This window comes from Ictalurus furcatus, chromosome 1 (genome assembly GCF_023375685.1).
Source record: "Ictalurus furcatus strain D&B chromosome 1, Billie_1.0, whole genome shotgun sequence".
Taxonomy (NCBI): domain Eukaryota; kingdom Metazoa; phylum Chordata; class Actinopteri; order Siluriformes; family Ictaluridae; genus Ictalurus; species Ictalurus furcatus.
The window spans coordinates 19,609,269-19,681,357 of NC_071255.1; the positions used below are offsets into that span (position 1 = coordinate 19,609,269).

General features: G+C 38.2%; 3 protein-coding genes across 3 annotated transcripts in view; 1 reads left to right on the top strand and 2 right to left on the bottom strand.

Annotated features, from left to right (window-relative positions):
- Nucleotides 1-10,917: 10,917 nt before the first annotated feature.
- Nucleotides 10,918-55,691, top strand: pde1ca (phosphodiesterase 1C, calmodulin-dependent a; the record flags this gene model as incomplete). The annotated part of the gene is made up of 15 exons (XM_053612993.1): nucleotides 10,918-11,213; nucleotides 15,138-15,164; nucleotides 40,601-40,714; nucleotides 42,720-42,902; nucleotides 43,097-43,163; nucleotides 44,615-44,731; nucleotides 44,960-45,100; nucleotides 46,104-46,204; nucleotides 46,301-46,429; nucleotides 46,535-46,636; nucleotides 46,736-46,856; nucleotides 53,119-53,200; nucleotides 53,293-53,413; nucleotides 55,094-55,266; nucleotides 55,408-55,691. Coding segments are annotated over exons 1-15 (1,893 nt in total), but the record flags the coding sequence as incomplete, so codon positions are not given.
- A 5,749-nt stretch (nucleotides 55,692-61,440) lies between these two features.
- On the bottom strand, nucleotides 61,441-62,516 carry ppp1r17 (protein phosphatase 1 regulatory subunit 17). Its single transcript, XM_053631561.1, has 3 exons — nucleotides 62,045-62,516; nucleotides 61,630-61,755; nucleotides 61,441-61,511 (listed from the first exon to the last, which is right to left on the bottom strand). The coding sequence occupies exons 1-3, from the start codon at nucleotides 62,136-62,138 to the stop codon at nucleotides 61,441-61,443; spliced, it is 291 nt and encodes a 96-aa protein (XP_053487536.1). The 5' UTR covers nucleotides 62,139-62,516.
- A 918-nt stretch (nucleotides 62,517-63,434) lies between these two features.
- itprid1 (ITPR interacting domain containing 1) overlaps nucleotides 63,435-72,089 on the bottom strand; it is a 12,598-nt gene continuing 3,943 nt past the window's right edge. Inside the window, exons 6-17 of the mRNA XM_053631421.1 lie at nucleotides 71,520-71,568; nucleotides 70,414-70,494; nucleotides 70,127-70,329; nucleotides 69,384-69,865; nucleotides 68,918-68,978; nucleotides 68,338-68,456; nucleotides 67,170-68,216; nucleotides 66,586-66,713; nucleotides 65,372-65,483; nucleotides 64,550-64,783; nucleotides 64,421-64,463; nucleotides 63,435-64,254 (exon numbers count right to left, since the gene is read on the bottom strand). Of these exons, the coding sequence (XP_053487396.1) occupies nucleotides 64,425-64,463; nucleotides 64,550-64,783; nucleotides 65,372-65,483; nucleotides 66,586-66,713; nucleotides 67,170-68,216; nucleotides 68,338-68,456; nucleotides 68,918-68,978; nucleotides 69,384-69,865; nucleotides 70,127-70,329; nucleotides 70,414-70,494; nucleotides 71,520-71,568 (2,555 nt within the window). The 3' untranslated portion in view covers nucleotides 63,435-64,254; nucleotides 64,421-64,424. The remainder of the gene's footprint in view (nucleotides 64,255-64,420; nucleotides 64,464-64,549; nucleotides 64,784-65,371; nucleotides 65,484-66,585; nucleotides 66,714-67,169; nucleotides 68,217-68,337; nucleotides 68,457-68,917; nucleotides 68,979-69,383; nucleotides 69,866-70,126; nucleotides 70,330-70,413; nucleotides 70,495-71,519; nucleotides 71,569-72,089) is intronic.

A 72,089-nucleotide genomic window follows, 5' to 3' on the forward strand; every position in this document is an offset into this window, starting at 1 on the left:
TTTGTAATGATTTTTGCTGGTTAGTAAATGTTTGAATAAACTGCTGAAGTTATATCCTTAACTTTTTACAGACTGTTTCATCATGATGCATGAGTGTCAATCATATTGATGACTGGACAGAGCCTATTAGTGAGTGTGAAACACTTTGTCACTCAATATGCCTGTGAATGTTTTAAACCATGTGCAGTGACGGAGGGTCATGATAGCAGATGAAATCTAATATCTGTCAACAGCTTGACAATGAACTTATTAGGAGGGCTCATCAATGGCATAATAAGGATTTACACACACACACACACACACACACACACACACACACGTAGATGCAGTCATGTTTTACATTTGATTAAGTGATTTAAACATATATATATATATACAGTGAGGGAAAAAAGTATTTGATCCCCTGCTGATTTTGTACGTTTGCCCACTGACAAAAAAATGATCAGTCTATAATTTTAATGGTAGATTTATTTGAACAGTGAGAATAACAACAGAATAACGACAAGAAAATCCAGAAAAACACATGTCAAAAATGTTATAAATTGATTTGCATTTTAATGAGGGAAATAAGTATTTGACCCCCTCTCAATCAGAAAGATTTCTGGCTCCCAGGTGTCTTTTATACAGGTAACGAGCTGAGATTAGGAGCACACTCTTAAAGGGAGTGCTTCTAATCTCAGCTTGTTACCTGTATAAAAGACACCTGTCCACAGAAGCAATCAATCAATCAGATTCCAAACTCTCCACCATGGCCAAGACCAAAGAGCTCTCCAAGGATGTCAGGGGCAAGATTGTAGACCTACACAAGTTTGGAATGGGCTACAAGACCATTGCCAAGCAGCTTGGTGAGAAGGTGACAACAGTTGGTGCGATTATTCGCAAATGGAAGAAACACAAAGAACTGTCAATCTCCCTCGGCCTGGGGCCCCATGCAAGATCTCACCTCGTGGAGTTGCAATGATCATGAGAACATCAGCCCAGAACTACACGGGAGGATCTTGTCAATGATCTCAAGGCAGCTGGGACCATAGTCACCAAGAAAACAATTGGTAACACACTACGCCGTGAAGGACTGAAATCCTGCAGCGCCCGCAAGGTCCCCCTGCTCAAGAAAGCACATATACATGCCCGTCTGAAGTTTGCCAATGAACATCTGAATGATTCAGAGGACAACTGGGTGAAAGTGTTGTGATCAGATGAGACCAAAATGGAGCTCTTTGGCATCAACTCAACTCGCCATGTTTGGAGGAGGAGGAATGTTGCCTATGACCCCAAGAACACCATCCCCACTGTCAAACATGGAGGTGGAAAAATTATGCTTTGGGGGTGTTTTTCTGCTAAGGGGACAGGACAACTTCACTGCATCAAAGGGACGATGGACGAGGCCATGTACCGTCAAATCTTGGGTGAGAACCTCCTTCCCTCAGCCAGGGCATTGAAAATGGGTCGTGGATGGGTATTCCAGCATGACAATGACCCAAAACACACGGCCAAGGCAAGAAAGGAGTGGCTCAAGAAGAAGCACATTAAGGTCCTGGAGTGGCCTAGCTAGTCTCCAGACCTTAATCCCATAGAAAATCTGTGGAGGGAGCTGAAGGTTCGAGTTGCCAAACGTCAGCCTCGAAATCTTAATGACTTGGAGAAGATCTGCAAAGAGGAGTGGGACAAAATCCCTCCTGAGATGTGTGCAAACCTGGTGGCCAACTACAAGAAACGTCTGACCTCTGTGATTGCCAACAAGGGTTTTAAAATGCATTAAAATGCAAATCAATTTATAACATTTCTGACATGCGTTTTTCTGGATTTTTTTTTTTTGTTGTTATTCTGTCTCTCACTGTTCAAATAAATCTACCATTAAAATTATAGAATGATCATTTCTTTGTCAGTGGGCAAACATACAAAATCAGCAGGGGATCAAATACTTTTTTCCCCTCACTGTATATATATATATATATATATATATATATATATATATATATATATATATATATATATATATATATATATATATAATTTTATTGTATTTTATTTTATTTTATGTGTGTAATACCCTGCTGGCTTCATGCTGCATTTCCTCCAAATAGCAAACACAGTAAACAGAAAAGTTGTAACACTTTTGTTCAAACCAAAAACACTAACCTTATGGTTCTGTCATCTGTCATTCTGTGTAATTTATACTTTAATTGGACAATCCCCTTTTAGTTTCTCCTCCAGATTTTGGACAGCACAGAACAGCACACACATAACATGACATGACAACTGCATTATCTCCTAGACTGTCAGTGGAATGGAACGTGGTGTCAAAACTGTAAAGATCCTCGAAACTTTTATTGAATGACCATATTCCACATACTGGAGAAATGTGTATTTATATCAGGGCCACTTTAAAGTAAATAAATCTTTTTTCCTCCCCTGTGTTTGCTTTTGAAAGCATTTAATATAGCCTTATTTATCTCTAGTTAACCTAAATGAGCTTGGCTATGCTCTGTTAAATCTGTCAACAGGGATGTCAGTCATCCATGTAAATTCAAACTACTGAAAGACACACAGTGAAATGAGGGCAATTAATCACATGTTAGAGATATCATCATCCTTTCTTTTCTAGGCTTTGTTTATCTTCTAATTGTTTCATAAAGAGGACCCCGGAGAGTATTCAGTTCCCCTGACCTGCACACAAAAGAGACAAGACGTTGTGGGGTTTGTGAACGAGAGAGGGCGTTTGTCACTCAATATGCCCGTGCTCTTTTTAGACATCCAAACCGTGCAGCTCCGAGCTGTCTGCTGCCATTTGGATAGGATTAAAAATTCAATAATACATGAGCCTGCTGGACGATAATTAGCTTGTCCAGTTGGGTTTTTTACTCTTACCTTCAGATTCTTTTCAGGGTCCCTCAGGGTGGCATTGGTTAGGAGAAGCAGACCAGGTTTTTATCAGCATTCAAAATGTTAGCATCACATAATATAATCTCCTCCTACCTTTCAGTGCCTGATATTAGGCAGAAGCGATGTTTGTTCCCTTTGTAAATTCTATTACTTTAGGTACATTCAAATGGAAAAAGCCATACTTCATGTTTTTACATGTACAATCTACAGTTATTGTTATTATTCATTTCATGGTTTGATTTGTTGATATATGCTGTGTTATGTAATGGTGTTGCTATTTGCTGGCACTGATAGCATAACAGATTTGAATTTCCCGTCTTAATAGTTGTGTTTTGGTTGCAGTTAGTGAGCAATATGAATTATTTTTAATGAACAGAGAATGTTCGAGTAGGGCATCGATTTCTGAATAGGCAGACCAGTGACTGATTTAATATGCCATTGCAGTTTATTAATAATGCACAAAGGCTGTATTTATTTTGTCCCCACCCCCACATATCTACGTATGTGCATACATAGATGTAGAGATATCCGGGCACCATTCAGCTGAAATTGCCTCTGTAGACTGAACTGATAAAACTATTGGACTGGTCAGCATCTGGCATCCTCTCAGAGGAAGTGCTGGTACAGATGAGCTCTGTTGTGTGTGTGTGTGTGTGTGTGTGTGTGTGTGTGTACATGTATATGTGTGTATGTGTTCATGTGTGCGTGCAGTGAGGTATGTGAATAATGTGACTGTGTCCCCAGCGGGCCACAGAGAAAACCACCAGAACACCAGTGGTCAAAAGAAATATGCATCCAGCGTCTTTAACACATTGTTTTATTGCTTTCATGTTATTGTTATACTCTTTCATTAATACAAATAGCAGACAAATTTAATGAATCATTTGTCCATGCAATAATTCTGTGTTTATATCCAATAGTCTTATTTGTAAGGCTGTCGGGTTTAGTTATTTTATTCAGTAAATTATTGTGTGCCTTTTTTCACCTTAAAAATAGAACTTGGTATTGAGAAATGTGTTTTAGAGTATTGAGTTTTGTGTAAGAGATTTCATCAAATGTTCAATGTTCTATGAAGAATTTATTTGCCTTACCACTGGCTTCTCAAGTCAAGTCAAGTCAAGTCATGTGGGTTTTTATTGTCATTCCTCTATATAGCTTGTATACATTGGAATGAAATGATGTTTCTTCAAGACCAGGTACAACATGGAGCAGTGCGCAAGACTACATAAAGTGCAAATACACAACAGTGTGAGACGAGTTCAAAAAATAAATACACAGAACAAAACAATAAATACACAGGACAAAAGATACACAGAACATGGACTGTAAATTGTAAACATGGACTGTAAACTGTAAGCTGTTGTGTAATGTAGCAGCACAAATATAGCAGCAATACTGGCAGCAACAGCAAGTTCTATAGTATAAAGTGACTGATGCAGCAGTGTAAAGTGCAGTGTGAGTAGTACTGAGTCTTACTGGTTAGTGCATGTGCAGTGGTACTTACTGGGTTAGGTGTCGAGAGTCCAGGAGAGGTCCTCCATCATGTGCACTCCAATAAACTTGGAGCTTTTGACTCTCTCCACCTGAAGTCGACAATCATCTCTTTAGTCTTATCAACATTAAGACATAGATTGTTGTCTCTACACCATTCTGTAAGCAGGTTCACCTCTGACTCATGTACGCTGTACGCTGACTCATATTTGTTCCTGAGGCCCACAACTGTAGTGTCATCAAGCTTGATGATGTGATTAGAACTGAATTTTGCAGCACAGTCATGAGTCAGAAGGGTAAACAGCAGTGGACTGAGCACACAGCCCTGGGGGGTCAAAAAGTTCAGGATTCAGTTGCAGAGGGAGGTGTTTAAGCCCAGCAGGCTCAGCTTTGTTGTCAGTTGCTGTGGGATGATTGTGTTGAATGCTGAACTGAAGTCTATGAACAACACCCTTACGTAATTGTTCATTTTATCTAGATGGGTCAGAGACAGATGGATGCTAGAAGATAGGGCATCCTCTGTTGAGCGGTTGGGACAGTATGCATACTGAAATGGGTCCAGTGTGGTGGAAAGACTGCTGTTTATGTGTTTCATGACTTGCCGCTGAAAGCACTTCATGATGATAGGTGTGTGCAACAGGCCAGTAGTCATTCAGGCAGGACACAGACAATTTCTTTGGCACAGGGATGATGGTGGTCGTCTTGAAGCACACACAGACAACTGCTTGGCTCAGGGAAATGTTGAAGATGTCTGTGAGGACATCTGCAAGCTGATCAGCACATTCCCTGAGCACCCTGTCAGGTATGTTGTCAGGACCTGCAGCTTTCCATGGGTTGACTCGGGGGTTTTCCTGACGTCTACTGCAGAAGGACGAAGTACTTGTTTGGTGGGAGTTGGGGTGGTTTTCCTCACTTGCATGTTGTTCTGTGCTACGAACCTTCTGTAGAAATCCTTCGGGGCTTATGGGAGCAAGGTGTCATCATCACAGACAGATGGTGCAGCTTTGTGGTCTGTGATGGCCTGAATACCTTGCCACATATGCCTTGTGTCCTTGGTGTTTGAGATGTGACGGTGGATTCTTTCTGCATAGTTGCACTTTACCTCTCTGATAGCCCAGGACAGATTGGCCCTTGCTGTGCGGAGGGCTGCCTCGTCATCAGACCTGAAGGCAGAGTCTTGGACAGCAAGCACACTTCAGTAGTCATCCACAGTTTCTGGTTCGCATGTGTGGTGATGGTCTTGAATGAATTTACATCATCTCTGCATTTTCTGATGTAGCCAGTCACTGATGCTGTGTATTCCTCCAAGTCTGTGTTGTTGTGGTATGTAGCAGCCTTTCTGAACATATTCCAGTCTGTGTGCTCAAAACAGTCCTGAAGTGCTGAGATGGCTCCCACAGACCAGTTCTCACCTGTTTCAGAACCGGTTTGACATGTTTCAAAAGTGGTCTATATGCTGGGATTAACATAATGGAGATGTGGTCCAAGCCACCGAGGTGCAACCTTGTAAACATCAAGAATGTTGGCGTAAACAAGGACTAAAGTGTTTGTAGTACGTATTGCAAAATCAATTGTGGAATTTTGGTAGCAGTGATTTCAGGTTCACGTGGTCTCCAGTGACAATGAAAAATCCTTTGGGTTGCACTGTCTGTAAGTTACTGATAGCCCTGTAGAGTTCACTTAGCGCTTCCGTAGTGTTAGTGCAGGGTGGAATGTACACCTCGACATAGTGGTAAACTATCTGGGCAAGTAATATGGTTGGTATTTCACAGTCATAAACTCCACTAGCGACGAACAGTAGCTTGAAACCACAACGGCATTCCTGCACCATTCATTGTTTATGTAAACACACAGACCACCTCTTCAAGTCTTACCGGACATTGCTGCTAGCCTGTTGGCGCGATGTGCGGTTAGCCCGACTAGCTGAACGGCTGCATTCTCATAAGTTTCTCAGTGTTACTCTTGCATTATTACGCATAAACTACACTTTTATGCTCTGAAGCGGTTCAAAGTTTGGGATGGGTTGGGGATGGTACCATTTGCAACAAAAGACTTTGTAGGAAAAGACATGTGATGACCTTTTCAGGAGGCTTGAAGAGCAGAGGCCTAATCACTGAACAGTTTCTCATTAGAGGCAAGCTGTATTTTTGTCTGATTACCCATTTTTAAAATACTCATATTATTTAGATGTGAGGACATTGGGATTTTTTATGATAAAATCTCATTATGACATAAACTGGATAAATTGTTATTGTTAATCTGATCTTGCCAAGCTTCACTGGCAAAGCACCCAAACTGTAAAACAGGTTTGATATAGGAAGAAAAAAAAATCCTTACTGACTTTGGCTGCGAACTTAATTTCCCATAATGCATGACGCTTTCACTCGCTCAGCTTCCCTGGACTTCTGATTGATTATTAAGTTGCTTTTTCTGAAACAAGGTCTATTAATGGGCCATACTGTTAATGGTTTTGTACCATACTTGCCTTTCCTATGAAAAACAGTCAGTGCTGTGTTTTGGACTGAGGGTTTCCACTGTCCAGAAGCATGTGTTGGAAACATGGCACATGTTATTAATTTAATTTCTCAGAGCTCAAGCCCTCAACCTGAATCTCATTTCAATTGCTTTCCCACAATCACCCCTTTTTACTCCTCAGTTAAGCCACAAGGACTTCACAGACTGAGTGAATGCACGTATACACATGTACACACATTCTCTCTCAGAGGTGACAGGGTTAATGGTAATCTCCTGAACGAGGAGGAGGAAATGATATTAGAGGAGTTACACATGTTTTCCATTCCATGGTAAGAAATGGAAAAGAATCGTGTGATTTGGATATTTTCCAAAAGGTGCTCTCCTGTCCTCTCAAGACATTCCTTCACCATCATGCTGATCTCTCATGCTCAGCTCCCTGTAGTGGAGGGGAACAGAGAGACTGGGGAAGTAGGGGTAGAGAGGGATGGAGGGAATAATAGAGAAAAAGAAAGTGAGTTGTCTGATGGAAGGTTAGTGAGCGCCTGTGACACTTGAAAGAGAATTTCTCTTTTTGTTCTTGGTTTGTGGTTGTATCCCCCACTTTACATCTGCTAATTGAAAAAGGACAGGCTGAGTCACCCAGAAAAAGGAAGAAAAAGTGTTGGTAATGTGTATGTGTGTGTGTGTGTGTGTGTGTGTGTGTGCGCGCACTTGCAGACAGGAAGTGGGTGTTTTTTGATTACATGAGACTTTCAGTGCTGGTTTTGCATAGATTCAGTTCTCTAGTTTAATCATAGACAGAGTCTGGGTTTTACGCTGGAGGGTGCAACAAAAGTGTACTTTTTCTGACTGAAGCTGATTTGCTGAAAGGGTCTGTGGAGGAATAGGTCTTTCCCGTGAGCAATATTTCCCTTGAGCAAAATCATACATTTACTTACACCAGTTTTTAACCAGGTCCACAATGCTACTGTAGCTGTAAACCTTTATATGGCCTTATTATGGTGATAAAGCCTGAACTGGCATCATAGATTACAAACTACTGTTGATTAAGACAACATTTTATTTTATTTTTATTTATTTATTTATTTATTTTTAAGGTCTGGACTGAAACTTTTTGCAAGACAAAAAAAAAATCTCCTAAAAACTATTAAGATGCTTAAAGCTCCACCACCAGAAGACTGTACAATTGTACAGCATTCTGTATGCTATTTCATCACTTTTCAGCTTTCAGTGAATATGACTGAAATACCAGATTTTATAAAAAGCAGTAATGACTGTTTGGATTCTGAAAATTCACCTAACAAACAAAATGCATATTTATTTATTGATTAATAGAATTGTGGACCAATAGGAAAAGACAAATGTCTTCTGTCAGCCTTAAGTTTAGTTTCATTTTAGGATTTTTAAATATGTATTATAATAAAACTACACCATTCTTTAAGTTTCATTTTAGGATCATTTTCTTTATGTTAAAAAAAACACCTTTCTATTTAATACATTTCCTCACATTTGAAGTTAAAAGAAAAACAAACTTCTTTATATGCTGTAGAGAATGCCTATTTAGTCATAGTAAAACCTTTTCGCTACCCCATGGCATTAACATCTTTAATGCTTCCCCATCACCAACTGTCATGTCTTGTATGGGATCTGTCACTATTTACTGACATTTTAATGTAAATTACAGCATGTTGGTCTCATAAATGGTTTATAAAACAATAATGTAATTTGTGATGAATAGATGTAGGGGCAGGATGCAAATGAAACCAGGAAATCAAGACTACAGCTTAGATTTTACAAGTATGAACAGTCAAGCATGCAAACTCAAAATGATACCCAGAGGGGTTTAAATATTGAAAAGAACATAGTGGTAACAAGAAACGGGTGAAAACAATAAGAGAAAAAATGAGATGAGGCTGAGACAGGACTAGAACAGAAACCAAAACACACAGCTCCTGAAGCGTAGAAAACAGGGCAGACAGGACTGTGGAATGTCCACAGGTCAGCAAAGCTACGCCGAGGTCAAAGATGGCAGAAGGATCAGAGAACCCAGATGTCATCTGAACAGCAAAGTCATCTGGAGGCTCAGGTAATGCTTACGTACTGTATTACTAATAATTTAAACTAATGAATAGAAGCAGCATGTCTGAGTTTAGCCACAACCTATCTAAGAAATGAACAATGATAAGAAAAAGCAGAACACCTACGATAATTAAAGATATTTCAAGTTTTGCCTTCTTCACATCCACAGATACCAAGACACAAGCAGTAGATAGAAAATGAAATGCCAACACTGTATACAGTATATTAAGAAATGTATAGAAATGTATAGTTGTCCATGCATTTCAGACAAGGACAGTATGGCATAGTGGCTCTGGTCAGTGGGAAGGTTGCCTGCAATTGGTGGAAAAAACACAGTCGTCATGACTAACCAATTACTGCACACTGATCAGTACACATGACAGAAAAAATGCACAAGGCAATTCAACATAGATGTTCAAATGCTCCATCATTTTTCAACCATTTCTCTATCCACTGCATCAGTGGCTTATGGGTGAATGCTGACTCAAAACTCACTTATAATGAATTTCTAACAGAAGCTGTTGAGCTTTTGAACAAAAATACATTGTACAGAAATGTTTATTGCCTGCCCCAACAATTGCCCGTGGGTTACCATTATCAGTAAATGTCAAGTAAACAGATTTTATCTTTAAGAGCGAGTCAAAAGTTCTTAAGTGAACAAATACTACAGATCCATTAGATGGAGATTAAGTTGAAAAAAACCTGGGGTATCCCTCTAAGCATATGATCTCAGTGTCTTCCACTTGTTCCATGGAGTCACTGAGTCAGACAGGTTGCTGTGAGGAGTGCCGCAGTCCAGAGCTGCAGAGGTAAACACTCTTCAACCTGGCGACCCAGTAGATTTAAACAGTACCATCCTCCTCTTCTACTCATCTCCACGATAGCAAAAATTCTCTGTAAGCTTTCTGGATCAGGTGGTGTAATGTAATGTGTTTTGGTTCCCACCATTAAGATAAAGATGTGAGGTTTCCTGACAGAAGAAAACCATAACAAAGCGTGCTTCAGAAGTGGGGCCTAACACTTAGCACATTTCTTCCAATAATCTTTCAGTCATCACTTCGATATGTCCTGGGCTCTATTTGTTGTGATTATGGAGCTCTTCAGAACTGCTCTTCTTGTCTCAGCCAATTTCTGGAGAGGACTGGCTCACCTATTTAAGCCCAGCCACTTTTAATAGTGTATGTGCGTATGTCTCATGAATATTTTATTGTAATTGTATTATGCCTTCTTTTGCTCAGGTATGCTGAAAGTATTATAGCCCAACCATGCTTGGTTTGCACTGCTTATTTTAATGAAGCATTTTATTTCATTTATTTCAGTTAATGTTTGATCATTTTATCAAATTGATGAATCATCACCTCTCCTCAGGTAATTTGCCATTATTAATAATAAAATGAGGAGTTGATTTTATTGGCTCCTGGAAAACATGCTTTCATGATTCATGCTCTAGTTTTGAAGTCTCAGTCACACACATGTACACACATGAACTTAAACACATTCACACAATGACTCCTGCTATCCACACTGCTATCTTAACAGTGTCAGAGTGCTGTGCTTTTTCTCTTCCTCATTTCAACACTCACACATTCTCTCATTGGCTGACCGCACTTTCATTCTTTTGCTCAGAATTGGTATGTATAGAGGAGGCTCTCTCTCTCTCTCTCTCTCTCTCTCTCTCTCTCTCTCTCTCTCTCTCTGCCAGCCTAAACATAGTGATCTGTGCTCAGTGTGCATTAATTGTGTCCCTGTTCTGGCAGAAGGCAGGTTGTGGCACAGGCATGCACTGGTAGCTCTTTGATGCATAGATCGTCAGCATTGCTCTAATCTCCTCCGTCTCCACCCCCCCCTCCCCCCCACTTCGTCTTTCTGCATCGTATTCGTCAGAGCAAGCATGGCCCTTCACAGCTCTTACCCTCTCTCACTGCATACCTGACCACAAAGCTGGTGACAAACACTCTCTCAGCATGAAGGGGGTAGACTGCTGAGAGAGAGAGAGAGAGAGAGAGAGAGAGAGTGGATGAGGGACAAGCTCCAGCTGTCACTCTGACAGACTCCGGGCTGTAGCCCGCTCACACTCCCACAACACTTGGAACAACACTTTGGAACAACACTTCAACTGCTGGATCTCTTCTGGCCACCGGATAATCCACGTTCATGTCGTTTTGCCTGGTTGACATTTTTGACATGGAATCACCAACCAAAGAGATTGAGGATTTTGAGAACAACTCTCTGAAGTATTTACAGCCGGAGCAGATAGAGAAGATCTGGCTGAGACTGAGAGGACTGTGAGTAGAGCTTTTTGCACTTTTTTGCACATGTCTCCATTTCCTGTTGTATGTGCTGTATTTTTTATTTATTTATTTTTTAAAATAAAGGTTTTTACATTCAGGCACAATCATATTTATCACTTGTAATTATGTTTCAATTTCATTTTTTTTTAAATTATGGTAGTAGATGCTTTATTTCATAACATTTTCAAAGGTTCTGGCAATTCATTATGGCAAGCATCCTCTCTCAAAAGTATGTATACTCTTTTAGAGAGCTACAGTAAATCTCACACATCACTTCAATTTAAAAACAGACATTGATGAGGTGAGTATTCAATATGCTGTAGTACTAAGTTGAGCTAAACAAAGTTAACTCAAGGCTACCCTGAATTAAACAGACAAATTTATTCTTAAATGTATATGCAGAACTGCACTGATCAGAATTCAATTATTGTAATTCAAATGAGATATTACAATACAAGGTATCTGCTGATCTCCACAGAGTTACAGTCTAATGTATGTAGTAATGTAGTAGAAATGAAAAGTTAAAAAAAATAGAGAGAGACATTGCCTGGGTTGAATGCATTAATGGCAGCTTTGGGTAAAGCCTATAGACTGTTGCTTTCTGTTCTACTGTAGTAGTTAGAAGGAGGTGATGTCTAAATTATACCTACACACTTTCCTAAATATATCTTTTATAAATAATTTATCTAATAGCAATGAGGAAATTAGAGGAAATGAATTAGTGTGGGCAGTGATACACATTGGAACATGTTTTGTTTCTATTCATTTATACAGATAAAACTGTCAATCTCAATTTTTGGAATGGCAATCTAGTCTCTGTGTGATTTCTGTATTTATAAATGTATATATGTGTGTAAACGTATAAACGTGTGTATGTATGTGTTCAGATGGAAGAGAATTGGCTCTGTGGTGTGTGTGTGTGTGTGTCTGTGTGTGTGTGTGTGTGTGGTGTCTGTTTGTGCTTCTGTGTCGTGACAGCCTCAAGACTGATCTAAGTGTGTTCAGTGTAATATTCCAGTCTTTGTATCCAGGCACTTTTAAAACCAATGGTCTATTGTTAAAAAGAAATACAATAAAATGACAAGGTGGATCATGGGTTAGTTAGCTAGTTAGCATACCTGACAAACCAGACTAACTAAATATACATTTTTGCTAATGCTGGTTCTAATATAATTTCCAAACGTCTTTTACAGCAAAATAGTGTTTGCTTTGTTTTTTTCTGAACGTGTAAGCTTGCATGCAGCAAGCATTAAACATTATGATTAAAAGCATGCATTTCTACTTGCTGGTTTGCGTTTCACAAATTGGAAAACTTTTAATCTTGTTGGTTTGGAAATTAATAATGTTATTCTGTTAGATAGAATTTATGATAGATTTAATCTGGCCACAGTTTGAGATGGTTTATTGTCGAGGGAAGGTTTTTAAACAGTGATTCGAGCCTAAACAGGCAATCCAATCTGGCAACCTTGATTTCTATGTAACTGCCTTATCTGCAGAGAGGTATGTGTGTGTGTGTGTGTGTGTGTGTGTGTGTGTGTGTGTGTGTGTGTGTGTGTGTGTGTGTATGTATGTGTGTGTCTGTGTGTGTCAGTGTGTGCTCCTTACTTTACTGATTTGACATGAAAAAAATTCTGATTTGTGCATAGCAAAATTGCCTGATTATTACATTTGGGTGGGTTAAAATAATAATATTGATAATAATATCACATTTAACATGAATCCAAAGTGAAAGTAAAAAGAGGATCGCAATTTTACACTGAAGATTATTTTATTTCTATTTTTTAAATAGGGTGAAAGGGCATCCATTACAATCCCCCTTCAAATTGAGACCTGGTTATGACTAAAAACACCCCCTTGCTATAGACACACCACTGCTAGGCTTGCCCTACCAATTATTTTGCAGGACCACAATCTGAATATACAGGTTCTCCAGAGAGCTATCGTTTGTCCGTTCACTATCTCAGCCCATCAGCAGTGCCACAGAGCCAGGCTAATGCTGATTGAGTGGTGAAATGTAAGCTATCATCCATGTTGCACCAAATTGCGTTTCTCCTCCTTGGATTTGTTGAGGCCAGCCACAGGACAACAGATAAGCGTGCTTAAGGAAGGCAAAGCCATGTTCTGGCTGGCTTTATTTCCTTCCTAAATGCTTTTAGTGGGCTTGTTGGTTTTTTATGGCCCTCCTGGTACTGCTGTGAGAATTGGGTCTGCTGATGACACACAAGGTCACGGGGTAAGCCAGACTGCCATAAATGTTTCAGTCTGATGATTGTAGTAATGGCAGAGATACGTATCAAGATCAATCTATAGGCTGAGCGGTGTGTACTGTACGTTTGTGTGTGTCTGTCTTTGTGTGTTTGCCATTTGTATGATAGAGATTAGAATAGATAAGAAGCTTAAATGGTTGAAGATTGAAAGACTGGGGGGCCTCCTGTTGTAGTGATGATGATGTGATGAGAGAATTTTATCACATTGAGGTCATATTTTAGGTTCACCCTTATTCTTTTAGAATCATATAATCAGAGGCACAGATTAATTGGAGTATAGCTTTAGCATAAGACCTAAAAATATAAGCTGATTAAGTATGTAGATAACTTTGAGACGGACATGGTGCAGTTCCACTTATATCGTTAGTAATAAAGAAACTAAACGAAAAAAAGAAACCAAGAAGAAAAAAATATTTGTTGAACATGTGTTACTATTTGTGGATACAGTTTAAGTGTAAATTGTCTTGGGAATGTGTGGTTTTTCTTACACAGTTCACTTAAAACAATTCTGAGACATGAACATAGAGGCTAATTTGATGTTTCAATTCAGTATTATTCTATTGACTGGTAGTTGCACAACAGGTTATGTCAAAGCTACAGCAGTGACAGTGACACTACACACTGTCCAGGTTTTTTTTGTAAATAACAAAATCTTAAAATATCAGAAAATACATCTAATAATATTATTATTATAATGTAATATATATGTAACCTATAATAACATAATAATGTCATTATTAGTTACATTTTCACAGCAACATAAATATGTTATCTTAGTAATAAATGTATACATACCTTTGTGCTGATGTGAATTCTTTCATTCTAAAAATATAGCGCTTCTCAAATGATTGAATAAGTATAACGCATTGTATTAAAATGAGCATACAATTTCATTAGCTTTAATGTCAGATATATAAAGTAGCTTCTGGCTGTATCATTGTGATAATGCATATTTTAAACACGCTGAAGTTTCACTGTATGTCTGTTTGACAGGATGCAATTTAAAAGTGCCAAGATGAAAAATGGTAAAAACATCCTCATTTTATTGCTGCAGTAAAGGAATGGACAAAAAGCTCTCCTAGGTTTTGCAGTGTACCATAAGTAAGCAGATGCAGGATAGAGGGACTCTAGACTCCAATCCTCCAACACTGGACCTGGACCTCTGTTTAGTGCTTCTCTTGCTCAAAGACACCTGATTCAACCACCCCAGTAAATGACCAGTATTTTAATAGGTGTGTTAGAGGGGAGAAATCGCCAAACGGGGCAGAACTTTGGGCCACTTGGGCTGGAAGTGTAGAACCCTGGCCTAGTATGTTATAAGAGGACCATTTTCCAGTACTTTTATAAATATTTGTGTGTTCTTTAGTGAAGATACTCTGTCAGCCACAAACATCAGGACTAAACTATATCAAACTGGATATTGCTAAGTAGCAAAACTGTTATTTCAGTCTGTTATCACAAAGTCTGATGATTCAGGGCTTTATGGGAGCCGATTTAGGTGTACTAATTAGGACGTTCAGTGAAGAACCAGCAGTACAACTTGCATGGCCATTAAAATCCTGTAAAGTCCTGTGACCTCATTCCAGCGTATCAGTTCATACAGCAAAGTGAAATAAGGATTGTTTCATGTTTCTTTTCTCATATTTTTCAGGAGAAAATATAAGAAGACTTCACAGAGGTAAGATCTTTGCATGTAGGACACAGTGATTGTGGTATCACTGTATAAAGTGCATTCTGTAAAATAAAAACAAACCAACCAATCCAAAAAAAAAAAAAAAAAAAACACATAGTCACTCATAGTAAACACAGTTCTTCCCAACATATCAATATTCTTGTATGTGTATTACATTCAAATACCAATAACTATAACCTACTGTGTGTTAGTTAACCACAATGTCTTAAAAAAAGAGACTTTCTGGATGACCTCTTAATTGTGTATTTGCTAACAGGAAGTGTGTATTTGTTAGAGCTGACAGAAGGTTTATTCATGTTTGAATAAACTGTCTCTGAGCTCAGTATAAACCTCACTTGTTTATTAGGACGGTTATGTATGTTGATGTACACAAATAGATTTACGTGTGCATGTATGACTGTACTTGTGCCTGTACATTTGTGTACTGTGATTTGTGTGTGTGAGCATGTGTGTGTCTTTGGAAACATAAAGTTATATCAGACAGTTAGGGGGTGAGGGGCTAATGGGTGCCAGCAGGATTACTAGCCTACTTGATATCACTGCTGTATCATCCCTGACCTTGGTGTAGGCCTGTTACTCTTTTAACGAATTAAATACACACGCACATACAAAGACGTAAACGAAGGTAAACAAAAAATCTCCTCCTGACATTACCCAGAAACAAAACCAAGGAAGTGTTCTGGCCACAGCTGAATGCAATCCGGCCAGCGAGCTGACATGCAGACATAAACAGCCAGCAATAGCTCCTGTATCTCCAGTCCTTCTTCGTGTGTCATGGTTTTATGGGTGTGTATGTGTGTCCATTGATAAGTGTTTGATGAGCTGGCAGGGTGTGTAAGAAGAATGTGAGGGTGTCTGTGTGTGTGTATGAGTGTGGACCAATGCTGATATCTATAGTCATCAGATTTAAGGACAAAGCATCAAATAAATAGAACTGTACATATAACAACTGAAAAGTAGCAAAATAGTAATAATTCTATTTTAAAAAATCAACCAAAAGCCTAATGGTTTCTTAATAATTTCTTTTTCCCACATGTGCACATAGGAAAGCAGCACAGAGAACAGCATTGTACCAGGAGAATAAGTCAGATGAAACACTCTATCACCTCCAGGGTGTGTTTGTGTGTGTGACTTTGGTCTCAGAAGGGTTGTTTTATTGCACATAATTATCACTATCAGCCAGGTTTGTTTGGCTTTCTGTTGTGTTCACACTCAGATAACGCCCCCCTGTCCAAATCCCAACCCAAGCTCTCTTGTCAGATTCACATACTCACAAACCCATTGATCTCCTGCTCCCTGAGCTAATAGTGTTGACCAGTGTTGACTGTGCAAATCCAGGCTAGGTCACTCTAATGTAGTTACAGTGATCCAAATGAGATGTTCCATGAACTACAGCAGTCATCTACTGTATGATGACTCATACTGTTAGATGAATATTACATTTTGCTCCCAGGTTTATGTGCAATCAATATGGCTTGAGAAGGTGAGGATACTTGGAGACAGAGAGAGAGATTCATTTAAATCCCAGTCATATGGGAAACGGAATCATGACATCTGTAGCGAAAGTGCAGAGCAGAGCTGTCATGCTCCTATTGCATCCAAAGTAATCAAGTTCTCAGATGGGCAAATAAATTTACTTGCATCTCATTTTCCTTTTTCATCAGTAGATGCTTCAATAGATTTTTGAAGCGTGTTGCTGTCTGAAGTCCAATACATGGCCTCACAAGTAAAGTAAATAATCACAGAAAACTCTGCAGAATGTTAAATATCTGCACTATTTTGGTTGTTGCATTTTAATCATACCTTACTGTTAGTTCAGGAATAACACTTGCTTCTTAATGACATCCTTAGTGACACACAGCTCTCTGAATCATTGCATTATTCAAGGCACAAGCACGGCCGATTCTGGCCATAGATGAAACCTATTTTGAAAAACAGGCAATCTGTAGTACAAAACTTTCCACCTTTTTGTCTCACTACGGCTTTTCACTGATTATTCGGCATTGCTTTAGGTGCAGACATATTCATTCACTGATTGACTGCATGCAAAGGCAGCCTTTCCCTTGAAGACTTGGCTGAAGTCCTCAAAGCCAGGACCTTCTCATATCCACCCTGCAAATATGATCTTATGGGTCTCTGTTTTCATGTTCCAGTCACACTGCTGTCTGGCTGCTACTCTTGCTGTTCTTTCTTATGAAAATTTGAGCACTTTTTACCAGAACAGTGACCGCGCTTGCATTTTAACTGTCTTTTGAATCTATATTCTCTATGAACCAAATAGTAAAAATTTTTAACATCAGATAGCATTGCGTGTTCTGTAGTACTTCAAGTTAGAGTCTCTAAAGAGCTTCTTGACTTCTTCCACTGTGTCAAAGACCTCTAGATTTCATTCAATATCATTATTTCCTCATTCTAAACCTTGTTGGAGGCTTTGATGAAGCTCTGTTGCAGGGACGTAACAGATATAACAGATCTTTACTGCATAATTGATATATTAGATCTTATCTCTCATCTTATCAAGTAAAAATTTGAGTCTTTAAATTGTTGACTCACAGAGCCTCCATTTCATATTGTTCCTTTTCTGCTTTGGCCTGGAAATCTTGTTCACATCTAAGATTTTATCAACAACTCATTACATTTCTTGACATTTTTCTGGCTACCAGAGATGAAATATTTTAATTGGCGTTGTACAGTTTTTAATTGAACTAGCCATGATCAGGGTTTCAGCTCTCAGCTCTCTAGCACGGATGTTTTTCACTACTTGTCTCTTGACCCAAACTCATTTTCAAGCTATTGAGAAACGGCTCACAGAGTCCATGGTGGATTTAATTGCCATCAGTGTGGCCTTTTCTGATAATCTAATTAGAGCTGGCTTCCCAGTTGGAGGCAGATCATATTCACGCAGCCATAGCAGACCCCCGAACCCTGTCGTCGACTCAATCTGTTTTCCCACTCATGGTGTAATAAATGTGATGCTCAAACAGAATGCCCTCCAGATGGGTTTTGTTTACATGCCCTTGTCAGCTTTTAATGATATTTTTCCCGCCTTTCTTTTTAACCTTTTGGCTCTACATTTCTGGTTCTCCTAATCCAGACCTAACTGAATGGTGAATATGTATTCCACCGATTTGCAATGGTGGTCCTCAGTGTAGGGGAGATAAATATTTAGTGACTGCTCTCAAAGAGCAAATTCCTTTTACACATCTGAATGGATCGCTGTGTCTTACCTTTAGACCATAACATCACAAACATGAGTTAGTCACTGATCTATAGCACCTTGTATGATGTTTTATAAGTGCTATTTTCTGTGCTTTCAGAATGCCTAGAGTTGAGACATCTTGCCTTGTCTTGCCTCTTCACTGACTGATTTTCGCTTCTTAATTGATTACTTCACACCCAGTGTATCACAGACTACATATCTGATAATTAAATGAGATAATTACTGAGGCATTTACCCAGTGATTTCACCTCACAACTTTTTCTCCCCAGTGCACCCATGGTTCTGTTGTTTTGTGTGAGATGAATGTAAAGAAGGACATTTAAAGCAGCAAAGTAGAGTTTCTTCTCACTGACATTATCATTCATGCATTGTTTCTTCCACTTCCTCATACACCCTAAATGTATGCCTCTAATCTGTTTCACCGATCTTCATAGTTGATCACATGCACTGCATGCAACCCATAATTGCCAGGGGCTAGTGGGAATAAAAAATTGTGGTGTCTGTGAAGACATAAATTACTTTTAAGTTTATCTCATGGTGCAGGGAGCACCCTCAGATTAGCCCAGGCCTCCTCAACCTCCCTAGGTGCTTTACACATATTGAGTACAAGAAGACTAAGCTTTCTGTTCATTAAGATATCTGTTTACATGACCACCTGTCCAATACAGAGATTGGACAAAAAGTCCATAATGAATCTCAAAGGACACGCTCAAGGTGAGCCAAGAGGTGATATTTGTGTTTCACATAGATACTGCTTCACTATATACACTTAAAATATACATAAGGGAGATAAGGGTTGGCCAAATATACATATTATACAATATATAATAATATAAAACACAACGTGCAAAATTTGAACTTTTCGTTAGTGTGTGACATTAAAAAACCCATGCTATATGGCAGCATTTCTTATTTGTAATGCAATTCAAATATCTAGAGTTTAAATAGCTTAGTAATTTCTGCTAGTTTGCACTTTAAGGCTTTTTCTTCTGCTTCTTAAAAATATGTGAAAGTATGGACCTTGAAATATCAACACGTGAGGTCAGTGAAGAACAGAACAGCTTATCACTCAGTCCATCAGTCCTGCAGGAGGCTTCACATGAAACATGTTATTGTTCATCAGAGGTTGGAAGTGAAAACTCATTTTTGGTCAATATAGTATTGGTTTATTTTAACTTCATATAAGTTTAGAAATTACTTTAACAAGGAAAAAAAGGTTTGCATGTACAAGTAATCCTCTAATTTATTCAAAGATTGAAGTTGTTTATGTGATGCTAATGTTTGTGCAAGATGATTGAAGCCTTTTAGGTTGTTGTATCTGTAAACATTAATTTATAGCCCGTCTCTGTGGATCTCTTTCTATGTCTCCCCAAGCTTTGCTTCTGGTCATTGTTTGAATGTAATACCATCCATGACCCTGGTCAACAATGCACATATCTGGAGGAAATATAAACTTAACCTTCTCTCAGTTCCAAATATTGGTGGGGAAACAGCAACATGTTTTCTGAGGGAGGTAGGAGCTTTTGGCAGTGGAAAGAGCAGCAGCTCGGCAGAACTAACCCAGCTGGGCTGGATTTGGCCACAGCTGACTGATCATACACAATACAGCACATCAAGGGCCCAGGTCGTGGGAGCGCAGCAGGGGCAATATGAAAATATTTTATTTGTGACAGCACTCAGGCCCCAAAGCCAGAAATGAGAACACTGTTCACAGGAAGCTATGTCAACTCTTGGTCCTTGTTCTCCACTGAGATTTGCGTTCTTAAGCTTGTTAGGCAATGTATAGCATTTCTTTATTCTCTGACATTACTATATAAAGCTAATGTAATTTAGTGTTGAGTGTTTAGCCTTTGTACAGTAGAATATTGTGAAGTATTGTGTTAAATTCTGTAATACGTGTACACAGCTCTGTCTATATGTGTTGTACTCAAATCTGTATACTCAATAGTCATTGTAAAGACACTATTCTGGGAAATCTACTATAAGTGAAAGCTAAAAGTATCCCATGAGTTTTCAAGAATCTGATGTTATGTGAAATTATTAGGATTTTCCAGTGTTTCTTTTACGTGTTTTACGTGTTTATGTGGTCAAAACGAGTTCTTATGAACTGTGAACACAAAGTGTTTTTCAATATCCAAGTCCATTCTGAAACTGCTTTGCTCTCTACTGGCATTTTTTGTTGGTGGTTTTCTGGATTTTGTTCATAGTATGGAGATTTTATATGGGCACTGAACTTGAGTGACTCTCCAACTTTGCTTTGCCAGATACAGTGGGCTGAAATGCTTTGGGCCATATTCTGATCATCATTTCAGCATAAGTTGGTCAAAACCATGGTAGTGTTAGAAAACCCAGTTAATTATTGAAAGTACTACTAACTATTAGCCAGTGGCTAGGAAAAGATTCATTGAAAGAAGCAGTGTGTGTGTGCACGTGTGTGTGTGTGTGTGTGTGTGTGTGTGTGTGTTTGTAAATTCTGAGACAGACTTAAGTTGTTGTGTACCAGACTGTTTTATTGCCTTAGCAAATCAGTCCACTGCAGTCTTCATTTGATTAGCTTGATTAGATTGATTAGCTAACTTGACAGGATTTCTTAGAAGACATATAATCATAAAATATGTACACAACATTATTCGTTAAAATTTGAGACAAGTAAATTTTTTTTTGACTTTTATGCTGATGGATGGCTCCCAAGATTACATGCTTTACAAGATTTTATTCAGCGTTAGCTTGGTCGCCAGTATACAAGCTATACAGCAGGGGTGCTAAAATATTAATCTTAGAGATCCTAAATTTTCACAAAGTTAACGGTACTCAGAAAGGTAGGACAATTGAGCAAAGAGAAGTTCTAAAATGTACAATTATGTATATGAAAACATAGTAATTTATGGGAAAGAACAATCAACAAGTTAAGCGCAGATTGCTCATTGTTGCTGAAATAATATGAAATAATGATGTTCTAGCTGGTTTAATGTTGTGGTCTGTGTTCTGTGCATAGTCGGGCTCAATAATGGTATGTTTGGTGTCATTGTGAACCTTTGTGTTACCAGTATTCAAAATGAACATGATTTCATTCATCAAATATGTTTTTTTTTTTTTCATGGAGAATGAACACATTTTGTTAACTTTTCTTTTTATAGAGCAAGGATAGCATTGCCACCTCACTGCTCCAGGGTCCCCTGTTTGAGTTACTATTTACACCATTACATCATTCAATCTGTGTTCTCCCTGTCATGTGGGTTTCCTCTGCATTCTCTTTTTTCCCTCCTACCTCCCAAAGTTTAGTGTAAATGTTGTGAATATGTGTATAAATTGTACCCTGCTATGGCCTGGTGTCACAGTTATATTCAGTTAATTAAATCTCTAGGATTTCGTGATTTTCTGATTGCAGAAATGAATGCAAAATCAAGCAGACTCCGCAATATTTGGAGGAGTTTGCAATTTTTCAAAATTACCGCAGATTTGGGCAAAGACGCATCATGTGACATCTTCACAATTCAGCCAAATCCCACTTTGATTCATGTGCATCGAACCTGATTACAGCTAAAAGGTCTCATTTACCAACAAACATCACTGTGAAAGGCCGTGCAAAATAATTTAGTGCAACTGCAGTTTCACCAGTTCAAGTAGTTTTCCGCAAAAAAAGCACAAAAAAGTTGCATCGCAAATTTTGCTAAATGCAGCAGCAAAAATCGAGCATTTTTGGCTGCAACAATCACAAAAAAAAAATCTGCGAAATCCTGTACATTTTGACATGGCTGAGTCATAATAATAACCAATTTACTTTCTCACAGCCCATGGGTAGCTAGATCACATTTTGGCCCTGGACTGTGAATAGGTTTCCTTTGCTGCTTGACATTTCTCTAATTTAAGTGCTGTCTTTGTGCAGTGGAATTGTATGGACTTGTATTGTAGAGTATGTGCAATAAAAGTAATGTCTACCTCTTTATTATACACCAGTGATTCCAGTATACATGTGATGATTTGGTTCAGACTGCAATCTGTACCTTTTACAAATGATGCATTAAAGTAAACATGCTATAATCTTATAACTTATAATTCATCACTTAACCTGTTACATGTGATGAATTCATTTTGTTTCTCAGTCGAGTCCAGCTGATACCAGTAGTGGAGTCCCTCCCATTCTGTCATATGCTGGTCCCTGGGGAAATTATGTCAATACCCAGGCAATACAAAATGATGTTTTTCTCTATGGAGGACCCTTTGAAACTGCCACTGTGCTCGCAAAATGTCATGTTGTGAAGCATTAGTGAATAAATACTTCCTGCAGCACACAGTCTAAACACGTTCAGCCTCCAAGTGTTTTGTTTACCATCTGTATGCGTAACACACACACACACACACATACACACACACACACACACATGCTGAAAAGTCACTAGATGACTGATTAGTCTTTGCATCATGATGGAGTGCACTGGTGAGCTCGGTTGATCTGTAACCTTCCTTATTGCCTTGGGTGCCATTAAATTTAGTTCAGAGTATATTGTTATTCACTTTGCTCAATAATTTAAAGGTTCGTGTGAAACTATTGACTGACATGGAAATAATTGTTTAGTATGGAATAGGCGTGTATTCTAAATACTCAGTAGATATCAGAAATGTGAATGCCAAAGTTTTGTTCTGCTTATGTTTTACTGTTATGAAAATCAGAGCAAAACAGATTGCTTTGAATAATACATTCAAACAGCCTTCAGGCTGAGAGCAAAGATGTGATCGAGTTCATGTACAGCCATTGATTTTGGTTTTAGGCTGTAATGATGTCCGTCAGTTGAACGAATTAAGCATTTAATATTCTGTATTTTCTTTATGAAGGGAAGAGTTGTTATAGAAATGATGTATAATTTTACAAATTTCATCTAATTGAAATGTTAAGTCAATGGTTTAATCCATCCATCCATCCATTTTCCGTACCCCTTATCCTACACAGGGTCATGGGGAGCCTGGAGCCTATCCCACGGGACACGGCACAAGGTGGGCGACACCCTGGATAGGGTGCCAACTCATCACAGGGCACAACTGCACACCCATTCACACACTACGTACAATTTACAGATGACAATCCGTCTACAATGCATGTCTTTGGACTGGGGGAGGAAACCAGAGTACCTAAGGGAAATCCCCAAAGCACAAGGAGAACATGCAAACTCTGCACACACAGGGTGGAGGTTGGAATCAGACTCCCAATGCCAGAGGTGCAAGCCATACATGCTAACCACTAAGCCCCCCTAAGTGGTTTAATGACATCAGTTAATGACTGAATTTGTCTGAAATTGAATTATATGATGAAAATCATGCCAAAACTGCTGCCATTGCTTGAAATATTTTGGGACAGAGTGAGGAGTTCAGTACCCTTATGAGCTACAGGTTTCACCACTGGACATACAAACCTATGCCACACCACCTCATACAAACTAGATAGCAAACACAAAGGGGACAGTGCTCATGTTTACATGTTTCCCACCATCATCATTCTCTTGCCATCCTTTTTTAGCATTCTTTAGCTGATGTGTGGCTGTAATTGGTGTGCCAATACACTCACTAAACTCTTCAACCACAGTTATGATTACTAGCTGTGCTCCCACGCACTGCAGCTGTTCCCATGGCTGTGGTTATGGAGGACTCCCCCTATCCCCTCTTCCACACTGACCTCAGAGTTGTCTTCAGTGTTTATCCCTGTTGCAACAAAGATATTTCTTATTTCTTGCATTTATTACCATTTGCATCTTGATTGATTGGCCAATTTTTAGATCGTACATTTATTCTATGACTGTGTGATTACCTTTACCAAAGCTCATATGGTTCACACAATCATAGTGAGTATGTCATCTGATCTGTCAGGTATGATGAAGTCCCTGGACATACTGCACACATTCTGAAACTTGAGCTCCAGCTCATTCTGTCTCTCCTGCTCATACAATCACACATCATTGATCATTTGTCACATAGCACTGTGTGTGTGTGTGTGTGTGTGTGTGTGTGTGTGTGTGTGAGAATGCCTATGCATGCATGTATGAGGCTGCATGTATGTCTATGGGCATGCTTCACAGGGTAGTGATGATTGGGTGTGACAGCAAGACAGATTGAGTGAGTGCAAGATGGAAAAGATGGTGCGTCTCTGCTTACTGGCTAGAACTTGGCTGTATCAATGTATTCAATAGTGGGGTTTACACAAAAGCTGTCTGATGTAATGACCAACACTATAGTAGCGACCAGTGAGATTTTGAGGGTTGCGAAAATAAATTATTTTTAAATCCCAGTCATAGAGGAAATTAAAGCAATATTGTATCTGTTCTCTGTGTGAGTATATTTGCTATGATAACATTTATAAATACAGACCAGGGTGACTACAGGGGTTATGCTTGTGCAGTGGTGAGAAGAGGCTGGCATGCTGGTATGGAATCCTGTTTATGCAGTCTCATTCTGAATATGGCTAAATTTAATGCATAGGACACAGAGGTCATAGATAGCCTGGGTCATGCTTTATGCATCAGAGAAATGCCACTGTCTCTCAGGCTATGTTTAGACAGCTCACTGTATTACTCAGATCACAGTTTGTTATTAATCATTTTTTATTTCACAAGAAGAGAAACCTCTAAGCCAGTGCGCCCTCTATCATCTGACCTTTAGAGAAGAGGCGGGGAATTAAAGGAGAGGAATAACATCCATTTGCATAAATTACATGATTACATGGATTGGCTATATGTGCAGCATCTATTGAACCTGAATCAATTAAGTCGTTCAATCTAAATTCACGAAGCACCAGTCAGGTGTTACCACTCCAAATAGAGAGGTGAATATTTAATGCATCCTTCTCACTTCCTCCTAATCTGATGACCATCACTCAACAAGGAGCTTATTCCAAATGTCAGCATTGGTTAGAAAATGGCTCATTTTCACAAGTAAAAATCCTTGTTGTAATTTACTAAATACAGTCGAATAATGCAGAGTTGCTTAAAAAGTGCAGCTTGTTGTGTATTTGTGTAATAAATATTGGTTTATCTATTTATGGAAAGCCTAATTGGTTATTTATGGACAACCTAAATGTACTGTATACAATGTTTAGATGGTCTGTACATACAGAGATATCAAACAGTCCACCATTAAGAAGTTTCTCAAAATGTCTTAGAGGGAGAAAACATTGACACAATGTGGTTATACTTGAGTCTATACTTGTCTAACCATCTATCGTACAATTTATTCACAGACCTTCACAATAGTAATCCTAAGCAGTTAGTACCACTAACAAACCTATTGATGCTTATTCCTTTTCTTCAGTGACTGCTGTAATAACCCTTAGAACGAAAGTATATTGTGATATATTGAAAAATACAGGATGTCCCAAAAGTCTCCATACACAGGGGACTGTGTTTGTCATGTCAGTTGTTGTCATGTCAGTTGTGCCTTCGTCAGTGGATGTTTGTGGACGTCCACTTCTCAGTTGTTCCGAAACACTTCCAGTCTATTTGAATTTGTTAATAAGTTTGGCAACAGTGCCATGTGTGATGTGTTTGCCATGTTTCCTATTAAAGTCCATCGCAACCTTGCACCAGCTTCCTGATCCAGCCATGAGAATGATTTCAATACATTCTTCTTTTGTCAAAGGCATTCTTAAAGGCTATCTGAATTTTTTTTTTTTTTAATGTGAATTCAAATATGCTTCCAAAACTGCAGTCTACACAATTACACCATCTGTGTACTAGCATACAATTTAATAGAATGTGGTTTGGGATACACAGCAATCATTAATGTCTCTGAAGATATAATTATCTGCTGCTATCATTGCCCCTTCATTTTTACAGAAGTGTTATGAAAATTAAAGCTTAATAGTTTTTATTGATCAGCGAACTAACGTTTGATCACGTTTGAAATGCATAAAGTTCAGAGCAACACCAAACAGGCACTGTTAGCATCTAATTATTCATTATTAAGGAGAGCAGAAAAAATATGCAGATCCATACTGTAGATAAAATACACACACTAAAGGTGAACAAAATCTACAATTCTCTTAATCTTGAGTTTTAAATGTATAAAATACAAAGATTCATAGAGAAAAGAGACAATAAAGCAAACAGAAGTCAGACTCACTCATAAAATAAGTGAGTCTTAAATTCATAAAGTGCAGAAGAGTACAAAAAACAGTAGCCATAAGCTTACCTATGTTAGCATACTAGGTAAAAAAAAAAAAGAAGATAAATAAACACACATCTGTCAAAATTACACACACCAAGAATGAACAGAAGTATTGATCAACTTACTCTTGCCAAATTTAACCAAGTTTGAAATGCAAATATATAAACATAACTCATTAAACACATCCAGTAGCCACTAGCTGACTATCATGAGGTCTACAACAAGGATGAGCTGACTATCATTCACTAGCTTCCCATCAAATTAGAGAACAAATAAATGCCTTATCTGTAAAGCAAGAAAAATGGTAAAAGTCTATAAATCCTGAATCCATTTTTCTCTTTTACATCTGAGTCTTTAAGTCTCTCACATTCGCTCACTGTCTTTCTCCTGATTGGCTGTGGCTCCTGCCAATCACTGTACTGTATAGTCAGACTTCTTTTTTGTCTGAAGTCAGGGAATAATGGTGTTTGACACATGAACGCAATAGAATTTAATGTCAGTGACGTATATGGCCTATTCTGAGCCAACCTCATGTAACATTCCTCTTTAGCATTTAGCATTCATCACTAACATTTATCCATTCCAACATCAATCACCTGGCTGTAGTTCTCAATAAATCATGTCTAATTATGCCTTGGAGGTTTAGTTAACCTCTAGCACTAGGTGATGGCTGGGAAAATGGGGGTGAGGAAAGAAGTAATAACATGGTGTTTTTTGATGTGGTGAGCATGGGGATGAATTTGGGGCATATGGGAATGCAGTGAGGAGGATGATAGGGGATGTGCCGTTGGGGTGGAGGATGCAGAGAAACAACCTGCCTGGCCAGCAGCCTGATCTTTAGGGTCTTGCTCATCTTTTTTTTTCTCCAGCTAGCAGGTGGTGCTGAGAAAGTCCATCAAAGTGTAGCCTGCACTTCAATCCTCCAATGATGAAAGTAGCCCCTGTCTACCTGAATTCACAAAGGCTTATTGAAAAGCTTCTTAATACTTCTATACATTGCTGAACAGAAGAGCAGTTATTCCATAGCAGCAAATGGTTTTTGTTACTAAAACGATTTAATTTAAGTAGAACTTCTTTGTGGGTTAAGTAATGATTTGAATACTACTTTTAGAAATAGGAATGCATCTAGATTGCCATTTATTAACCTTAAATGTCACCCCTACAGTTAAATGCTCACTGGTTTAGTCTGGTCATAGAAAATAAACTAATGAAAGAAAAATAAACAGGGAAGACAGTATGTTAGCAGTAAATGGTGGTTTTTTGCCCAGAGTTTAAGAACCTTACTTTGACTAGTCACAAACTTGACCGTAGCAATGTAAAAGAATAAAAACATTCATAAATTGTAATGAGATATTATTCTTTTCAAAAGACTTTAGGGTGTACCTGACAGGGGCTAATGTGAGCCCGCAGAATTGATGTTCATTATGCAGATTGTTGTGGAGCTGGTGTTTTGGGCTGCTTTTATGATGTTGATTTAGACCAGATACACTATCATGTTTTTTCCCCCTCTGTACTCTAGAACATGAACTCAATTTGAACAGATGAGGTTAAAGCATAACCTAAAGAATTATGACTCTTGTTACATTTCTCCCGATTTCAGGACCTTAAATACATTTATGTAAATAAAATTTTTAATGTGTAGCAGATCTTTTACAATTAAAGTGTGTGATCCCATAGACATTTACAGATGCTGGGAATATTCTGTTGGGATTCTATGCCAAGTTCGTGATTATAGTAATTTTCAGTTATGCTTTGGGGTGTTTGCCTGCTTTGTTATCTTGTACATGAAATGCAAGGTTACTGGGATTAAGGTCAGAACATTCCATGTTTTGGGCCTGAAAACAATCATAGTTATCTTCTATCTTCATGTATCTTCTTACCCACAGCATGGTGAAGCCAGTCCGCTGAGTAGTGTTGGGTCCGAGTCCACTTTTGTCGAGTTCAAGTCGAGACCAAGTCTTTAACCAATCAAGTCCAAGTCCAAAAGGGGCCGAGCTGGACTTCAGTCAGAGTCCTTAATGGCAGAGTCCGATTCGAGTCCAGCTGAGTCCAGAAAGTAATTAAATTTGAAATTGCAATTGCAATATTTTTATTTCATGTCATCAGCACCTCAACTAGTTTCCTATCAAAAATGGTTTAAAAGAAAAAAAGGGGGTATAGCGGTATATGTAGAACTTTTATAAGTGTATGAAAATACAAATGAACCTGTTTTGTTATTGTATCACACTATATTGTATCCTCCAGTTCGAGTTGACATTTCAATTATTTGATGCCCCTCCCCCACAGTTAGGCTGAGAGAGAGAGTACATTTAGCAGCATGTCATAACAACAAGCTTCATGCTTTATTACTGCTTTTAATCTATGAATGACAACAAACTCATTTCTGAACACAGCTCTGTTCTTGTAACTTTTTTTCCCCCCATTTTAATTCCTAAAATTAAAAATTCCCTATCAGCAGGGCTTATGATATTTACAACATTAAGAAGTACATTTCACATTTTACATGAAATTCAAGACTGGAATCACCACATGCTGATGTTTAGGGGTGGGCGATATGACTACAATCTTATTTCACGATAGTGATATGTTTTCTCATGTAGATCTATCAGTAGTATTCAAGTAAGAAATACTATGGAAATTGAATAAATTGCCTGATAATGTGTTTGAGACAACACCGTTTTGCATAGTTGTGCTGTTGTAAGGGATTCTATTCAGGGGGTTGAATAATTTTGAAACTGGAGAAATCATTATAAGTTGCATTTTCAGTTGAATTTGGAGAAACCACTTGAAACATTCTATTTCAATTGCTTGTTTGATTTGTTCATTGCAAACAGCTGAAAGTCTGTAAATTTTGACAATAAACCTGATTTGCAGTGGGGGTCGAATAATTTTGATTGCAACTGTATAACACGCAGCCTTGCTTTCAATCCTCTACTCTCATACAAATGCTAATATGTAGTCACTTGAATATCTAAAAATCAGTTTAACATGTGAATATTAACATTTCTCAATAATTAAACTTAAAATACACAGATTGCAATATTGTGGATTAACCCTTTTCTTCCCTCAATATGGCAACGTATCTCAGGGAATACGCACACTTTTTTTTCTTCTTCAGCATCTTAAGACAATACTTACAATTAATATTAGCAGATTTTTTTCTGAAGAAAAGTAAGATTAATATAATTATTTACCACAAAGTCAGCATGTCCTGCACCACAGTCAGCTGGTTTTAGGTCAGGCTGACTAAACAATCACAGAAAACCTGAACCAAGTCATGTGACCCATATAATCAAAACAAACCCAACTATGATATATGATAACAGGATTGGGTGAAGTCATGCTGTCTATAAGAAACTAAAGAGTATGTATCTTGTGGTGCAAATTGCATGTCATATATAAAGCTCACGGGACAAAGAATATGCATGATCATGAACACTAACTTGTGGCTCTGTGAAGTGTGGTAGTCAGGAGTTCACTTCAGGTGGAGATGAGAAAATCTACTAAATAAAATCACTGTATGATAAGTCCAATAATGTTGATAAGTCCAACACACCAACGAATTGGACAATTTGAGTGGATGTCAAACAGTAGTAGAAGCTACGATGGCATGAATTTGCCATTTAATTATTTAAGGCATAAGATTCAGCCAGTCTTGTTATTTTAATATTATCACCTTAAATACTTTTACGAGAAAATAACTAGTAATAGGAGAAAACAAGGTTTTATCTTATAAAACCGGCTTTTCTTTTTCTCCTCCTGCAGTAAACCACTTGCACTTCACTGGCTGTAGCCTCGCTATCCCTGGGTTCTAGGGATGCAACTGAATGCGAAAACATTATTCAAAATGAACAGACAGTGTGTTCTAAACAGAAAAACAGACAGTAATAGATGTACTATTTTTTTTTTAAAGCTTGCCAGAAAGGGTCACAGAGTGTCTGGTTGTAAAGTAAGCCTTAATACTAGTTCATTAAAAGTATGTTGTAGGCCAATTTATCACATAAAATTATAATCAAATAGTCTCTAAGGCATCAGGAAGCAAATTAATAGGCCTCACTCAGTGACTTTCAGTAACCACTTTATCCTAGTCAAGGCTGCGGTGAATCCAGAGCCTATCCCCAGAACTCAGATAAGGCAGGAATGCACCCTGGATGGGAATGCCAGTCCATTGCAAGGCACCATGCATGCAAATACATTCACACACTAATTCACACCTAGGGGCAAATTTTCTTAACCAGTCCATCTAATGGCATGTTTTGGAAGGAAACCAGAGCACCCAGTGGAAATCCACACAGACATGGGGAGAATATACACAGAAACACCACACAGAGAGTCACCCAAGGTCAGGATTGAACAGGGACCCTGGAGTTGAGAAACCAGTTAAACCACAGTGTTGCCTCCAAATTAGTCTTTATTTCATATAATAACTTGTGGTAATTTACCTTCAGATACTTCAGATCCCTGGTTTCCAACACCGTCCTTGTTAACCTTTACTGACTCTTCTTCTATGGTAAATTTTTCATCAAAACAATTTAATCTAATCAAAACATAAATAAATAAAAATTTGAATGACAAATAAAACAGTCTTTTTAAAGAGCCATATTTTCCCCTACACCTACCTTTCCCTTACCTTGCACAAACCCACTTTATCATCCTACTGTTCAGTTCATCCAACTCTCTAAAAAACAGACAACTCACCAATATTCTGAACAATAACTGACATTCAGCCCTGGCATTTACACAGTGACAAGCACAGTTCTGACATTGATGGACCCAGACTTTATTGCACGCTCTGACATATTCAGCTTTGAGATTAACATATGCTGACATTGTGTAATAATTCATATCCCATATATATGCTTTTCTATAATACAATACAGATGGAAGAATATCAAGTTTGAAAGTCACATTGATTTAATTAACGTGGCTAGAACAAAAGAATGCTTTATTAATATTTGTGTGTGTGTGTGTGTGTGTGTGTGTGTGTGTGTGTGTGTGTGTGTGTGCGTACATGTTGTGATCCCTGATTTGAGTGGATTAGTATACAGTACAGTACGGGATTCTGCCATAAGCCTCTAGTTAAGCATGGCCATTAATATGTTGTACTAATACAGTTAGTACTTGGTGTCAGATTCGAATTACATCTCCATTATGTCCTGGCGTGAATTAACAACTTCTGGTTGTTGGACACTTAGAACGGTGCAGGTCTTATATAATGTGCAAAAACACCTAGCTTGGTAGTGCTAATATGTGATAAGGGAAAGACCTACAACACCGGGAATGTATGTTAATCACTCAGTTTGAAATCTTCCTACAAAACACGTGAATATTTTGAGTTATGTATGAATATTAGTCTGTGCGAAATCTCCTTTTTTTTATTGTTGTTGTTGCCATGAGCAGGTTTTAGCATGATTACATGAAAAAGCTGATTAACTTTTCAAATACACAGAAGCTCGAGGAGATGACATGTTTCCCATTCTCCTTCTCCTCCTCCTCTTCTGTGCTTTTCTTCTCTCAGTCTTACTCTGGCTTTCATCAAGCCTTTCCTTTCCTCTGCTCCCCAACTAATCCATCCATCAACTTGTTATCTCACTAATTGAGTGCTTAAATGAATCAGGCAGCATAGACTATAGATGAGAGTGGAGAAGGATGGAGGTTCCTCCTTTGCTCTCAGCTTGCTCTGTTCACTCAACATTAATGTTGTATAAACAGCAGCTACACTGTTAATGTCACTGCTTGAAATCAAGTTCCAAATTGTTTCATTAGAAAACACTGCCTCATTCCTATCAGTAAGTGTCTTCTTAAGTGTGCTGCTGATGTTTGTGAACATACTAATTTTGCAGTATTACATTGCAGTAGTAAAAAGTAATGACAAGAAATTGTATAATATTATTTTAAATGCATATGATTTACACATAGTTTGACAAGGTACACAGCAACAATGAAAGAAGGCAACTTTTCCATATAGTGCTTAATAAGTTACCAATAAATAAGCACTTATCAGTGAACATGCTATGAGCATTAAGTTGATCAACCTATAAGTTCTTGAATAACCTGTATCAAAGGTTAGATTTTGGTCGCACTCTGACCTGTGTTATGGTGGTATTAGAAGATTTTGTAAGTCATTCATGTCTGTTCCTGTCTTTATTTGCACATGAATTCTTCTGGCACAATCCAATCAGGCTGGGGTTAAAGGGGATTACTGGAGCACTTAGGCCGCCTCTCAGGAGCCTGATTAATGTGTTTAGAGAGCTTTCACATGTAGTGTCTCCTACATGGACAGGTTTAGACCAATGGGTTTGTACAGATCTAACATGTGGATTTTCCAAGCAACATTAATGACTGTTCTTTGATGTCATGCTCCATAGACTGCCAAGAGGAAAATGCCACCTGTATCTTGTGCTATATATCCTCATCTTGCAGGTAATTGGTTCAAAACCACTTGTGACAGATGTTCTTTGATGCTCATGAGGCTTTCAGTGTGGGAGATCTGAAATCAAATAAAACATGTCCAAAGTATGTTGGTATATGCTGTATTATCACTAAAAACGCTTCCCAATATTTGAGTTTGGTGATTTTCCAGACACATAGAGTTAAAGGATTCAGTTTTAATTTTCAGAACTCATTGTTCTCTGCATTGCAGATTATAAGAACATCTCCATCCCCCTAAATCATTCCATGCCATCTGATGAAACTACATATCCCTCAGTGGGTCACCTATTTGGGAAAAGGGGACTATTCCAGTCATGAGTGGTGATAGTTTTTCCACTTCAGGCATCTGATTTGTTGATTTGTTGTTGTTGTAGTTTAGAGTTGGGGTACTCAATCTCGGACTTGGACTCGAGTCCAATTATGAACGAACTCAGACTTGTCACGCAGTTGGGTAAATTTGTATTTGACACAGTCTCTGACATTTTGGACTGGGTAATTTTTCAGAGTACAGTTGGGTTCGCGTCATGTTTAACATGAAAAGAAAGATAAAAAATAAATAACAACATAAACAGATATCCCACCTCTCCCGAAAACACAGGCAGTTATGTCTTAAGTAAAAAATCAGAAGTGTGTCAATACAGTATATTGGATCTGTGCATTAAGTCTTAAAGTTACAGCAGTCTAATAAACCTGCTGCTGTCTGTGTCATTAATGTTAATCAAACAACAAAAGACAAAGAAAAAATCACTTACACACTCATTTGACTGCATAACTTCAGTAAATTTATTAAGAATCTTATTAAAAATTTAATAAGTGGTTTATTCAATTTCTGTAGTATTTTTTACTTGAATACTACTGATAGACCTACCTGAGAAAACATATCGTTATTGTGAAATAAGATTGTAGTCATATTGCCCAGCCCACATTAGCATTTGGTGATTCCAGTCTTGAATGTCATGTAAAATGTGAAATGTAAATATCGTAAACCCTGCTGATAGAGATTTTTAAATTTATTTTAGGAATTTAAATGAAAAAAGTTTCAAGAACAGAGCTGTGTTCAGAAATGAGTTTGTTGTCATTCATAGTCAGATTAAAAGCAGTAATAAAGCATGAAGCTTGTTGTTATGTCATGTTGCTAAATGTAATCTACTCCGTACTCTCTCTCTCAGCCTATATAACTGTGAGGGAGATGCATCAAATAATTGAAATGTCAACTCGAACTGGAGGACAGGATATAGTGTGATACAATAACAAAACAGGTTCATTTGTATTTGCATACACTTGTAATATACTAAAAGTTCTACAAATAACTCTATACCACTTTTTTCTTTGAAACCGTTTTTTTTTATAGGAAACTAGTTGAGGTGCTGATGACATGAAATAAAAATATTAAATGGCAATGGCAAGATGTAATAGTGATATTTTTGCTACACTTATGTTGCCATTGGTTTGTGAAGGTTAAAATATTAATTTAACAGCTCAATGTTGAGTTTATTAAATTGAGTTTTGATGATTTAATTACTTTCTGGACTCGGCAAGACTCGACTTAAGTCCAGCTCGGCCACTTTTGGAATCGGACTCGATTGCTTAAGGACTTGGTCTCGACTCGAACTCGACAAAGGTGGACTCGGACCCAACACTATTGTTATTGTTGTTGTTTTCCTGGCCCAGAAATGATCAGATCCAGTACAGTGGATAAACTACACCTTTAGGAATAGAAAGTGGGAATTTATTTGTGACTCATTAGCCATTGGCATGTTTTTAATACATCTAAAATGATTACCAGAACAGCAAACTTACCGGGATATCAAGTTTTGTAATGACAGATTTTAAAAATGGAAATCCAAATGAAAACAAATGTTCTGTTGCTGAGTTCAAGATTGCAGCAGCAGTCACTTCTAGTCCTTCTTTCTAGTTCAGCAACATCCGGCTAGAGATTTATGTCCATATGTTTGGAACCTAGCTCCCAGCATGCTCTTGTGTTCCTGACCCCCTTCAGTGAGGAAGGAAGGTAATTTACTTCTCTCCCACAGTCTGCACATATGTCCCAGGATGCGGGAGTCTTATGCAGCCTACTTCACGTGACACTGTGACAACTACAATGGTACTGGAACATAAAGGAAGTGTGTGGTGTGTTTCACAAAGTGTGAGTCTACTGGCTAAGGCCTGCATGCTTGAACAAAGCTTCACAGACCCCTGTATAATTCTGCTGCTGAACATCATAATACAGAGCACTGCAACTCTATAGCAATGCCCACTGACCTTGGATAGCAGTCTATAAATAAGGGGAATGTCTGATTGCACATGGCAAATGATAAAAGGAGGTTGGCAGGAATGAGAGATTTAAATGAAATTGCTAAACAGTGGGAGAGTGTGATGGGAGATAGGGAGGAAGCAGAAGCTGGTGTAGTGGACATGAAAGGATGGATTAAAAGTCACCTTGCAACATTACAGAGATGAGAGTGAGAGGTGAATCCGGTGCTCTCACAGAGATGCTGTGTGTGTAGCATACATGTCAGCCCATGGTCTGCCTATAAACCCATAAATACTAGTGTTGGGTCCAAGTCCACCTTTGTTGAAGTTGAGTCGAGACCAATTCCTTAACCAATCAAGTCCGTGTCCAAGTCCAAAAGGGGCCGAGTTGGACTCAAGTCTGAGTCCTTAATGGCGGAGTCCGGCCGAGTCCAGAAAGAAATTAAATTTAAAAAAGATTTTAAATTGCAATTGTAAACTCAACACTGAGCTGTTAAATTAATATTTTAAACTTCACAAACTAATGGCAACATAAATGTAACAAAAAATACTACTATTATATCTTGCCATTGCTATTTAATATTTGCATTTCATGTCATCAGCACCTCAACTAGTTTCCTATCAAAAATGGTTTCAAAGAAAAATAGGGATATAGAGGTATTTGTAGAACTTATTATATTGTAAGCTTATGAAAATACAAATGAACCTATTTTGTTACTGTATCACACTATATTGTGTCCTCTAGTTCGAGTTGACATTAAAATTATTTGATACCTCTCCCCCACAGTTATATAGGCTGGGCAATATGACTACAATCTTATTTCACAATAACGATATGTTTTCTCAGGTAGGTCTATCAGTAATATTCAAGTAAGAAATACTACAGAAATTAAATAAAGCAATTAAATGTCAAATAAAATAGACTTCAATGTATGACATATACAGTGATTCTTATTAAATTTACTGAAGTTATTCAGTCAAATGAGTGAGTAAGTGATTTTCTCTTTGTCTTTTGTTGTTTGATTAACATTAATGACACAGACAGCAGCAGGTTTATTAGACTGCTGTCACTTTAAGACCTAATGCACAGATCCAATACACTGGACACACTGACACACTGACACACCTCTGATTTTTTCCCCAATTGTTTACATTCACTTAAGACATATCTGACTGTGTTTGCATGAATACTTGGCTAGACCTGCATTTTGACATGATGTGTGTGTATTTATTTGACCATCCAAGAATAATAAGCTGCTAAAGGGAACTCAATTCAGTACTCGCACGATGTGGTGGCTTTCTGTGCGTGCGTTTCAAGTGTTTGCACACAGAAAGCCCCTGGTCAGGCCGGGAGACATTCATTATTTTCTTGTTATCAGGGGCGATTCTAAAGTCTATTGGGGCCCTAGGCAAAAATTCTCAGGGGGCCCCTCCAACCAGCGTTCATCACTATTATGTTATAAATAATCTGACACCAACCAAAAATGTATACAATCTAAACTTTTGTATTTATTTCAAATGTTCACATTAGCACAATTTTCAATCTATAAATGCAAAGAACAATAAAAACTTAAATAAATAACTAAATAACTCCAGGTCAAAAGGCAATTACAAATTGTGAATAAAAATATAGAAAAATAAAGAAAAATCTAAATGTATAGAATGATAAAACATAAATAACAATATAAACATAGTACAAACTATATATCTAAAAACTGTTGTTTTTTTTTGTTGTTGTTGTTTTGTTTTTGTTTTCTTAAGGAACTAAGCCCACATTATAAGGTCAGTGCTCATCAACACCCTTTAAGCATTGATTCTACAAATACTGTTTATGGGCTTTGGCTAGTACAAATTCTTCCACTATGTCCTCCATATCTAAATAACAGCATTCAGTTATTTACTATTACTTAAACAAACTATCGTCATTATCTGATCCACTTACCACTATTTTGCTTTCTTTTTCCCTCAATCTCTTTTTTCTCTTTCCGGGATCAAGTACCCCAACTCTAATAAATACACTACTGTCTGCTAATAAATAAACAAGCAAATAAATAAATATAGTGGTCTTTGAGGATGATAACTGTCTTTATTTTATCTTTATTTACATTGTTTATACTTTATTTCATAGCATACAATCACTGTCAAGAAACATTTGCCACATAGTCACTCTCTGCAGTTGACGAAACCCACATACCTGGAAACTCATGTACTTCTGGTGTTTAACAATTATAAGAATGTAAATGTGTACTTGTATATACACTCCTCTCCAAAATTATTGGAACAGCCAGGCCAGATTTATTTATTTAGCTACACACTTTTGAGTTTGAAATCAAAAGATGAATATGTGATGATAGAATTTCAGATTTCATTTTCTAATATTTACATGTAGATGTGCTAAACAGCTTAGAACATGGCACCTTTGGTGGCAGCCCACCCACTTTTTAAGTGCGCAAAAGAATAGGAACATATAATCTTAAAGTAAATGAAATTAAATAACATGTAATATTTGTTTGCATAACCCACTGACATCACCAAACTGTTGCACTCTCCATGTGTGACATTTCCAGGCTTGTACCTGGTGATTGACTTGGCCAGTCTAAAACCTTCCATTTTTTTCCCTTAATGAAGTGCTTTGTTGAGTTGGCAGTGTGTTTTGGGTCTTTGTCTTGTTGCATGATGAAGTTCCTCAAATTACATTGGATGCATTTCTCTGTAAATTGTTTCTGTAGACTTCTGAATTCATTCTGCTGCTACCATCATGAGTTACATCATCAATAAAGATTAGAGAGTCTGTTCCAGAAGCAGCCATGAAAGCCCAAGCCATGACACTACCTCCACTGTGTGTGCATGTTTTGGATCATCCGTAGATCCTTTCTTCCACACACTTTGGCCCTCCCATCACTTTGGTAGATGTTAAAATTCAGAAATTTTGTGGCTCATCTCGGTATTTCATTGCCAATTCCCAAATGGCCTTCTGGTTCTTACTGCTGAGGCATGGTTTGCATCTTGTGGTATGGCCTCTATATTTCTGCTCTGAAATTCTTCTTTGAATGGTGGATTGTGATACCTACACCACTGCCCTGTGAAGGTTGTTGATGATGTCATTGACTGTTGTTTATGGGTTTTTCTAGCTTTCATAATGCTGTTGTTTTCCTTGGCCGACCTGTTTGATGTCTGGTTGTTAGTACACCAGTGGTTCCTTTCTTTTTCAGGACATCCCAAATTGTTGCCATTGCTCTGACTGATTATCCCTCTTTTCTCAGCTTCAAAATGGCTTACTTTTCTCCCAAAGACAGCTCTCTGATCTTCACGTTTATTTATACTTTTTAATAACAAATGTTTTTAAGTGCTGAAACCAAGAGTAAACAATCAGACTAATCATTGTTTAAACAATTAATCTAACAGTGCACACCTGGGCAACAAGTGACACCTATCTGTCACATATACTGATATTTTGGATCACTTAAAAATGTGTGGGTTCAAACTTTTATTAAAAAAATTCTAAATAAATAAAAGATAATAAGGTGCTCTGGATAAGGGCGTCTGCCAAATGCTGTAAATGTAAATGCAAAAGGTGCCATGTTTTAAGTTGTCTAATACATTTAGCTGTAAATATCAGGAAATGAAAGCTGAAATTCTGATCTATCACCACAAAGTCACTGTTTGTTCTCAAACACAAATGTGTTCAAAGATGAATACTAAGAAAAGCCACACACACTTTCATACATGCTTTTGTCTTCTGTATTCTGAATAAACGATTCTCAACAATATCAGTCTAATCACAGTCTTGAAACAGAACAGCTCAAGAGCTCAGGAGCTATTTTCATGACTAATACAGCCTTCCTCTTGCTACATAAGAAAGGTCAAACATTATGTGGTCACGATGGAGCCTGCACATTCCTTGAGGCTTTATTTCTTATCATTCCTATTTCAACCAGTTTCTCAGAAGTATTTCCAGTCACCCCTAAAATAAGTAGTGTAAAAGAAACAAACTGATGCCACTGGACAATCATTCGTTCATTTATGCATTCAGAAACCACTTTATCTGTATCCTGGGAGCACTAGAGATAAGGCAGGTATACAATGTGGATGAGCCACCAGCTCACTGCAGTGCACCTCTCTCTCTCTCTCTCTCTCTCTCTCTCTCTCTCTCTCTCTCTCTCTCTCTCTCTCTCTATCTTTGTTGTTAATATTGTGCTTAATTTCTTAACTACAATATATATCTGTAGCCTAGCAGTTGAGATTATCTAATCTCTTTCCACCACATAGTTTAATGTTGGCTGTGAATGGGTTAAAATATTTTAATCTAAAGAGCACAGTTTTGTGATATCCCTCTATAGTCCATCTCCTTTAATGCTGATAGACATGATTGGGTCAAACCATGTGTTCCACACATAGGCACATGCACCTTTTATCACAAGGGTCTCCACATCAGCAAAGACGTCAGCTTTGAGGGGCTGAATACAACATAAAGAAAAGCTTGATCACAAACATGGTGATAGAAGAATAACATGTACTTCAGCTGCCACCAGACACAAGCCATTTATCTAGCTATAGCTGTAGCAGCTGTGTTATGTTTATCTGCTGGACTGAAACAAGTATGAAGTGGTACAGACAAGACTGTAGAAGACAAATTATGATTTAGACATTCAGCCACTACGTCAGTGTGAGAGCAAGTGGTGTCTGGTAGTCAACATGTTGCAGACTGTGAGAGTGCAGAGGAATTGTTTGTTAGACGTAGTAGAATTCATTGGCCATCCAGCCATCCATTTTCCATACCACTTATCCTACACAGGGTCGCTGGGTCTGGAGCCTATCCCAGGGACCTCAGGGCACAATGCAGGGGACACCCTGGAAGAGGTGCCAACCCATTGCAGCGCACAATCACACACACATTCAGACACCCATTCACACTCTACGGACAATTTGGAAACACCAATCAATTTACAGCGCATGTCTTTGGACTTGGGGAAGAAACCGGAGTACCCAGAGGAAAACGCTGTAGCATGCGGAGAACATACAAGCTCCATGCACACAGGCCGGAAGCAGGATTCAAGCCCCCAACTCCGGAGGTGCAAGGCGTTACTAAGTCCCCCCTTCATTGGTCATGTAGAGCTGAATATAAAATGATTTCATGTGGTACAGACATTTGGGAGGTGATCCAGCCCACAGGGGCAGAATTAGTCCTTATATCCTAAAGGCTCTACCAAAAACCTGCTGTGTGTGTGAAAAAAAAAATTCTCTGACTGTCTTATTAACATTTGAAAACACAATTCCATTTATGAAGCAGACTTCCTACTGGTTCAATAAATCGCTTAATTTTTTTATTTTTTATTAAAGTTGTTGTATTTGTGTTTGAGCACAGATTACGATGTCTGGTGAAACAGCTGGAGCGGGGTGAGGCCTCTGTTGTTGACCTGAAGAAGAACCTGGAGTATGCAGCTTCTGTACTGGAGTCAGTGTACATTGAGGAGACACGGTAATATGAACACCACTGGCACATGTGTGCATGCATTGATAAATATTGCAGATGTTAACCAGATCTGTAATGAACACTCACTCAGTCTCCTTGTAGCACTACGTTTGCTATTTGTGGAAATGTACTCAGATTTATCCAAGTGCCAGAAGACCAAATATAAATGTTATTAACTGCTGTAAACAATATCATTGCACAGACCTGCTCCAAGCCTTAATGTTATAAGGTGGAGGAGTGATGAGTGAATGATTGCATGTGTTCAGTGTCCTAATCTGCCGCATATATGATTTCTAATACTTGGAGCTATCTTATCCTGAACGTAGATATTATATGATGAGTGACAAAAGTTGCCAAGTCATTCTCTGTGGCCTCTGATTACCTTCTCGTTTTTTGTGTCTGTCTATCTATCTATCTATCTATCTATCTATCTATGTCACGATATCGGAAATAGAGGCAGATGCAAATGCAAACTATAAATGAAACATTTCATAAAATATCCAACAAAGCACAACACAATACTTACATGGAACAAATATGAGCATAACATGGTATATGGAGACAGAACAAGCAATGCAAGACAGTGCAGTGAATGTGACTATTGCTGTGTCTGAAACCGCAAAACCTCTATAAGAAAAAAACAGGCACCAAATTATTTTTTTAAGTGTCACATAAGAATGAACTTACGTTTAAAATTTTTAAAACACTTACTTTCAGTCATCCTGTCATGTGTGTGCATCTGGCATCCTTTCACAACGTCAGCATTTTAATCCAAGTTCACTTGACACTGCTTGAGCTAACAGTGTTTTTTGTGGAGCACTCAAAATTACATAGTCATGAGCTTTTTTTTTATGCTTTTGACTATCGCCCTGATTTCTCATAGCCTCTTTCTTGAAATGGTTTGTTTCTGTAATGAAATCCATTTCCCCGCTATTTCTCTGCCTGCTTTGGAACAAAAGTCACAAAACATTTACTGTGTGCGATGATCATACCTGAGCAATTTCCTTTGTGCACTTTTACTTGGGTGCTCATTGATTGACACGGAAAGATGATCCTCTGTGTCGCCGTCGTTTTTTTTCTCCCTCATTCTGGCACAACTGGAGCCTACTTTTTATTAGCAGGTGTGCCATCAGCATTGGTGCTGGACAGAGATGAGGATTGTTTGAAAAACTCCTGATCTTCACTTTCTCCCTGCGTATTTTGGTACTCTGGATGAATCTGAACGCTTTTTTCCCCACTGAAACTTTCATACGCAATGTCTCATTTTATTACGTCAGCACAACAAATTATGTGATAGGGTACTCCTCACAGAACACGAAATTAAAAAATATATAATATGCAATTTTTTAAATAAAAACATTTCATTTCTTTGGTGTTAAATGAAGAAAATTGTAATCCTGATAATATTCCCAATTTTTACAAAATGTACTTGTAATCTGATTATTTTGTTGTTTTTTTTTACAGTTACCAGTTTTTTGTATCCTGATTACATAACACCGTTCGTTACATGCATTTTGTTACTCCCCAAGCCTGATAATAAATGAAGCAAAGTCACTATTTAGTTTGATGACCCCTTGCTTTAAAAGAGAATGAGTAGTCTCAGGTACACTTTGTACACTTTTATAAGGAAATGAGCTGTAAGTTTTATTGAGCATCTTGCAGAACCAGACAAGGTTCTTCTGGAGATTTTGACTGATGAACTTGCTGCTTATTTTTTTTTCAGCAAAACCCAGCAGCCTTCATTGTGCTTTTTCTCTGAAAAGTATTCTCTTACGTAATATGTTGCTTTCTTTACTGACATACAAACATTTTTCTGTTAAATTTCATTTTTTGCTGGAAAACTAATGTTTGGGAATCTAAAATGGTTTTGTACTGACTCGATAATGTAGAAGTCATAAAATAAAAATCTATAACAAAGTTTGTACTAAAAAAAATAGGGTAAAGTCTAAGACTTTAGCACAGTACTGTATATAAAAATACATATATAATGTGTGTGTATCCTATCCTCCAGACGACTGGTGGACACAGAAGATGAGCTCAGTGACATCCAGTCAGATTCGGTGCCTTCAGAGGTGCGGGATTGGCTAGCCTCCACCTTTACGCGACAGATGGGGTTGATGCTTAGGCGGACAGAGGAGAAGCCACGTTTCCGCAGTATCGTCCATGCTGTGCAGGCTGGGATATTTGTAGAGAGGTATGTGGTAGACTGGTACATTAGACTTAAAATAGACCTTCAGTATCAGAAAGGCAACAGGAGCAAATGATTTACATGGAAGTTAATAGATGCCTGATACAGAAAAAAAAAAACATGAAATTCTCATGTAACATTTGTAGGGAATTTATATTTGCTCTTATATTTGACTAGTTTATGTTATCTCTTTCTGACAGAATGTATCGGCGGACGTCCAACATGGTGGGATTAAGCTATCCACCCAGCGTGATCACAGTACTAAAGGTATTAGGAGTTCAAGCTATGACAAAAATACCTCAGTGCCTTGTTTCTTGAAGGCATTTCTATGATACACAATATTAGTATCACATTACATAGGTTTTCAAACAATTTCTGTACTGTTGCATTAAAAAAAAACCCATACATTATTTAATTGAATGTAATATTTAGTTCAGGTTTTGGGCCAAGCAAAGTCAACCTCGTCCATGAACTCAAATTGCCCACTCCAATCTACATTAGTAAGCATATGCTAAAATGTATAGCATTTTACATAGAAATGTACACACAGAATGCATGGTTACGAATCCATGATTTGATGTTATAGTTCAGGTATAGTATACCTGTTTTAAAATGAACACTCTGCTCTGTATCAGTCTGTGGAAAATAGCTGCTCTCCTGGGAGGTGACAGAATCACAGCAATGCAAACATAACTGTTTAATCATCCAAAGTGCCAAATTGAGTTATATGTCAAGCAAAATGCCTGAAAGAGTTCACTTGTAAACTAGATAGATAAAGTATATACAGAAATAATATACAGATATAACAGATTTAATAAGTGTACACTGTGTATTCTCCATGGACTTCATTTTCAAATTCCACCTGCTCTATAACCACTGGAAAGGCAGTGTAGAATCCTCTTGCATCTTGCATCAATATCTACTAGCATTATCTATTAGTATTATCTGCATCTGTCAGGGTTATTTACTTTGTACAGCTTCCCCAATTTTTGCTAGTAAAAATATGTCAGTGGATTTGACAAACTGATGTCCTGCTTGGCCCAGGTGTCTGACTAATGGATCTTGCTCTCTGGGCTTCAGCAATAGGGGCATGGTGCTGCCGCTGGTCTGGACCCCTGGGTACTCTAAGCCACTAGCCTCTGACAGAGACTGAGCACAGGAGAAACCTTTCAATTTTTAAATTTAAATCTTTAATGTTTCATATTTCAGGGGTTAGCTGTGCAGCCCTGCCAAATCTATATCGAAATGTATTTCAGACTGAAGAAAAAATAGAGAGGAAGGGAAAGAAGTTAGTTCAATAAATTAGCCACAGGCATTGTGTAGTGCCGTTCGGTCGTTGTTCGTTATTGGAATTCAATTTATAAGTCCAGCAACTCCTACAAGGCTTTTATAGAGAATGTTCACTGGTTCATTGAGTATGTTCACTCTCTCTGCCTCATCCATTCATCTTTATTGTAATGACAATTAGCTAATCACCCCATACAAATTTAGGTTTTTGAAACCTTGTATATGTGAATGAGCTCTGAAAATCACATCATGTAATACATAATGCATAAATTGTTAGAACTGTTAGCCCACATGAATCTATTTTGTGTTTTTGTCACTTTTCGTTTCAACATCAAATTTCAGATGTGACTATATGCAGAACAAAATATCATGCTGAATGGAATGTTATTTTTATATTCTAATAAGAAGGCTGATTGTGCTGTTTCTTTTAGCATGTGGATACATGGTCATTTGATGTGTTTGCGCTGAATGATGCAAGTGGAGAACATTCACTGAAATTCATATTTTACGAGCTCCTCACCAGATATGACTTAATCAGTCGCTTCAAGGTAAGCTATTGAAATTATTGTCTTTTACATTCTTTTTTTGTTTTGTTTCATTTTAATTCATATTTTGTGACTGTGCATTGCAGTACGTTAGGTCAATCACAAACATAGTTGGATGTGCTGTATATGTGAACACAGTCGTACATTATCTATAAAAATGTGTCAATATATGTTCTTTTTTTCACAAACAGAATGTGCTTTATGTGTTTGTGCTGCTTTAAAATTCCTCAGATCCCCATCTCTGCACTGGTGTCATTTGTAGAGGCTCTGGAAGTGGGCTACAGTAAACACAAAAACCCCTACCATAACCTTATCCATGCAGCAGATGTCACTCAGACTGTACACTACTTTTTGCTGAAAACAGGCATGGTGGTACGTAAACCTGAGGGCTTTAGAGCCTACGACCTGTAGAACCTTTTCTCTTTATGTGTGTTTGTGTGTATGCTTGTATATACGAGTTTGAAATGCATTAAAACTGACAGCACAGAATATATTGGGTATGGAATCAAGCTTCAGTAGGGTATACGAAGTAGAACGAATGTTTGGCTCACACCATATTGTTGTGCTCCGGTGCCTATTGACTGCGAGTTAATCCCCTTTGACTTCCTCAAAATGAGGCCTGGCACTGTTAGAGTCATACTCATTAACCCCTCAGTGATGCGTGTTGCCAGTAAATTGACATTCAGAAGAATGATAGTAATACGGCACTGAGTATGCTTACTTATTTTTCTAGGGGCTTTATATCAGAAACACATTTATTGTGTAGTAAAACCTTTGCAGCAAAGGGAAAATATGTTTATATTGGAATAATTTTGGAATAATCAATAATTTTAGTATTTGAATAACTGAAAAGTCATGGACAAGGTCATGGTGTCTATCCCAAGAATACTGAGTGCAAGGCATTAATTCACCTCAGATTGGACAAAGGATGTTAAATGTACTGGATGAGGGTAGTACATGACAGGGTTTTAAACTGATTGTAGCATATTTATTGTCAAGACAATGTGTTGTTTTGTCATACAAAGCTATTAGCTATATGAGAAAGTCAAGTTTGCTAATTTTCATTAGTAATGGTTTTAATGTGAGGCTGCTTATCAGTAAACGTATAATACTAAGGCCAGTTATGGAAATCTGTGTTTTAGAATTGATCAATTACAACTACGAGAAATATTGGTCTGTGAGTTTAGCGAGAAGCAGAATATAGCAATAACAGTTTGTTGCTGGAACAGGTTTTCTTCTGTCTTCTGTAATATACAAAGAAGCAGTATTATAAGTCAAAGTTTCATGATCACATATGACATAAATACTTTGGGGGTATTTTTGACTATGGAAGCATACTCCCTGTATGTCCTATGCTTCTTTTATTTTCTTCCAGCACTGGATGACAGAGTTAGAAATCTTTGCGATGATATTTGCAGCATCAATACATGATTATGAACACACCGGGACCACTAACAATTTTCACATACAAACAAGGTATCAAGTATTATTTTTACCATACATCTGGAAAGAATTCATTAGTCCTAAATTGTGAATGACCCAGCTCATATTATGTTATATGTCTTTCATTAGATCAGACACTGCAATATTGTACAATGACCGTGCAGTGCAGGAGAATCATCACGTGAGTTCTGCTTATCGACTCTTACAGGAGGACGATGAAATGAATATTCTCTATAACTTATCAAAAGATGACTGGAGGTAAAAGAAGAGAGTTAATCAACACAAATGCAATATGAGTACTAAAAAGATATAAATGTGTAAATGTTACACTTTCACTCATCGTTTCACGCTCTCTGCCTTTAGAGAGTTCAGAACACTGGTAGTTGAGATGGTTTTGGCCACAGACATGTCCTGTCACTTCCAGCAGGTCAAAGCCATGAAGAACTTCCTTCAGCAGCCAGAGGCGTGAGTGTGTTACCCTTTCACAGAATGAATTATAGTAAAGCAATCTAAGCTGAATGTTGAGAGAATGTTGAAAGGAGTCATTCTGGCTGTGGTCTCTAGGATTGACAAACCAAAGGCTTTATCACTGTTGCTGCACACTGCGGACATCAGCCACCCTGCCAAAAAGTGGGATTTACATCACCGCTGGACCACATCTCTGCTGGAGGAGTTCTTCAGACAGGTTTGTGCCCTCCTTTATACATAAAACACATTCCATTAATCTCTATTAAGGTTTGACAGAAATTTGCACTTGCAGCCTTGTGGTTATTTCTTTTGCCAAAAACACTGCTATAAGCTATAGTTGTTAGTTCGATTAATGACTACAGTGTATGTGAAACCAAATATTCACCCCTCTTAAATGCCTTGTGGGGGAAATGTGAAACACCTGGATACCTATTTGTGTATACCAAGATCTTCCAATCGTTGTCCAATAGTAACAATCAACACAGTGTTTTACAAAAAAATTGTCATCATGTCATTTATTCTTCTTGCCTATGCATATACTGGAATACATGTATGCAATATTTAGCTATCTGCATCACAGCTTGTGACCATGGTCGGAGCTACAGTTATTCTGTCCTGCAACACTGCACATAGCCTCCTCTCGTTCTTTTCTACCTAGGTGAGTGCTTTTGTCTGAAATCATAGGCATTACTTGTAGAAAGCTACTGAGTTCCATAGCACATATTTACCATTGAGTCATTTTTTTCCCTGGTTAGCCTTGCTGCCCTGCCTTTAGCTAGTCAATCATTAGCATTATTAACCATGCATTCATTAAGTTACTAATGCGAAACCTTGTTGATAGTACTAGCCTTGGGTTTAGCTAGTTACTCACCATTCCTTGTATGCAGACGTTAAGCTTTATGAGTCTCGTACAGGTGAATGTTAGTGCAGCATTAGTGCAGGATTAGTGCAGCATTAGTGTTTTCTCCTGCTGAGTCACTTCTCTCTGTTTTTCCTCCTTATTAAGGTTTCTGTAAACTAACTGGCTGCAGAGCTTGTAGCATACATTGATAATGTAGCATAGTGGTGCTCCCTTCACATACTACATGGTAATTATTGCAGATCGTGTTAATTCTATTCAGTGAGCAGCATGTACCCCCTTTCATCCTGCTGAGTCAATTCCAGCCTTAGCATTTTTTCTACATTCTCCACTTAGTGGAGCTTGTGGAGCTTACTGGAGCTTGTGGCTTGGCATGGTTGATGTGGTACTTCCTCAAAATTCTTTTGGAGGAGGATAACCTTGACAAAATCATCTACTTTCTTAATAAATGTGGGTCGTTTTCCCTCACAGTGGATGAACATCCTACAAGACTTGTATTCCTGCAATCAGTGTCACAGTCACTCCAATCTGCAGATGTTAATTCCCTTGTAAGGTAGTTTGATTGATACCTCAGTCCTAGCAGTGGGATCAGAGTATGGGGCCATATGCTTCACCAGGTGTAGTCTGTATTGTGTTCCCTTGCACAAAGACATCACAAACTTGTAACATTCACATAAAGTCCCATTCTCCAATGCCTAAAAGTCATCTGCCTGCCTTTTTCGGGCATAGGGCATTGTTGATCTTAGACAACATAAAATAGCAGTTCTGTCAATTCTAGGCCTAATGGGGCTTTTGACGGTTTCTGAAGAATCTTTAGTTTACAGATGCTAGTTCAAGCCATCCAGCCACAGGACTGGTTTAAGTCCATGGATCTGTGTGACACTTATCTTTGCATTTCATTATGTGTGCTAGTACCCCCTTCGCCTCAGTGGGTGACAGATATTATTACACTTGCCAATCAGACTTAGCCAGGCTGCCATATATGATACCACAATGGGGTGAGAATGTTTGGACTGGTGCCAGCAGATACATCAGTTATCCTCTTAGGTGTACTAGAACAATGGCCGTTCCTGAAGTGGGTTGTTGCCCTTCAGCTGGACCCAAAATCAGGACAGGCAGTAATATGTCCTATAATACAAGCCCAAGCATGACTTGCAGGTTGCTCCTAACAGAAAGTCCAGTTGTCAATGGTGTCCCACTGTATAGTAAGAATCATTACAGACACCTTTCTGACAGGTTGGGGTTGTGCCACAGCAACACTGAGGACATGTCCCGCTGGTTTCAGAACACAGTTCAGAACACATCTACCATATGTTTTTCAGGGTGGTCTATCTGGCCCTGAATTTCTTCTTGCTCGTTCTCAGATGATGAGATGATGAAATGTTGTCTTCGCTCAAACACTGTTGTAACAGTTAGCTATATCAACCATCAGGGTCAAGCTGTACTGTTGAGACAAATGTATTTCTTTAGAGGAGTGGCATCTGCACTCAGAGATGAACACTTTTTCCAGTCCACATTGATGGTTGTGAGCTGGACAACACACTGGAACAAGATGCCCTGACTCATGAATGGTCTCACCCTTTGTTATATGCCTTTCCTTCTCTACTCCTGACTGTTCACAAGATTCAGCAGCTAGGCCACATAGTCCTACTTGTGGTTTAAGATTTAACCAGGTTGCCTGTGCCTGTGGACCTGGTCACTCAGACTGATTTTCCAAATGAGGTCTGCAATCCAGCAGTCCTGAAAGCACTTGAGCTCTTAGTAGTGTAAACTATTCTATGAGTGGTGTTCATCTTATCAGGTAGGATTTTGGCTTTCTCCAAGGTCTGTAAAAAAAAGTCCACAATTGTATGTGGCAGGAAGGGGATTATTTCTACTTTTCTGAAGGGAACAGGGCACCTCCACCTGCCACAGTCCCCTAGAAACACATTTGTAATTAAAATTGTTATTCAAAATTCAAACCAAAACTCACATCTTGCACTGGACTCCCTTCCAGTTCTGCAAGATTCCCAAATGTCAATGCAAACGAGGCATTGATCTCATTCAGAGATCACATACAACCTCATTTCCATTCCACAATCATAATCCCTTCCCACTGTGGTATAGTCCTACTCTTACTTAATATTCACCAGCTCCTCACTTCCAGGAGCATTAGCTTCATCTGTTCTATCCTTGCCCCCCATTAATGAGGAGACTGACAAAATGATTTACTACAATGGAATATGAACACCTGCATCTTCTCTAAGCCCTAACCACTGTGGCAAAGCAAAAAATGTAATATTTTTTGGTCATGTTTTTAAAAGTCTTTTTAATAAACCTTTAATATAGTTACCTATAGTCTTTTCTTTCAGCTCTCCAGCACAACATGTGGCTTTTGATTTAATTGACTTCAGAATGTTGTAGTATAAAATGGAAAGTCTTTGGAGAGAATTATTAGTCAAATATAGAAACGCATCAGTCGTGACTGGTTGCGGAAGCACCAATGACACAACATCTGACGATATGGCAGACCAATCACTGCAATGATCAGGGAGTCCTGCATCCCTGAATATAAGTTGAGCGACGTATGTCCCAGGAATACTGAACAGGGGAGCGGACTTGCTGTTCAGAGGGAATCCTCTATATGGGGAATGGAATATTCACCCTCAGATGGTCCTCCTGGTGTGACAGAGATTCGGGCGAGCTGCCATAGATCTCTTCGCATTGCTCAAAAATGTGCAATGTCCTCTGTTCTTTTCCCTGGCGATCGATGATGCACTGTTGGGTGTGGATGCACTGGCCCACATATGGCCGGACGTATCACTGTACGCTTTCCCCCTGCTGAGCTTAATCAGGCCAACGCAGTGGAGAATACGGGAATGCAGCCACACAACGGTTCTGATCGCCATATATTGGCCGGGGAGATTATGGGTAGCAGAGTCAGTCCAGCTGCTCTATGACCAGTGCTGGCCATTACTGGTGTACAGGGATCTCCTCTCACAGGCTCGGGGGAAAACATTCCACCCCTCTCCTTAAAAACTAGCTCTTTGGGACTGGCCCGTGAGAGGTTGAATCAAAATGCAGCCAGTTTACCCCGAAAGTGATTAAGATGATTCAGAAAGCAAGGGCTGCCTTGAGGCTCTCTTTATATAATCACAAATGGGGAGTGTTTGAAAGATGGTGTGCAGGAATGTCATCCCATACTTATGTTCAGTTTCGGACATGCTATGTTTTCTGTAACACCTCCTGGATAAAGGCAGAGCCTTTTTTACAGTTAAGGTTTATTTAGCTGCTATCTTGGCATGTCATATCCGACTTAACTCGGGTTCCATAGGCCAGCACCCTCTCATCTGCCAATTGATGTGAGGTTCACAACGATTACACCCAGTATCTAAACCACTGGTCCCGCCTTGGGATCTGTCCGTGGTCCTGGAGGCTCTCTCAAAGCGCCCTTACGAACCATTGGTAGTATTACATTAAAGCTGCTTTCTTTAAAGACAGTTCAGCGAACTACAGGTGCTATCGGTACACTCCTCGTGTATGCTTTTAACCCGGCATTTGTACCTAGAGTGAGTGATCCGCATGGCTCAAGTCGAGTAGTGAATTTGCGAGCTTTTCATCCGTCGCCTTTTTTATCCACGGAGGATGAGCAGCTACACTGCTTTTGCCTGGTTCATGCTCTGTATATGTATGTACAGAGAACCACGGGGGACTTCAGGGGGAGTCAGCACTTCAGGGGAGCGATCAGCTTTTTATTTCTTGTGCTGATTCGTACAAAGGGAAACCCATCTCACGTCAACACCTTTCCCACTTGGTGCTGGAGGAGATTGTGTTGTGATATAATAGCGCGAATCTGCAGCCCCCAGGAGGCCTACGAGCTCACTCCACTAGGGGTGTGGCTACATCTTGGGCACTATTTAAGGGCATTTCCATCCAGGAAAAATGTGCTATGGCTAGCTGGTCATCCCAGCTCACATTTTTGAGATTTTATAGACTGGAGCCCTCTCTAGCTCATTCAGTCCTGGAAGTGGGCAGAGATGAGTTGCACTAAGCACGCATGTATGTTGGATTTCTTTGTAAAGCATGCTTATAATTTAATCTGCTTTGACAGAATATCTGCAACAAGGGAGTGGTCTATACCCCATAGTGAGATACCGAACGATGTTAGAAAGAGAACTTTAGATTACTATCATAACCCCGGTTCTCTGATAACCTGATGTGAGGTTTCTCACAACATTGCCCTCGTTGTAGTTGGCACGGAGAAGAGATATGCAAAGAATGACGAAGTGGCAGGCAGCGGCGGCTTATATTCAGAGAGGCGGGATTCCCTGATCGTTGCAGCGATTGTTCTGTCATATCGACAGACGTGGTATCACTGATGCGTCCGCAATCCGTCACGCCTGCGGTGTTCTCATAGTAAGATACCACACTTCGTGTTATCAGAGAACCGGGGTTACGATAGTAACCTAAAGTTTTATCTACTTTGTCACCTGGCCCTATGTCTTTGTAATTCCTGAAATGTGTGTATCACATGCATACTAATGTGGTGAAGTAAATAGGAATTTTATTGGCTGAAATGCTGCTCTTCCTAAGAGTACAAAAATGAACCCTTTGATGTGCTAAGGTAATATCTAATAAGTAGTTTATGTGATATGGCACCACTAATCAAACTAATAGAAATGCCAGGAGCAAGAAATGAAAGTGCTTAACAAGTCATTTTCAGTACAGAAAGAAAAGAGTTCTTTCCATCCTGCCAACATCACACCATTTCCTGAACATAAGTGACATTGTGCAGTGGACAGTTCTGTGAACAAAATTCTTTGTGAGTGGTTAGGGTATTTATTTCTTCTTGAGATTTCAACATTGCAGCCTTACAGATATAAAGCAACATAATCCAGGAGTGATAATTGGGGCTATTCATTTGTAGGAATTGCAAGTGAAACTGGCAAATTGTAGCCAAAATAAAACACTATACAATACAAACAAGAAATTGATATCAGATTTATTTGACACAGAGCTAGTGTGGTGTAAATTGGATTGAATCTGTCAGGATAAATATCCCAGGTAACTAGTTGGATTATTCCAGTTTGATATATATGTCCTCTTTATTTTAACTTTTTTCTTAGTTGAAGTCCTAACCTCAGCAATTTGCCCAGTGATGCTGGGTCATTCACTTATGAAGTGATTGTTTCTTTTCACCAATGTGCAAACCTGTTCCTTGATATGGACAGTTTACATGTTATGTTGGTCTGATTATGTTTTCTTGCCTGCTCTCCATAGCAAGAAAACTATATTGCTCTGTTTGCTCTGTTCTTCCTTTTCAGTGGTTGCTCTTTTGTTTCTGTTTCATAATTACATAATAACTAATTTACCTTCTGTCAGGTGCTTTTTCTCCTAATCTTTGGACCTACTTCTGAATCCAAAGACAAGCACAAAGCAGTCCAAATGCCTAGATGTACTAATACAAATAATTTCTGGAGCTACAATCTATATTCTGCACTGGAATAAAGAAAAAAAATTCTTACACCAAGTTTTACTCATTTTAACCAGAATTTCTCAGTTTGTCCAAATGTCCAATTTATTATAATCATGATCTCTGAACATCAATTCACAGTGACCAAATGAATTGTGTATATTCCAGGGGGATAAAGAGGCAGAACTGGGCCTTGCTTTCTCTCCTCTTTGTGACCGCAAGTCCACCATGGTGGCCCAGTCTCAGATTGGTGAGTGTGGGTTGTGTGTCCACTTCTCTTTCCAGTGTGATCAAATAACAGCTGGAATCAGAACCATGTGTTTGTTTTTCTCCAACCTTCAGGTTTTATTGACTTCATTGTGGAGCCCACATTCACTGTGCTATCGGACATGGCAGAGAAAATAATGACTCCTCTCATTGATGAGGCATCACGTTCAGGGCTGGCCAGCTTCAGACGCTCCAGGTGAGCTAGTTTAGTTGTACAATAAACTACATCCTTTGTCCATCACACTAACTGAACTAATGTGCTGAATGTGTTGTAATGAGTATGGACTAATATACTATATACTGATGCACTTAAGATTTACATGGTCACATTTGATAATGAAGACTTCTGGACTGTCACTAGCACAGGGCTAAAATGTAGTAAATGTGTAAGTGTATACGTACAGAAGGACAGCACATGCATTTGTGCGTCAGTGGGCTGAGGAGCTGAACTGTCATACATAATTAAGGATGTTACTGTTTTTGTCTTTTTGTATCCAGAGGAGTTATTAATCATCACCCATATACCACATGCTGAGTACAAGTTAATTTTTCATTCACTTTAATGTATACATATACACACAGCCCATGATTAGCTGCCAGTGTAGAATACTAGACACACTGATCTACAGTATTTGTAATAATTGTTATATTTGTAGTAATACTACAAATATAACACACCAACATCCTAGCTTTCAATCTTCAAAGAACCACTTTTAAATATTTATTTTCAGCACATTTTACTAAGATACAGTACGTGTACATACATCATATATATGCTCAGTAGTAAACGCTTATGATTATATGAAGGAGCAATGAAGGGGTTCATGGACATACGTAAAGGGGTAGTCAAGGACAATTTTATCACCTTTTATTACTTGTTCCTGAATACTAATAGGAAAACTCCCAGGGCAACAGTATGTGTTTTAAATATATATATATATATATATATATATATATATATATATATATATATATATATATATATATATATATAAACTGAGGATGGGAGAAAAAACAACATGCCTGAAGCTCTACCTCCTTCCTAATTAATTTTTTGTGTGTTTGAACAAATAGACAAAGGCATTTAAAATAGACTTGTTAGCATTTAAAATTACATACATTTATTATTAGTATATTTAAAATATATTTTGTCTAAGTTTATATTATTATTATTATTATATTATTAAATGCATTTATTATTATTATTATTATTTTACTAATGTCTGTATGCTTCCCTGCCTTCCTCATTGTATTTGGCTTGTGTGACTGCAGTAGTTTAGCTGGATAAAGAAGTATAGATGTTTGAAGTGCAAAAGGCTTATCATCATCGTCCCTTGCTTTAATTTTATGGTGTTTCATACACACAAACATCTGCAGGCTTCTGTTTTGTCCCTCAGTCAGTGTTCCCATTCAACTCTGTATCATCTAAGTAAACTGATTTAAAGAAGCAGTGTGTAATTATAGAGGGTTTTGCTGCCTGTAGAGCAATTTGTAATTGCAATGAAAACACTGACAAGCTTCCCCTTCACCCCACATGACACCACCTCCTCAATTTCATTTAACAGATAAAGTGCAGGTTTGATTCAGTCACATGTATTTTTGAAATTCTATAATTATTAGAGGGCTAGAAACACTTTTAAACAAACAGTTTACAGCTGTGCTATGTGGCTTTTTTTTGTAATACAACTACATTAGGTTGGGTGATAGTGCTCCAAAGGGCACCACATAGTTGTATTGTTGTCATGCAGAGGATTCTCCCAGTGTCAAGCTGCAATAGCAGGCATGACTTGGTACATTGGTCGAAAACAAAACTATAAATCGCAGAAAAACAATCATGAAAAGTTTCATTTTGATGTGGGACACTCTATATTTACAGCCTGAATAACATCCCATCTGATGGCAAGCGGGCCAATGTGAAGAGCACTGGCTCAGAAGGCAGCACCGCTCACAATTGCTCCCTGCTCAGCATTGACTTCAAGAGTTTCAAGGGTACCTGGAACGAAGAGGTGCATCAGAACAGAGAGAAGTGGAAAACTCAGGCAGCCAAAGGTGCCTACATCTGCTGGGTTTAACTTTTGATATATTTGTTTTAATTTAGAGATTGAGACATTATCTGGCATGACATTGTTCTCAAAAAGAAAAAAGTTGGATGCTAGGTTTACATGTTGTTTATGTTCGTTATACATGTAGAGGAGAACATCAAAAAGGAGGAAGAAGAGAAGGCCAATGAAAAAGAGGCTGATAGAAAAGAGGACACAACTGAAGAGAAAACAGACCCTGCACAGGACAAAGACAAATCATCAAACAAAGACACGAAAGATTCTTCATTAACAGAATGTAACAAAGTCAGCAAAGAGAGGGACACAAAACCAGAGCCAACAGACTCCACCAAGGCCAAAGTGGATAAGAAAGAACCCACAGAACAGCAACCTAAAGAGGTGGAGGGCAATAAGAACCCAAGGGGACTGAACGGAACAAAGACAGAGGCTGCTAATGATCAGGCGGATGCAAAAGAGCCAGACACCAGCAGTGATACAGACAATAGCCAGCAAGTTCAAAACGGTATGTATAGAAAATTTCATATTAGATCTGATTTCACTGTCTTCAGCATCATGCCTTTTGAATATATTCTCCTGTTCAGACTAAAAAACACACTAAAACACCTTGTGGATTGATGCCATGTATGTATCCCTGTGGTATTCACTCTTTATGACATGAAAGAATAATGCAGGATTCAGGTGGATCTAAAGGCACATGGTTGGTATGGTTAGAGTTGTTCTCTGCTTGGATGTAGAAATAACAGGTATACCTTAGCAAAGGTGGTATAAGTAGTATATAAACAAGTAACTTCAGTTTTTATCTGAATGTCAGGGGACGAGCTGGACTTACCCGACAGTGACGACAGTGACACAAAGAGCTCTGATGGTAACTCTAGCATTTCCTTTACCCCACCCATGAGTCACAATCACTCAGATTCCCCATAACATTGCACAGCTTCTCCATAACCAGTGAGGCAGCCACTATTTAGATATTTCTGCTGAGACTCATGCCATGTCTCATCTAAGCAAATGAAAGAATGTGATTGTACGGTTTGTATGCTTTTGTTGGTGACACGTTTAGCTTGGCCATCTCTGTTCCATCTACATGCTTGAAAATATATCTACAAAATTCTTCAGAGGGTCTGTTCACTGAGATTTCACAGTTTAGTGCATCAACATCATCATCATTATCATCATCTTCATCTTCAGGACAGCAGGATCCATTTCCTGAGATGATCAAAAGTGTAAGCTCACAATAAAATAGAATGCAATCATGTTGATTTTGCCAAATGCTGTGTGCGTTTCTACCATCATGTGTTAGATATGTACTGTAATTACAGCCTCCTAATAACATTCCTGTCGTTCCATCCCATTTCTTCACCCAGCAGCTCAGGAGAAGGCACCCATGCCATTAAATGTGCCATATATCTCCTCTTTTCTACAGATGCAGATGAGGAGCACAGCACTCATGAAAGTTCAGCCACCTCCCTAGTAGCCAGTGCTGCATCCGCCTCCACGCCTGATGCACACTAACCCCTCTTTCGTTTCTCAACAAGGACTCCATCCGCTGGGCAACACTCTCACTCCTGCACAATGGCACCCTCTGGTGTCTGCTTTGATATTTACAGAACTAATTTGTTTTTTCTTGTTTTCTTCTCTCTTGGATTTCTCTTGCAAATAGACTTTCCTTTTTTTACTTTTATATAATTTCCCTTTTGTTGCCTAATTCTTTCCTGCTTTTAGTGATGTGTTTTATATCGCTTAATTGTCAGGCTTGAATTGCGATGAGACCCAGAAGGGGTGCAGCGTGGAGACCTTGGCCTAGACTTAACCCAATACGGGGTCATATTAGCCCAGTGAGTGTTGTCATAGAGGCACAGAGAGTCTATTATCACTGGAGCCAGAAGGGAGCATATGGCAGTATGGCCATAGTGGTATCCCTCAGCTGAGCTCTCCCTAGAGATGATGTACGCACATGTGCACACACACAGACACACACAGACACACACACACACACACACACACACACACACACACACACATATTGCCGACTGCCGAGCCTATAAAGCTGCACATGTAGAGCTGTCCAGACATTGCCAGATCTGGGAACAGGCACACACACAGCCTAGAACTGACACAGCCAGCTGTACTGGGCTTTGTTTCCCACTGGAATTCTCTTCCTGTGACAGAACCCGAAAAACTGAAGAATGTCCACTTAAATTTGTTTTGTTGTTATTCTCTGTGTGTAACTGCCTGGTTGATATGCATTGTGTCCTGTAAAATGTGCTGGTCAGGACTTCACTAGTTCTCAGTTGATAATAGCAGTATTCAGTAAATGTGCATTCTTGTTAACGCTTTTATTTACTGCACATGTTTGCGGATTGATGTGACATCTGTTTGTCTGATGAAACATTTGATTTTGCCTGTATAATGTTGCTTGGTCATAAAAGGTTGTTTGTTTGTTTTGGGTTTTTTTATATATATATCTTTTTTTGTCCATAAATCAGTTCTAAATGCTTAAATTGTAATAAGCTCAGTGTGAAAGGCTAAAAATGTATCATTCTGATAGATGCCATTTAGTTGACGTCTGATAGATGGCATTTGGTTGATATTTGATAGATGCCATTTGGTTGACCCTATTTTGCCAAAATAATGTATATTTATGTGGTACAATATTCCTGTGAACATAAAAAAAAAGAAAAGAGTTAAGGTGATTTAATATATAAAGCAGGGCTGTCTAACCTCATAACCTTATGACCAAACTTGTGGCCATGTGTCCATTTCTCCAGTATGGTTAGCTCCAGTATTGTTACTCTGGACACTACTCTGAGCTGCAGTGCCATCTTAGGTATACAACACTGCTCTATGCCCCACTGTTAAAAATTTCACATGATCAGACCTTGTAATATAGTTCAAGTACTTTCTGATTTGAACAGTCAGATTTTTTTCAAGCATTCTGTATATATTTACTGTATATAAATAAGAAAATATTATTTATAACCAGTTACAGTGTATAGATACAGTCAGTAGACTGATCACTGTAATCAGAAGTGAACATTAGACTTATTAAGATGTGAAAGGTCAGCATCATAGTTTAAGTAAACCAAGTTATTTTGATTGAAGTGTACTATAGGAGCGACAACATTTTTATTTTTCAGATGTCTGGAGTTGCTTCTCCTGCTTTTCTCAGACTGTTTTATCTTACAAATGAAGGGGGAAAAAATCATGCCACTTCCTTTGATGCACTTAATTCAATTTTAAGTATATGAACCACCACAACTTCTCCTAGTTATTCCCAAGCCATAATGATTCTGTGAGTTCATGTATTTTGTATTTTAAATTTAATTTCCAACATTCCCTAACTACTTTTTTTGACTAGATACCAAATTGTCTATTAGAAACAATTTTCAAAAAGTAATAAAGGTGAATGTAATCAAAAGCACATAGTCACTGTACAACAAGACTAAAGTAAAATTCCACCAGAAATAATAAAAAACATATTATTATTATTATTATTATTATTATTGTTGTTGTTGTTGTTGTTGTTGCTGTTGCTGTTGTTGTTGTTGTTGTTGTTATTTCATTTATATATATATATATATATATATATATATATATATATATATATATATATATATATATATTTTTTTTTTTTTTTTATTTTATTTTTTTTTTTGGTGATGTATTTTAAGTAGTCAACAAACTCACTGTGTAAAATGCTATTGCTGCCTTTACCAAAGAGATAAATATTTATTTTGTAGATTAATTCTTTGTCCCTTAGCCCAACCCGTTAGAGAAGAAAAGGAGTCATGAGATACTGTGGAAGTTGTTTTTTATGAGGTTTATTATGCTTAACACTAATTGCTGCCTTAAATTCATGTTATTGTACCACTGATGTGTGAGCCTTCAAAACCTCAATGTAATATTGTTTATATATACATATGTATATGTGAATTATGTAATATGTTTATTTTCAGTTCCTTGTGGAAAGATTATTATTATTATTATTATTATTATTATTATTATTATTTACAAGAATGTATGCTAATTGTCAGTCCTGGTATGTCAGTCATTATTTGTATCAATTGTGTGTTATGAGACAAATATTTAGTCTATTTTGTATTTGTGTAGTGTTCAGTGAAAAGCAGTCAGTCATGCACCAAAAGTCACCAGCAACCTTTTTCTGTCTCTGACCATCTGTAAATTTACTGTTTTCAGCGATGTATTAAACATACATCAGATTGTTCTTCATGGTTATGCTGATATTAAATGTGAGTGAATTCATTTTTATTTTTATTTTCAATTCATATCCGTTCACCAGCAAGCTCAGTAGGCTGATGCAGAGCTGGGCATGGTATTATAACCTGTTGACAAAAGTAAAGTGCAAAAGTCTTTTGTACATGTAAAGAAAGTCTGTGATGCAAAGATGCTTTCAAAATAATTACTTTTTTAATTACATATGAAATTAAAGTGTAAACAGAAACAAATCTAATAAATACATGGTACCCTTTGCCATTTAAAAATGCTTAGGTCGTGCAGTTTTGAAAGTTCAAGTCGTGCAAGTTCAAGCATGTTGGAGAACTTGCCATGGCTCATCTGTAGACTTATACATGGCTCATGTTTTTATCCTCCTCTCCTTAATGACATACATAATTTTCCCTGTAACAGTAAAATCCATTTTTCTTTTTTTCTACTGACACACAAAAGCAGAAGATACAGTATAAAATAAGCAAGAAATAAAGAATACCTGCAAGACTTTTGCACATTACTGTAAACACATGCCTAGTGTTGCACATACAATCCAAATGGCTGTTAATTATATTTTCTTTTGACATTAAAGGTTATTTTGAGAGTACTGTTGCCCTCAGGGGTGAGATGACAGATTGACCTGTTAACTGCAAAGCATGTGAAGTATGTTTCTGTTTGCTTACTAACCCACTCACCTCATCAGGAATCAGCTGTGACATGCCGTGTGCAGTGAAATATTCTAAATAGAATACAGCAGTAAATATGGTACAGTGAAATATTGCCTTAATGAATTTGTTTTTAGTTTTGCAGCTTTATAATAATAAACTGCCAGGTGTTTAGATAAGTCATGTCTGTCAACCTCTATGTTTCTGTCATGGAATTGTCTGGTTTTCAATTCTGTGGAATTTGTACTGACAAAATGAGTATATACAGAATAATAATAATAATAATAATAATAATAATAATAATAATAATAATAATAATAATAATGGTAAAAGTGAAATGTGAATTCAGATGATCAGGATGGGATTAGTTTAATTAAGAGAAAGTTTAACAGCCCAGTGCCATCCCCTGCAGGTTGTTTTATGTACTGCATCAGAAACCATGAAAATCTGTTTTCATCCCATTGTTTTTTATGCTCAGTTTTGTGCACTCTTCCCAAAGCATAAGCCATATAGTGATTTAATTTTATGTATCCTTTACAAGGTTGACATATTTCGACTCCACACTAATGTCCTGTTCAAACCTTTTTTTTCCCCCAAATGGGGGAAACAATCGCAAACCAAGAGAGACACATGGTGGTGCGATCGTGTTTGTTTCTGATGCTCCATTATTGCACTGTTTTGCCAATAAATCTAAACTCAAAGGGCTCAGATGATGACTCTGTGTTTTTATTTAGCTGCATTTCTGCATCTAAGATCTGTATCTTAACATGTGGAAAGAGAAAATCTGATTAATACCATGGCGCACTTTGAGATAACGGTTATCTCTTTTGTCTTGCAGGCAGGAGGACAGGGTACCTTATCCGCTTCACTAAGAAGCCCAGCTACTGTGCCAGTTCCTACCCACTGCCCCGAGAGAAAGGAGTGGAGAGCAAGCTCACTGATGCCCGGAGCAAAGCCATGCGTCTGCAGTGTATATCTCTGAGACGTGGGAGGTGACAAACCACCAAGCAGCAGGGTCCACACACTCTTTACATCATTCCCACATTCACAAAGCCATAATAATAATATTTAATGTACGAACCAGACACATGATATGTAGGCCACCAAATATGGGTTTTGTTACAATATTCAGAATAAAACAAAACTGTTCAACAAAACATGTTTGTAGACATTTGTAAACATTGTCAAATTAACCACAAAAACGTCTCAGAGTTTAACACACAGAGAGCAAATAACAGCAACAGCAACACTTTCAAAGTCTAAAAATACAGCTATTTCTTTGTCTCCTTTTCTTCATCTTCCAAGTGAATCAGACGTGTTTCCCCTTTCATTAACCTTACCCCTGGTGAACAAAGAACCATCAAAAACAGAACCTTTATTACAATTCTGTAAGACATTGATGAAGATGTTGTTGTTTTTTTAACAATTGGAGTCATTAAAACAAGCAAACGGACATCTACCTGGTATGAGAGGAGGGGAGTTGAGCACAGGCGTGTCTTTCCTGCGTGGTTTCTTTTGTCCCAGTTCTTCTTGCTGACTGTCCTCTGAGCTTCTGAGCTTCTGACTGTCCATCTCTGTGTCCTCATCTGTAGGGACACAGTGAGGGTGCTTTAGGAAAGTATACTGAAACTCGACAAACATTCCCTCCACACCCAGAAACAAGGGTTGTGTGTGAGAAGTAGCGCACCATCTGTCATGTCCTTTGTTGTTACCAGTTGATACATCTCCCATTCTAGCACCGACCCCACAATGCTCAGTTTTCTCTTAAAACGCTAAGTAATAAAGCCAGAGAAAGGGAAACACACACACACACACACACACACACACACACACACACAGAAAGAGAACGTAAGAGAGAGATTGAGGGATACTTACAGGGATGCTCCTGCTTGTTGAGACTGTGCTCTGCTGTCTCTGAGAGTGACCTCACGCAGCCTGTAGACATGCTGGCAGTCTGTTCACATATCATATAACAGCTTACTCTCTCACTGCACCCACATCCATTATTTAGGCCACAATCAGTACCATGGAGTTATACATCAGTTTAAATGCACTGTACATTTTAAGCAAAAATTTAAAAGCAGTCAGTGCAATTCTCACTTAGTGCAGTTCATTAAATGAAAATATGACATCTCTTTACAATGTAGGAAAAATAATGAAAGGATTCCATAATCAAATTGCTATGCAAATTGGTCATTTAAGCACAAAACAGACTGATTATTTTGTTTTAGAAAAGATTGAGTAAAGAAGGCAGATATTTTCATTCATCATAATAGTATTTTTCCTAAAAAACGTTCTTAAAAGAGTGTATGTGCCAATTGAAGAGGTAATAATGTGACACTTACCCCAGTGGTGCAGAGAGGTAGAGATAGGTGGAAGGTAGAGTGGAAGGTAACATCAAAGCAAAGATGGTTTATCTACTAAAGAGGAGGGGCATACTCCATCCCCGACTCTATTAAGGCCAGTTGTCACGACGACTGAAGACCTTATGATGTGCCATGTATGAATATCAAAGAGTCTGTAATGAACCTATTTCAACAGTTTGAATAATCTTTTTCAACATTTTAAGCAGAGTGGACCTTTACCTCACAAACAGGAGGGTGTATGGGGAGGGTACCATAAATGGAGAAGGGTGGGCCTGGAGTGACGTGAGGGGGGAAATGGTCTGGGGGGGGTTAAGAAAAACATTACGTGTTCCAGCTAAAGGTGATTTTGATGTGTGCAATCCCACTTAGTCACTTTGTGTATCTGGAATTTGTGCAAAAATCTTTAAGCTTTATTATTATTATTATTATTATTATTATTATTGATATGATAATGTAATATTATATTGATAGTAAGAGCTTAGAGAAGTTAAATAAACTTAGTGTTTGTGTATCGTTGGTGATTCACTAAGTGGCACCAGTGCTTGTAGAGTATGAAACAGAGTGAGAGCTTTGATGTCACTGCTGTTGAGTGAATTGTATTTACTCCACTTCAGCACTGAAGTGTGTGTCTGTGCATGTTTGAAGGGGTTTGGAATATCATCTTATAATAAATGAGACATATCAGAATACATTGGCACACACAAAATTTCCCTGATAATATTATTTGTATAATAACAAAACAATAATCATTGACAAACTTTTTTTTTTTTTTTTGTAGTGTTTAACTACACATATACTATAAATGTCCTCACCTAAACAGGTTACTTCCAAAAATAATTACTATAATGTATATGTAATTAAATTCAGTTATCATTTATGACAGTGGCTACAAACATTCAACCACTCATTCTTGAGATATGGATCTAACGAGAATCTCAGATGGACGCATGACAAAACCAAAAAACATAATGCCTCCCTCACCTAGTGGTTAGTGGTACAGCATGAAAACATCCATGTGGAGTCTCTGTATGCAATAGGTGGCAGTAAAGTGGACAAACAAACAATTAATAAACTGAGTAGCAAGGACTCCAACACATTCCACTAATTGCAGCATGATCATTTTTGTCTTCTATGCTAGGACAATTCAAGTAGGACAATTTGACAAAAAGAAGTAAGATTGTGGAAAATGCAGATGAACATCCAGCAAAAAGGAGCTGAAGGGATTTTTGAATATGATCTTATAATAAATGAGACATTTCAGAATACGTTGGCACACAAAAAATTTCCCTGATAATATTACCTGCACAATAACAAAACAATAATCATTGGCAAACATTTTTTTATTTTTTTGTAGTGTTTGAATACACATATACTACAAATGTCTTCACCTAAATAGGTTACCTCCAAAAAATAATTACTTTGTAATTAAATTCATTTATCATTTATGACAGTGGCTTTTATTTCAGGATTTACAGGCCTGTGCCTCCAAATTATTAGGAGCAACACCACAACACCGTAGACGTGTGTAAAATTCTTACATTGACTGATTTTACTGGTCTTGGATTCAAGACATACATAACATTTCATTGAATATGACTAAAAAAATAATTCAGCTTATAAAATATTTTACAGAATTTTATTTGAAAAATAAAATTATAATAACACATCAAAATACTACACCAAGATTCTTTTATCTTCCTCACTCTTGATGTTGAAGAACTGAAAAGAAAATTTAAAAAGCTCTAACAAACTTTTTATAGCAAATATAGACTTTAATATTAAGACAAATCTAAAATTATTAAAAATAATTTAATTAAAAGCCAAACAAATCACAAATATTTTACTTTTACAAAAAGCAACAAAGCATTACTTTACTTACACTTACTTTTTCATTCCAGTGAATCATTGTTGATGGATCCATCCTTTAACTGAGAAGAAACAGAACAATGAAACAATATTCATGATGCTTAATACTTACAATATTAGAGACTTGAAAAGGGAATTAAGTACATACGCTTTTGATAAATCCTACAAAGTCCAGCTTGTCGGGCTTGCAGCCATGGCTCCATTCGTTGTTGTGAATTAGCCTCATGTCGTCTGTGAGTTGTGTAGGGAGACATGACTCAGGGCTGTCTGTCAGCAAAGTGCACTGAATGCCCACACTTTTTTTGGAGATGTGTCCAGGTTGGGGTGTAAACCTCAGCTGAGTGCACAGGTGGGACTGCTCATCCAAAAGTCTGCTCATCTTCTACATAACATTGTCCAAACAAATACAATATTACAATTTCCATAATACACTGCATTTAAAGTTAGTTGTATACATTGGGGCAGTGATATATTCACAGTTAACCGTCAGGATCAAAATCCCTAGTCTACCAGACATGTTGAGCCTTGAGCAGGTTAGGATAGTGGGATGTGAAAAATAAAAAAAAATTACCCTCAGAAACTAATTACATGTATATCGCACTTTTTCCAGTAAACAATATCGTTAACAGAGCTCAGAATATCAGCCAATAGCCAGGACTGAACCAATATTGACATCCTCTTAGTAAACAAACTGACTCTTTGTAAGCTTCTGTTGCAAAGTGATAGGAGACATCACAGGCATAAGGACAGCATGCGTTAAGACCATGGGTATCCTATAATTACATGCAAGATGTGTGTCATGTCTTTCAACAACAGCATAAAATACAATGGAAAATGTCAGTTAGATTGGCCACTAATCCAGCCTTTCAGTCCTGGTAATGATACTGAGTATGAGATGGTTACATGTGATTAATGTTTATCAGTCATTAAAGAATAGAATAAGCTGGATTAATGAAAAGGAGATGGATACCATTTTCATGCTGTCGTCATAGGCCTGAACCAGATCACTGAGCTGTTGTTCCAACATTTCAGATTCCTTTTTGACAGCAGTTCTCAGCTTCAGAATGTCCTGCACCTCTGCCCTGTAAGAGAAAGTCTCTGTCAACACCTAAAGACAATCTTAGATTAAGAATTGAAATAACCATATCAAGCTTGTTTGTAGTATTATTTAATTTATTTTTTTGTACAAGTAGAATTATAGCATGAATGTAACGTAATATCCTCTGTGTAAGAAACAGGAAGGAAGCCACTGAAGAAAAACTGTCATATATTTGACCTTGCTGTGACCTTGACTCTGTTTTGATCAATTCCCAATATTTAATAAGTTAATTTCCTGATTACAGTGATAATCCCATATAAATCCTACAAACATTCAACTGCTCGTTCTTGAGATATCAATCTAACGAGAATCTCAGATGGACGCATGACAAAACCAAGAAACATAATAAACAACCAATTAATAAACTGAGTAGCAAGCACTCCAACACATTCCACATATTGCAGCATGATTATTTTTGCCTTATATGCTAGGACAATTCAAGCAGGACAATTTGACAAAAAGAAGTAAGGTTGTGGAAAATGTAGATGAATATCCAGCAAAAAGGATCTGACTCAGGAAGGGGAGGGAAACACAAAATAATGTGCCTGTGGTGCTTCTTAATTTCAACTATTTTGAAATGGTTGCTTTGGTCTATATTTTTAATCACAAATAGGATCAAAGGTCTTGTATACATCAGGACGTCAGGACGCATAGAGGACATCATTTGTAATTTTCTAATTAATCACAGGCATCACAATAAATTGATTATATTGTTATTAATTGCATTTCACATTATGTAACAAAACTATAAAACAGATTTTAAACACAACATATCATATAATATAAAAATAATATATTAAAATACCCATCTAAAAAATAATTTTAAAATTTTTTTTTTTAATCTTTTAATTCTATATGCTTGTATACAATGCTATACACACACACACACACACACACACACACACACACATATATATATATATATATATATATATATATATATATATATATATATATATATATATGTGTGTGTGTGTGTGTGTGTGTGTGTGTGTGTGTGTGTGTGTGTGCGTGTGTGTGCATATAGTACACAATGCTATAAGAGTATTGATTATTATTATAAGGTAGAAATAATGAAGACCAACCTGCGTTCATCTGAGAAAGAACTATTTACAGTCTCCTGCTCCTCCTCCAGCCTCTCCTCAATCTCTGTCAACATTTTCCGGAACTTCCACATACATCTCATCATGCCTATCAATTCCTCCATGGAATACTGCAGAAACAAAGATAAAGCAGAACAATGTGTCAGCCACTTGAAGCCTCAGCTCTTCGTGTGTTAGCAACAAATATGTGTTTGAGTGTGTTTATCGGTGAGCCTCTGGAGTCTACGCAAGTGCGGTAGGGAGTGCTGAAGTGGTCAGCAATATCCACTCCCTTGCATCACACATGCAAATAAGATATTCAAATGAAAATCTGCTCCATTTATGAAAGCCAGCCCTTAACCCTTTTAATCAACACTTCTCTTTACAAAAATTAACAACTGTCTCTTTTACACTGGATATATACCATAGCATACAGTTTCCTTATTTTAACACCATGTTTAAGGCTCTGGACTAACATAGATAAATCTTAAATTCATGCTGAGAGGGGCTGGAAGTGGAAAAATGTCTCAAACCAAGTTTGCCCTTGGGAAATCTATCGATCTATCGTTGAGGTATGAGTGACTCACAGGCAGACTGGAGTCTGGGAGTGGCTGTTCTGAACTGCCAGAGTACTGTTCCTCGCTGTTCTTATTCTGGCAGCAGCATCGTCGTTTTTGCCCACAGGGGCCACAGGTCTGAGGTCCTGACCAAAGCACTGCCTCCCACCGTGTGTCCTCCTCATAAGACCGGACCTTGTTGACAGATGTTGAGTGTGGTCCCTTGAAACTCTCCTGAGAGCGCCAAGGGTTGGGTAATGGGTGTTCCATTGTTGTAGGAGTGTTTGTGCTTTGGGCATTGTCTGAGTTATTAGCCACATCTGAGTCTAACTGTTCCCTGCACTCTCTTCTGAGCTGAACATCACTGGTGGGACTGTGCCCTGTTGATGAGGTGTGGCTGATACTGCCTCTTAGAGAACTCTGGGAGGCCAAGCCCGAGCACATCTGCACTGAGACAGAACGTCCGCAGTATCCTTCTGTGGAGTATGGGACTTTGTTTTCTGTACCTGCTTTTGGGTCAGTGGAAGAAGAGTCTGTTTTAAACACAGAAACATCTGATTTCATCTGTGAATCACCTCCCACAACCACATCATGAGATGGATTTAGTGAGTTCTTTTGAAATTTGGTACTTTCTCCAAAACTGGCATCATAGTCGTGTAGAACCGGTAAGCCCTTTTGTAATGTGGTATTTTGTACAGTACTGGCACTGTCATTATGTAGGCCCATTGTGTCCTTTTGTAATGTATTACTTTGTATGGTATTGGCACCATGGTCACATAGACCTGATGAGTCTTTCTGTAATGTAGTACTTTCTCCCACACAGTCACCAACAATGTCCTTCTGCACAACGTCCTCCTTTACCAAACAATCTGTTCTATTGGTGTCTCCAGTACTTATTATCATCCCAATACATGCTGGTCCCTTTGCTGTATCAATATTTGAGTCTGTTGCAGAGGTCTCAGTCTGTTTAAGCAACTTATCAGAGTCCTGTGTATATGGAGAGTTGGCTGCTGTTTCCTGCAGGTCCACACTCTTCTGTGGGCTTTCCGTGCTTTCCCCTGACATGGCATTCAGTACCTGCACACATTAAGAGATGGAACAGATATGTACATTTAATTATAAGAAATCTTGTTGAACTATGCAAAAATGGAACACATTTCTTTTTTTCCCCAAAGGTATTTGCAATAGCCAGTCTTACCTTCATGAGCTCATGTCCGGGGTTGGGGTAAGCAGGAACGAACGGTTCTTCCAAAAACCCACTACTGTCAGACTGACAGCTATTTGTCCTCACTCGTGAGAGGCATGCCCGCTCGTTAGCTACACAAACCACAATAACATCTGTCAAGTTGATCACTTTTTCCATTGCATAATGTAGCATAAATATGTAAATCAAGTAACATAACATCAGGTCATAAAACCTAAATAAATGCATTCCATTAGTGCTTCTGCCTAGGCACAAAGCAGACTTTACATCACCTACGCTCAAAGAAGCAATAGAATGTTTAAGCAAGCCTAATCTGATGTCCACATGAACATACTGGAATGCAATGTATGTCAGTTTTGCATGCTAACACGGTTTGTTCACAATTAAACAATGCCATTAAATTACAGCGACGTACTGCCTTAACCCTTGCTTTTCAAGAAGCAAATATAGTGTAGTCCTAGAAAAGCTTTCATATTTATACATTAACCATCACACCCACAAACATCTGTAATCTCACTTAATAGTTAATTGTTGGACCTAATAAAAACTATTACAAAATAATCAGCAAACAAACCTGGCTGATCAGGAGTGCCAGTGCAGGTTCCTCCTATGCTTCCCTCATCAAAGCTCTGGATCTGAGGACAGAAAACAAACAGAACTAATTAGGACAATTCTAGTATTCTGTCTGATAAATATCTCATGACCCTCACATACTTTTCTTAATAATGTGTTGAAATCTGGCACAGCATTCCTGTTAATGGGCTAATTTAACATGTTTTAACCTCATCAAGGGCTTGTTAATTAGCTCAAAAGCTGAGTCAGGTGCCTTGATAAAATGAGTTCATGGGGTACCAAGATTAGGAAACACTGCACAAGAGGAAAACATTTGTTGCATGTATTAATTACTGAAGATTTCATAAACAAGAACTAAGTTTGTGTATGTAATTAAATCGGAGGGGAGTCATTAGAAAACAAATTATCATGGATGGCCAAGCAGGAGCAAAATCATCCAGTCATACAATATCATACAATAGCATTACCTCTTCCAGCTCAAAAGACTCTGCTGGCACTCCTGTACCCCCTTTTGCAGAGTCGAGGGCTGATGTAACATTCTTCAGTTCTCTACCTCCCCTTGGACTGCTGCCCTTAACCTGAGGGAGGGTTGTGGTCTCAGTGGATTCAGCTCCTTCTGAGATTAAGGTCTGCTCCTCTACCAGAGGGCTAAGGCTGGCACGTTTCAGCGGGATTCGTTTGTCAAAAGGAAGATCTCCAGGCAGCTCTGGGCTGGAGGATTGGCCTGCCAACGAAGGGGAGACCGGCTGCTGGTCTCGGGAATTGGCCAGTTGGCTAAGTGACTTCTTGGAGGCATTCTGGAAGAGCATGCCAACCCGTTTCCTCCTCACCCTGGCTTCTTCTGAGAGCTGAGATTCCACAGGTCTCTGTGAATCTGGAATGACCCCTCCAACCAAGGAATTGAAGGCGGTAGTGACCTGCTGTAGCACCTCTATCTGCCTAAACCGATCTGCATATAGGCAGAGGGAGAGAGGGTGAAATAAGAAAGAAATAGTGATTGAATTCTATTGCTTTACACTTTAAATATTTTAAGTAGCGTTCAAACAGGCACCAGTTATCAGGCCTTCACGACACTGCAGTCATCCAAAAATGAACAGACAATATTTCCCTCTGCTGCAGAACAACAAAGTGCTGTGTTTCAACAACAAGCTTTTGTCAACATTTGTAAAATGAGCTAGGCTGGTTTCTAATGAAATTAAGTAGCACTCACTTCTGACATCTGGATTCTCTATATCTATGCGGTTCTGCTGAGCCTCCAAGAAGACCTGGATGTTGATGCCACGGGCCTGGGACTTATGGTTGATAAAACGGGCTGGGATCTTCACTGTGATGTCAGGCTCCTCAGCACCAAAGCCCAGATCCAATAGCAACTCCTCTGGATCATCCTGCCAGAGGCTCAGGACATCCATGGTACTGGAAAAGTCACATTACTGAGAGTCTCAAATCCGATATAAACCACAGTCAAGAAACATAACTAAGTGTATGAAAGAACAGTACCTTGGTGGTCCAGAATGACCTACAATGCCTGATGTCAAGCTGTTCCAGGCAGAGGTCAGAGGTGGTCTTTCTGGATATGAACTGAAGTGTGAACAGACCATGATAGCACATTAGAAAATTCAGCCACAGGCCTGTACTCATTTTTGCTACCAATACTGCTGCTATATTTATTGCTGCTACACTACAAAACAGTTTACAGCCCATGCTCTGTGCATTTATCGTCCTGTGTATCTATTGTTTTGTTCTGTATAATTAATGTCCTGCACTCGTCTCACACTGTTGTGTATTGCACTTTATGTAGTCTTGCTTACTGTACTGTGTTGCACCTGGTCCTGGAGAAATGACATCACATTCCAGTGTATACAGGCTATATATAGGAATGACAATAAAAACCCACTTGACTTGAAGTGCTCAGTGTTCACCTGAAGCCAATACACATTACAACACTAAATCCTGTTTCCAATTCCACCCTGTTTCCCACATGTCACATATCTTTCCGAACAACCTCATGCAAACCAATGCAGTCTGTACATTTGCATGGGAAATATGAGGCACTGTCCCATTTCATACCAACGTCACGAACATCACATGACCCTCAAGAGCATCCTGGTGATCCTGGGATATCACAACAGCAGTGATTCCCAAGTCTGCTTAAAGAGCAACCCTGCTGGACTAATTTTAGTGCTTTCCCTGAATTGCCATATCCCTTTGAACCCCATTCAGACAGGTGTTATAGCAGGGAAAACACTACATTACAGTTCCATTATACTCACAGTTTGAGAAGTATATTCAGATTAAACAGAAATATTTGTAGAATGATTGGCCTAAAGCTAAATTTGATGAATGTTGATTTTATAAACAAGGACTTGCTATAAGTCGCTGAAATGTTTTATTAGATACCAGTAAACAAATTTTTATCTGAGCCTCAAACCAAAGAAACTAGTCTAAAAAAATTCAAACTGCCCAGTAATAAAAGACATATAAACTATGCCATAAATAAATAATACAGTAAGTAGAAATTGAATTGAAATTAACTATTCTTTTTATTAATCACATACCTATTAATATTTTGCTGAAATGGAAAAACAGATAAGAGAGGGTCTTACCTAAGAAATCCTTGCACAGTGTTCAAAGTCGTTTTACCAGATGAAGAATCTGTTTTGGAAACAGGCAAAAAAGAGAAAACATCATCTTCAGCTGCAGTAAAACAAACTGTGAAACCCAGTCTCTGTTTGGTGTCATTCACATTAAGGCAGTACAGTAGCTATATTAGGAAAGAGTTGCTCTCCTTGTTGCTTTCATTTGGCTGTCCTCTCACATTGCACCATCAAGTTCTTTCCTTCAGCTTGCTCCCTTTGGCATGATGTCAGGGACAAAGTGAGCCTCAGTGTCTTCTCATAAGAGCATCCCTAATACAGGCCTATCCTATTATGTCGCATCTTCTTCTGCCAAAGCATTAACTGTGTTTGATTCTGTGGAACACTGGCAATCTGTCCCTTTCAGGAATTTCTTTCCCTTTCTAAGACTTATGATCATCTTGGCAGCCATTTTAAAACCACTGCTCCAGATCCATTAATAATGATGTGCTTGACAGCAGACAAAGAATCCAGAAAGATTCACAAAGGTACAGAGTACACATTTCTGTCTGTGGAAAAGCAGCCCTAACAAAACCAAGA

Bases quoted from the DNA above. Each gene is read 5' to 3' on its own strand.
- ppp1r17 (XM_053631561.1), bottom strand. From the start codon at position 62,138: ATGATATGTGAACAGACTGCCAGCATGTCTACAGGCTGCGTGAGGTCA. The intron at 61,756-62,044 runs GTAAGTATCCCT...GTGTCCCTACAG, and splicing joins CAACAAGCAGGAGCATCCCT to ATGAGGACACAGAGATGGAC. The intron at 61,512-61,629 runs GTAGATGTCCGT...TTTGTTCACCAG, and splicing joins CTCCCCTCCTCTCATACCAG to GGGTAAGGTTAATGAAAGGG.